Below are 72089 nucleotides of genomic sequence, written 5' to 3'. Positions count from 1 at the left end.
ATTGGAAATGATATTGTTTTGATCTTCTGCAAAGTGTTGCAGTACGCTCGGGCTAAAGGAAGATGCAGGAGGGGCTCGTGCTCTTCTCCATGTTCACGTCATTTGTTCACGTTCATTTCAATGCTGCGTTTGGTTGAAATGTCAAAACTCCTCCCTGCTCGGAAAAATGTAATCTAGTTGAAGTGTCGTGTGAACAGGTTGTCTCCTCAGACGTCGTTACTATCCTCGATTAATGACGCACAATTCAAAGTTTCTGTTTTTCCTAAATGGCCAAAGAAAAGCGTTGCTCCTGAAGCGTGTCCCAGTTTGAACTCTTATTAGCCGACCCTAAACCAAGTGTGTGTGTGTGTGTGTGTGTGTGTGTGTGTGTGTGTGTGTGTGTGTGTGTGTGTGTGATACCCACAACTCCAACATAAACAAAGGAACCAGCCCGACTCAGTCTCACACTGTAAATTGAAAAAACACGCTCACAGACTGTCTCCGTTTATTTATTTTCCTCGATGCCTCATTATAGAGATTTGACATGACTGATTCAGAAAGTTATTAATCAAGCTGTGTGTGTGTGTGTGTGTGTGTGTGTGTGTGTGTGTGTGTGTGTGTGTGTGTGTTCCACTATGTGTAGCTGCCAGTGAGGCAACTAATTGAGTGTAAAGAGGATTAACTTAACCAAATAACCGTATCCACAAATGTCCTTAACGCTGAAATTGATTCACCTCATGGGGACGTTTTCCTCCCGAAATGGGAGGAAAACGTCCCGACAATGTTAATATTCAAAATGAATAGTTCTTCAGAGCTCATAGGAGAAGGGAGCGGGAGAAGCTGAACTCTACTCCAATTCTAAAGTTCTGTAACATCTTCATTTTGTGATGAACTGTGATTCTGAGCTCATGAAATCTTAATTTATTCAGCGTGACTCTCAGAATCCTTAAATACAGAGGAGTGTTTAGGTCAGGGGTGGGGAACCTCCGGCCTCCGGGCCGTATAGACCGTATAGGCCCGCGAGACCATTTGATCCGGCCCTCGAGGTCATTCATAAAACGCACGCAAAAAAAATCCACTAGCAAAAAAAACTAGACAGCAATATTTTAAACGGCCGACTGACCGGCCAAGGTCAGGGTCCCTGAACACAACACGAGCGTAACGTGTCATCACGTGGTCACGTCATGTCAAACTTCAACATTAAACGAGACGGTCGTTGACATCAGTGAACGCAGCGTGGCGAGTGTAAACAAGAGAAAGCTGGATACATGTCGCACCTTCCAGGAGAAATGGACGAATGATTAGTTCTCTGTGGAAGTTAAAGGCCAGTGAGTCGAGTTTGTGCGGACGTACTTGCGGTGATGAAAAATAATCTCGAGCGTCATTAAACCACGAGACATGTCAAACTGCAGGAGCTGAGAGGACGAGTGTTTGGATAAAGTTAACGCTCTTCGGTGGAGTTTGGCCCAACAAGCAGCTCTCTGCAGAGCGGAACATAACAACATGGACAGATAGAGAGGTAGACCCCCCCACCAAGAACAGACTGTCCCACCACTGCTGTGCAGTTATCACTGCCATGTGCAATACTCACTTTATTTATATCACTTGGTACTTATATTATCTTTTATTCTATTTAATTATTGTGTTCTGCCTTTTTACTTCATGTGTTCTTCTGCTGTGACGAGATAAATGTCCCCGTTGTGGGACTAATAAAGGAGTTCTGATAAAACAGAAATGAATGAGACATTTGCAGAAGTTATGAGTTCAATAATTAGTACGGCCCTCGAAGGACCCTTACTGGTGATGAGAGCACAAGTGGGAAAGACCTCACATAGTCTTTGATGCCCAAAGCATTTAAAGGTATCCAGAACATTAATATAACAGCAAACAACGTCTCTCTCTCTCTCTCTCTCTCTCTCTCTCTCTCTGTCTCTCTCTCTGTCTCTCTCTCTCTCTCTCTCGCTCTCTCTCTCACTGTTCTCTCTGTCTCTACTTCTGTCTCTCTTTCTCTCCTCTCTCTCTCCTCTGTTCCCTCTCTGTTCCCTCTCTCTCTCTCGCTCTCTCTCTCTCTTCTCGCCATATCCCACTGTACAGCAGACGTACGCTCAGCTAGTGGTCACACGCTGATACAGTAGCTAACAAACACGTTTAAAGTGATAATGGCACAAACGGGTCAGAGCCAGCGAAGCCAAACCAAAGACAAGACACGGCTTACTGTTCCATTTGAAATATTCACATTAGAAAAAGGTCGAGCTAAGCAACAACCAGAGGTTTAGACAGTGTATTCAAAACAAAGCAGGAAGCGACGTCCTGAACGTTAATGCTTCGAAGTGAAAGTAAAACACGTTCCTTCAGCGTATAATGCAGACGTGTGGTGCTTTGAGGTCATTACGGAAAGTGATCGTCACTCAACACTGAACCATTATGTGGCATCACAGGAGCCGCTGCCCTTCATCTGGTCCCACATTCACACAGAATATTGGGACCATTTCAATTTCTGGAAGTAAAGAAAATAAATTAAAAAAGGACAGTGGAGGATTTCATTTAACGGCATGTATCAGTTTGTGGAACTCACGTCTTGAGTTCCTGGCTTTGGTTTGGCTGATCTGGCCAAGACTAAATGCTTTTGTATATTAGTCACAGTTCAAATAGACTTACTACGATGTAAACAATGATAAACGAGAGGAATAACAATATTAATACTGCCCATGTCCTGGCCGAGACGAGGTGTTTTACAGAGAGATCTCCTGAGCAGGAGAGAAACACATCCTGGTCACAGAGGGAGAGTGCTGCAGAGGGAGGGAGGAGGTGGAAGGAAGGGGAGAGGCACTCGTAAAACTTCAACATTCGTCCAAAATGTTGTGCGATAAGATCAAACATAAGAGAAAAGGTAACAACTAAGATTTTGCCAGTTGACATGAAGGTTTGTGAAGATTAATGAACTATAGAGGACACAACGCAGGTTTCTGTCCTGTACAAAGGTCACAGTGGTGTCATGATGAGAACATAAGAAGCATGTACTTGGACGTTTCACTAACAATAACTATTAGGTTTGAATGCTTCGAAATGTGTGAACAGTATTTGTGTAATGTTTTCTTCTTTGTTGGAAAACTGCGTCATACCTTAGAAACCTTCAGAGCTTTGTCCTTCTTGAAAGTAAAGTCTGGATGTTTTACTACCAGCCCTGCCTTCCCCAACACGTGACCATTTAACTGGCTGTTCACCTACACACACACACAGAGACACACACACACAGAGAGACACACACACAGAGAGACACACACACAGAGAGACACACACACACACACACAGACAGAGACACACACACAGAGAGACACACACACAGAGACAGAGAGACACACACACAGAGAGACACACACACACACAGACAGAGACACACACACAGAGAGACACACACACACAGAGACACACACACAGAGAACACACACACACAGAGACACACACACACAGAGACACAGAGACACAGAGACACAGAGAGACACACACACAGAGAGACACACACACACACACAGACAGAGACACACACACAGAGAGACACACATACACACACACACACACATTTTGTGGCAGATAAGAAAAGAGTAAATTATTATTGAAAACACCGAACACATACAACAAAGACTACAAAAGAGTGAAGTCACCACAGAGGAAAAAGTACAACACACATATGAAGTGTGTCAGATTTCGTCTACACAAGTGTGGTAAACTAAATAAACACTTCTTACCCCTTGCAGGACGACGTTCTCTTTACCAGCTTTTCTCGCAGCCTTTGTGGCGGTGTCGGGGGAGTGTCGGAGCCGCCTCTCTGCAGTCAGCTGCTCACCGCGAGCTTTACGCTGTTACAAGAACATCAGAGGGAGAAAAACAAGTTCTAAAAAAGAAATTGTTATTACAGTTAACTGAAAACCCAAAGGAAGCGACAGCATCAGGCAGATTGTGAGGTTAAACTGGTTAAACTGGTTAAACTGGCAAACGTTTGGTTTATGTTCAGAAGAATTTCAATCATTTATAACTTTCTATGAGACGTTTGAATAATGTGACTAAAGTATACTAATTGTTTGTGCACTAGTGGTTGCTGTTACAAACGTGGTCCCAACAGTATATATTGTGGTCACTCCGTCCACAAAGGTGCAACAGAAGCACAGACGTGGAGAGTCATTCATGATGCCATCAGTACGACCACTAAAGGCACTTTAGACTCTGGGACATTAACAGAATCAGAGTCGTGTTGTACTTGTATTGTTCTACTCGTCTTCTACGCTTGCCCTGGTGTTTAGTACCTTGATGAGGCCACCAAAGGAGCGGGAACGAGGATGTTTCTTGCTGGCTGCTGGGGGGACCTGGTGGAGCTCGTTAGTAGGCGTCCCTGAGGTTGTCTGTTTGACCAACTGCACATAGAAAACAAAACAACATTTATATTTCAGACATTAAACACACAAAATGACTTGTATTTAGGACGTTCAGCAGCAAGTGCAGTGTCTACATGTGTTTTCAGATGAGCCAGCTGAGCTCCAGGACAGTAAAAAGACTGAGGTGAACCTGTCGGACGAGTTTCTTCTTCTTGGCAGAGTCGGGCATGTTGTGGTGGACGTGTCTGAAGAGCTCCTTCAGAGCTTCTTCTGTGTATTGTTGAGCCGGTGATTGGTGCTGCTCCTGAGAGCTGAGGCCTCGAACAGCCGTCCTCTTCAGGGGCAACGCTAGTCCGCTGAGCAGCAGAGCTCAGCAGCTCCAGATCATCCTGAGTGAGGACAGGGCGAGTCAGATTGGCTGTGTGGAGTCTGCATTCTGATATTTGAACTCAACACCCACACAAATCCCCCCCTCCCATCGGTGCTCCTTCAGAATGTTAGCAGATTTCCTCTCCCTCCCACTGTCTTTGACATTATTCACATTATACATGCTTTCCCCCGCCCCGTCTCCTGGCTGGAACAGTGTTGTGTGTATGTTTCCCACTTACAGATGCAGGGCTGTGTATGCAAATCTGATTTTCTTTCAGAATGGACAGCTCGTGGACGAGATATTTGCTCAATTTGAAGTGTTTTGCATTAGAATCACTGTCTGCACCTTTAAATGGAAACTTCAAAAACGTGTGCAAAATGATGGTTTATGATTTGTTTTAAGAAACGCTACATTTGACTTTAATCACAATATTGTTTACAAACCTAGTGTCCCGTTTCATTCGCTGCCCCAAAATATCTCTCGCTCTCCTTTTTCTATACACATTTTTTAAAAGCCGTTTCTCCGTTAATAAATAAATTGACTTTTCAATTCATTAGTTTTGACATTTAATGTCTTTACAACATTCATCTTCTATAAAAGCTGCATTTGATTGTGAGAAGGAAAGGAAGGGAATTAATGAATGAAAAGCCACAAACTTCTCAGCATGTTGCTCTAACGTGAACGATGTCCACTAACCTTGGTCTGCAGAGTCTTGCTCCCAGTGAAGTGCATTCTGGCATATTCACGCAGGTAGACTGGAGCCTGAACAACACGCAGCAGACACGTCACTCATCCACAGGTTACCCATCAAGCCTGTCACATTAGGCTTCTCAGAGTATATAATAATAATAATAATAATAATAATAATAATAATAATAATAATAATAATAGTCACCCTGAAGAGTTTCTGAGAGTGCTTGATGAGGAAGGCCATGGTGTTGTTCAGTTTCTTCAGATTGTCTTTCAGGTCACCAGCGGTCATCTGGAGCAGAAGAGATCAGAAAAACTCTTAAAGTCGTTTAAAGCATTCAGAGATTTTTGGGAAAGAGAGGAACTCTCACTTTTTATCAACAGCTAGAAATAAATGATGTATTCCTCTGTGCTTTATAAAACAATGCGTATTGCTTTATTCATAATATATAGCAGCATCCTTGCCACAGCGTCTTTTTGGTACTACGACTGGGAACGACTAACATTTTCTAATTCTATAATAATAATAATAATAATAATAATAATAATAATAATAATGTAGTATTTGGTAGTTTCACACATTTTTCTTAAAGAAGGATAAATAATTGTGGAAAATGAACAAAACATTTATTTTTGTCATATTTGCGAAGCCCCTGCTCTTTGAACCCTAATCATGTAGTTATAAGTACAAATCTTACATGTCTGGGCCAGAGGACATGCGGCACAAACATGAGGGCCAGGTTGAAGGCAGACATCTTGTTCTTGTCCTGCTGCTTGGCAGTGTGGTAAAGAAGGTCCAGCAGCAGTTTGAGCAGAGATCGGTTGGCCTGAGGTAACAGCAGGAAGAGAAGCTGCAGGGCTTCTATTTGACGCTCCTTGTTGGGTATCGCAGTCTTGTTGCCATGTTCGTCAAACAGAGTCAGATCTAGAGGAGGGACAAGGGTGGAGGAAGTCATGAACAGAGATACTAACAACACTGCAAAAGTGTTGCCTTTTTCCTTTCTGTTAAGCAATTGTCCATGCGGCTGCTAAAGTGCGTAGTGAACATTGCTTGTTGTCTAAAAGTTTAACTAAAACATGACGGAATACTGTGCAGTATTTCTGCCTTTCAATGAGAACAGACAAAAGTATTACAAAATGAGAGTTTCTGCTCGTGTATTCATACCAGATATCTTAATGTGTGCGTGAAAGTGTCTGTGCGTGAGCAGGGGCTCGGGCAGCTCTCCCAGGAAAGTCTTGAGCAGCGTGGCCACATCGTTGGGGTGAAAGTCTCCAGACTCCAGGTCAACATCGACTCCGCTGTTGAGGAGCTCCTTCAGGGTCTGCTGCCGGACACTGTTCCCTGGCACCCGAAACAGACCTTCCACATGCAGATCTGAGTGCGTAAGAGCAAGACTAGTTTGTTTTATTCATTTGTGTACTTTTCTTAAATCTAGCCAATTAGGACAAACAGGAAAAGTGCCATCCACGCTAAAAAAGTAAAATGCTATCCACATTGATCAGTGGTAAAGGATTGCTGGCAGACAAAAGGCTTGTTCATTGTATAAAAGCAATCACTGGTGTATTATGTGGTAAACTCAAATCCTATTTTCACTAGATTTAGTTTTTCCTCTAAACACCACCAAGTAGTTGCCGATGCTTCTGGAAGTCACAGCAGTGAGGATGTAAAAACAAACTTTATTTATTGAGGTGACTCACTTTTGCTGAGGTACTCAATGAGCTGGTAGATCTGGGCAATGCACATCTCAGTCAGTGGGGTTCCAAACACAACGTCTTTATCTGGGAGCGTATAAAAGTATTTTAAGATTACTGAAAGATCTTCCATTTCTGCTACATGTGCCTGGCAATAGAACAGCGTCATCACAGGTTTAAAAGCAGATATTAACACCAAAGAACAAGTCAGATGGCATCTCATACACCCCCATTGAAGAACGTATTAGTAGTACAGGAGATCTGTGCAGTTCGTCAGAATACGGACGGTGAAATAGTTAGGATTGTAAAGAATATGGAAAACGACTTCAAAGCTCACACAGAGTGAAGATTATTGTACTTGTTTGCCACAGCAGTTGCAGTTTTTTACCAGTAGATGTTACAACAAAAACAACAGACAAACAATTACTCGTTTACAACTGGAGATCTGTTGAGGCTTTTTATGTGAAATGCTATCTCGTATGTTCTCATACAGCTCATAAGTAAACTCACTGGCACTTCTACCACACAGTCAGCTGTTCACTGGAACGATCGGATTGATTCCATACGTTTACCTGATCATACGTGTTGTCTAGAGCATAACTAATGGACATGTCATGGCGTACTCTTTCGCAGTATAAATTCACAATGGGTATTGCAAGTGGTAACTTTTAAATGTCATATAGTTGACCTCTGACCTTTGCGTTTGAGGAAGTTGAAAGAGCGAAAGAAGCCTCCATTTCCACCTGTTGGGGTCTTAGGGCTCTCCTCACCAAGCAGCTGTGCAAACTCTGTCCCAGGAAGATCAATAAGGCGAGTGATGTTACTAAGCACCAGCTCCAGGAAAACATCAGGGTTCTCGTGGCGGAGTTTCTCCACAAAAAAGTCTGGGTTGAAAATGACTGGTGGTCGGCCAGCACGAGAGCCACCAGGTGATTTCTCATGATTGATCACCATACTGCACACTGTACCGCTGAGGGGGAGACACAGGGAGATTAGTATCTCAATCTCGTAGTATGGGAGAGGACATCACACACACAAGTAATGATTAAGTAAAAAACACAATAGGCTACTTAGTCTTAAAAGTTGACATCTGCTGCTCGATGGATCCAGAAGCCAGAGCCTTCAGCTATCAAGCTCCTCTCCAGTGGAACCAGCTTCCAGTTTGTGTTCGGGAGGCAGACACACTCTCCACATTTAAGAGTAGGCTAAAGACTTTCCTTTTTGATAAAGCTTATAGTTAGGGCTGGCTCAGGTTTGCCCTGGATCAGCCCCTAGTTATGCTGCTATAGGCTTAGACTGCCGGGGGACACCTCCCTGCTCTCTCCTCCCCTCCCTCTCTTCTTCTCCCTCTCTATCTGTATGCATTTATGTAAATGTATGTTACTAACTCACCATCCGGGGTATCATCCCCGGAGTGTCTGTCTCTCATGTGGCAGGTTGCCACTGATAAAGTTTACGTCAGGATCATGAATCGTGACAGCGCCTGCTGACCTGGTCCTGCTGGACACCGGGAAGCCTTATTGACATTTTCCTGGATTCATCCAAACTTTCTCTTTCTTTTTTTTTCCAACACAACATAATTTCTGTCAAATGTTGTATTTGTACTATGTTGTTTATCCTGTACACACGACATCTATTGCACGTCTGTCCGTCCTGGGAGAGGGATCCCTCCTCAGTTGCTCTCCCTGAGGTTTCTTCCATTTTTTCCCCCTTTAATTTTGGGGTTTCTTTTAGGAAGTTTTTCCTTGTGCGATGTGAGGGTCTAAGGACAGAGGGTGTCGTATCCTGTACAGTCTGTAAAGCACACTGAGACAAATGTATAATTTGTGATATTGGGCTATACAAATAAATTTGATTTGATTTGATTTGATTTGATTGATTTGTTAATGCTTCAACAACTAGAGGACCTTAATACTTAGGGAAGGTTGTTGTATGTGGCTGCTTTAAGGCACTTAACCCTGAGTTGCTCCAGGGACTGTCCCTGTAGTTAGTTCCCTGTAAGTCTCTCTGGATAAGAGACAGCTGTTTTCACAGGCTGCAGTACTCCTCTTAACAACCATAATGTGTACAGTCCCAATCTATGTAGCCAATTAAGACAACACTATTACTCTCTACGACTTCACGTTACCACAAAGATGAAACTACACCTGACAAGTTCAGCATCATGTGTCATGTTCACGCGGGTACACAGGTTGTGAAGAAACATGGGAGCACCACTAACCTAACGTAAGCTTAATTAACCTAGCTTACCTACATGTTATTGAGCTAATGTGTAACGTTAGCTTGCCAACACATCAGCTAACGTTAACACTGCTAGCGTTAGCTAATGCAAGCTGAGAATTCCCACTAACGTAATGTAACTTATTTCCGAAATAAACATCTAAATTGCCGTGACAGATGTCTGGCCACCAAGTGGTAGCTGACCGACATAACCTACAGCTTTGTTAGGCTAACGTTAAGCAGCTAACGTTAGCTAGCATCGTTAAATGACTTCGCTCGAGCTGACGGCTAACAGCCCTTGTCAATCAGTTTCACTACCGTAACATATGTTTACCAGTTCTGAAGTTCAGCTTTAGCCTTGAATAAAACTAACTCTGCGTCAATGTTAAAACTATTAAAGTTTTAATGTCAAGTAATTCATTCTTACCTTTTATTTTGTGTGTTTTTATCGACATCCTTGCCCGCAGCCATGCTCAGTTTGAATCCTCCGCTGTTATTCTGTAGGCCCCGCCCACCTCGTCACCTATTGGTTGTTTGTCGGACGTCGGCGTGACATGCTGGGTCTGATTTGTATTTCCATCACTGTGATTGGTTGGTTTGAATTCAGAAGCTTTGTCCAGAGGAAAACAACATCTAGCTTATTGTCTAAACTTGCAATTATACCTACAACAATAACGCTCAACAACACTACATGCAAAATCACATTTCATTACAGTATTTCATTTCCTAAAATCCCCTCCGGATTAATAAAGTATCTATCTATCTATTTCAAATTGTATTTCTATATATCACACACATATCTAAATGTCCTTTATCATGTTGTCTCCTTTTATTGGGAACAATGGAATACAAAGTAGTACAAAGCAGTGGCACAAGTACAATGCAGAGAAAGGCAGTGATGGAAAGTAAATAAGTGCATTGTTTTTGTACAATTCTGAAGTACTTGTACTTCATTGAGTAATTCAATTTAATAGCACGTTCTACTTCTACTCCACTACTTTTCAAAGGGACATATTGTACTTTTTACTCCACCACCTTTATTTGATGACTTTACTTATGAGTTACTTTGCAGATTCATCCATCCATCGTCTACCGCTTATCCGGGGTCGGGTTGCGGGGGCAGCAGCTCCAGTAAGGAACCCCAATCTTCCCTTCTCCGGGCCACATCCTCCAGCTCCGACTGGGGGATCCTGAGGCGTTCCCAGGCCAGTGAGGAGATATAATCTCTCCACCGAGTCCTGGGTCTTCCCCAGGGCCTCCTCCCAGCTGGACGTGCCTGGAACACCTCCCTAGGGAGGCGCCCAGGTGGTATCCATACTAGATGCCCGAACCACCTCAACTGGCTCCTTTCAACGTAAAGGAGCAGCAGCTCTACTCCGAGTCTCTCACGGATGGCTGAGCTTCTCACCCTATCGGTAAGGGAGACGCCACCCGTCTGAGAAAACCCATTTCGGCCGCTTGTACCCGTGATCTCGTTCTTTCGGTCATGACCCAGCCTTCATGACCATAGCGGTTTTTCCCAGGAGTGGTAGGCCCACAGGATGGATCGATGGGAGGCACCACGTAGCTCCTTCGGGCTGTGCCCGACCGGGCTCCGTGGCAAACCCGGCCACCAGGCGCTTGCTGTCGGGCCCTCCCTCTGGGCCTGGCTCCAGACGGGGGCCCCAGGCTTCCTCCGGGCAGGGATCTCTCCTTTCCTTTCCCTTTTTTCATGAAGTCGTTTTGAACCATTCTTAGTCCGGCCCCTTGCCTGAGAAAGATTTGCCTTGGGAGACCCTACCAGGAGCACTAGGCTCCAGACAACACAGCTCTAAGGTTCATAGGGACACACAAACCTCTCCACCACGGTAAGGTGATGGTTCCCAGAGAGGAACTTTGCAGATTAAGATTTTAAAAACCTATAATGAGTATATGAAATACAATGTATTGTTGTGCAGTAAATCAGACCACCCATGAGTATAACCATGAATAACATTTTTTCATCATAAGATTCATCCCGGTCTTACAAAATAACAAAGAAAAATGTTCACATAACAAAACATATTAGTCTTATTCAGTAGATTTTGGATTAATAACCCAATTAATGATAGTGTGTGAGTGCAGTTGAGGGGCCAAAAGTTTTTCAGCTTCATGTTGGTCAGTTGTATTTTTTTATGTGATTGATATATTTCTGATATTATATTGATATAAGTTACTGTATATTTAAATTATGTATATTTAACCTGCTTTCAAGGGTTTTAAAAAGAACCTTCACTGTGCAGCTTGATATTTGTGCAGAGTTTGGCACTAGCTCACATTTTCACTTTTTATACAGATGGTTCTGTCTTAATATTTGATACCCTTTTATCTGTTAATCTACCCAATACAGTACCTCTAATCGGCATTTATAGTGTTATACATTTTCACAAGGTGTACCCGAACTAGTAAATACTTTTCACCAAATTGTATTTCAAGGCCTTTGTGGTCCCAAGAGGATGAATCCTACTGACCTTTCCTCTAGTCAACATTTTAATTTGTCCAATACTTTCATTTATTACCAAAATATTCCTTACAAGAAAATTGCTCTCTCACTGTCACTTTCATAAACTATATGTTAGGAAGATAATGCATTGCATTTTAATGCATGTTAAACAACAGTAGGCCTTCAGGATCATTTCCTCATTTAATTTGAGGGATTCAGAATCATCCACCTGTTCATGCTTGTTTATAACGTAAAGGGGAAGGATGCTTATATTTAACACAGCTGTACCAGTTACAGAAGAAACTTCAAACACCACATCCTCCTTTTTTATATAGAAAAGATTTTTTTGGTGACTTATTTCTCGTGTGTGTGATCGACCTGCTGATTCGACATGAGGAGCAGCGATGAGTTTCACTGCAGCAGCGAGTGGATTTGTTGTCTTCCTTCTCTCTGTACAAGGTACTGTTAATCTACATTCATGTTGTAAGGCAGTTAGCACACTTAGGAAACACAGAGATACAGAGGAAGGTGAGGATTTAAAATAAATAAAAGATTTGATGCGATGTGGTTTTTAACACCAGCAGCATCTCTGTACAGTTGAATCTTTATAAACTTAAGTATTGTGGATCATTAAAGAATGTGAAGCTGTGTGTGTTGATGGAAGTAATGTCTGTAAATAGCTACATTAACAACAAAAAAATACTTTAAATAATTTGTTAAATAAAATTCATCGCTCTGTGTCGTCCAAACTCAACTTCAGCCAGTGTTTCTATGCATTACAGCACATTTAGAGACGGTTAGCGCTACGATAGCAGGGTTAATAAAGGAAATGCAATGTGAAAAAACATCAGTCTGAAAATTCTCTTTTTAGATATAGTCGGTATATTAATTTTTTCAGAGGAAGCTAACAATGAGTTTAGGGGAGTGTTAAAGTAATCTTATTTTATAGATGCAATGCCAGAAGCTGCACATTTCTTGGTTTGAGAAAAACAAAATGACATTTCTGTGATTAAGTTCACTAAATTTAGATTATGATTAATCTGAATTGTGTGTGTTTGTCTCGACTTTTGAAAGCCATCACCAGCAAAGGCTTGAAAAGATTCAGATTACATTTACCTCACTCCTCAATGCAGCTGTAACTTTAACTTCCACCTTTAAAACAGACATGTGCATCAACAAAGTTAAAGTTTACTGTTTCAATATGTTGTTGCATTCACTGAACCTCCATATTTATGTCAATGACTTCCCCCCTTCATACCCCCGTACTTCTAGACACACTTGCTTGGACAATGGACATCTTCGAACTAAACCTGCATTTTGATCTCAACTACACATCTGTAAAGTTTTGTGACTGCATCTAGCACGTTGCGACGCTATCTCAGTCATAAAAATGTGTCCACAGTCACACACACTCTCACATACACACTGACACACAGACTCACAATGTCGCTGAGATTATCTTGGTTTTATAAAGACTTAAAGTGGGACGGTGTGAGAGCATAAGTATGAGAAATGTGGAGTGAAGCACCGTCATTACAAATAAAAGTCTCCTGATGTTGTTGTGAGTCTGATCATAGTTCCTGATGTGCTCTGTGTTACAGTGATACAGGGTCAGAGTGACTGGGGGGTGACTTACACCTCTACTGAGATCTGTGCTGTAACAGGATCAACAGTGGACATAAGCTGCACCTTCAGATACCCATCCAGCTGGACTTACTATGTTGAGAAAATATTCTGGTTTACTAAAGAGAAAGATGGTGAACCTGTAGATCTGAGATCAGACTCACAGTATGCAGGTCGTGTTCATTATCGCTGTGAAAACGACTTCTGCACTCTGAGAATCACAGACGTGAGAGAGAGCGACTCAGCTGACTACAAGTTCAGCTTCATAACAGACCATCCAGATGGAAGATTTACTGGATCACCTGGAGTCACTTTGTCTGTCACAGGTGACACTTTCATTCATGTTGATTATTTCCAAATGTTCAGCATGTAGATAACAATAACATAAATGTGTTGTGTGTTTATTTGTATTTATGTATGTTGACAGTTTTGTCTGAAATAATATTTTTCACAAATCCAGATCTCCAGGTGCAGGTGAGCAGATCAGGTGACAGGGTACACCTGAAGTGTCACAGCAGTTGTGTTCTTCCTGATGACCGTTACCTCTGGTACAAGAACGGACAGAAGATACAGTCAGAAACATCTTCTTCTTATTCAGTCAACTTTGATGCTCCAGACTACTACTCCTGTGCTGTGAGAGGAAATGAGAATCAGCGTTCTCCTTCAGTGTGTGAGTTCACTCGACTGTTTCAGGACCAAACATTACAAACATAGTTTCAGACATAAAATCCCTCGAGTCTTGTTAGGCTGCATGTTGTGATTCAACATTTTGAAATTCTTTCCAATTATGTATTTTTTCATTATACAGGAATATTAGAAGTATAAAATATTTAGATGCTTCTTTACTTGTATTGATGATGTCATGACTCTTAATAAAAGTTAACTGAACAGTTTTTAACTGTGAAAGAATAAAAAACCTGTTTTAAAACTTTAAATTTTTTGTGGTAAAACTTTAAAATAGTGTTTCCAGTTTCTGAAGATTTCTTCATGACAGACGGTCGTTGTGTTCGTGGTGATAACTCAGTGAAACTGCTGCAGCCCAAGAAGCTGGATGAAATATGAAACTGGTTACTTACATTTGAGGACTCAGTGTGGAGATATAATCTCTCCACCGAGTCCTGGGTCTTCCCCGGGGTCTCCTCCCAGCTGGACGTGCCTGGAACACCTCCCTAGGGAGGCGCCCAGGTGGCATCCTTACTAGATGCCCGAACCACCTCAACTGGCTCCTTTCAACGCAAAGGAGCAGCAGCTCTACTCCGAGTTTCTCACGGATGGCTGAACTTCTCACCCTATCTCTAAGGGAGACGCCAGCCACCCGTCTGAGAAAACCCATTTTGGCCGCTTATACCCGCAATCTTGTTATTTCGGTCATGACCATAGGTGAGGGTAAGAACAAAGATCGACGGGTAGATCGAGAGCTTTGCCTTCTGGCTCAGCTCTCTTTTCATCACAACGGTGCGGTAAAGCGAATGCAGTACCGCCCCCCACTGCTCCGATTCTCCGGCCAATCTCTCGCTCCATCGTCCCCTCACTCGCGAACAAGACCCCAAGGTATTTCAACTCATTCACTTGGGGTAAAGGCTCATTCCCTACTCGGAGTAGGCAATCCACCGGTTTCCTGCTGAGAGCCATGGCCTCAGATTTAGAGGTGCTGATCCTCATCCCAACTGCTTCACACTCGGCTGCAAACCGATCCAGTGACTGCTGAAGGTCACAGACCAATGATGCCATAAGGACCACATCAACTGCAAAGAGCAGCGATGAGATCCTCAGGCCACTGAACTGCAACCCCACTCCTCCACGACTACGCCTCGATATCCTGTCCATGAAAATCACAAACAGGATTGGTGACAAAGTGCAGCCCTGGCGGAAGCCAACATTCACTGGGAACGAGTCCGACTTACTGCCGAGTATCCGGACACAACTCTCGCTTTGGGCGTACACGGATTGGATGGCTCTCAGAAGTGACCCCCTCACCCCATACTCCCGCAGCACCTCCCACAGTATCACCCGGGGGACCCGGTCATACGCCTTCTCCAGGTCCACAAAACACATGTAGACCTTTACCAGGGAGGCTGAGAAGTGTGATACCCCTGTAGTTGGCACACTCTCTGGTCCCCCTTTTTGAATAGGGGAACCACCACCCCGGTCTGCCACCCCCTAGGCACTGTCCCAGACTTCCACGCAATATTGACGAGGCCTGTTGACCAAGACAGCACCTCAACACCCAGAGCCTTGCGCATTTCAGGATGGATCTCATCAACCCCTGCGGCTTTGCCATTGTGGAGTTGTTTGACTACCTCAGTGACTTCCAACAGGGAAATTGACGATGATCCCCCATCAGCTTCCACCTCTGCCTCTACCATAGAGGGCGTGTTAGTCAGATTCAGGAGTTCCTCAAAGTGTTCCTTCCACCACCCGATAACCTCCTCAGTCAAAGTCAGCAGGGTCCCACCCTTGCTGTTCACAGCTTGGATGGTTCCCCGCTTCCCCCTCCTGAGAAGCCGGATGGTTTTCTAGAAGCACCTTGGTGCCGACCGAAAGTCCTTCTCCATAGCTTCTCCGAACTTCTCTCGGCCTTCGAGTCCATCGGTACCCTGCAACTGTTTCCGGAGTCCTCCCGGATAACTTCAGTCGGACAGCTTCCCTGACCACCGGGATCCCCCACAGTGTTCGAGGGTTACCGCCCCTTGAGGCACCTAAGACCTTGAAACCACACCTCATCACCGCAGCTTCAGCAATAGAGGTTTTGAACATCAATGGCCCCAACCAGTCGGAGGTGTGAGTTGAAGAGCTCCTGGATAGGGGCTTCCTCCAGACGTTCCCAGTTCACCTGCACTACCCGCTTGGGCTTATCAGGTCTGTCCAGAGTCTTCCCCCACCCCTTGATACAACTCACCACCAGATGGTGATCAGTTGACAGCTCTGCCCCTCTCTTCACCCAAGTGTTCCAAAACATGCGGCCTCAGATCAGATGATACGATTACAAAATTGATCATTGACCTTTGGCCTAGGGTGCTCTGGTACCACGTACACTTATGAGCATCCTTATGTTCGAACATGGTGTTTGTTATGGCCATTCTATGACTAGCACAGAAGTCCAACAACAAACGACCGTTCAGGTTTAGATCAGGGAGGCCGTTCCTCCCAATCACGCCTCTCCGGGTGTCTCCATCGTTTTCCCACGTGCGCGTTAAAGTCTCTCAGCAAGATTACGGAGTCCCCTACAGGGCTCCAGTCAGGGTCTCCAAGAAGGCCGAATACTCCGAACTGCTGTTTGGGGCATAGGCACAAACAACAGTCAAAGTTTTGCCATCCATTACCCGAAGGCGTAGGGAGGCGACCCTCTCGTCCACCGAGGTGAACTCCAACTTAGCGGCACTCAGCCAGGGACTTGTGAGTATCCCCACACCCGCCCGACGCCTCACACCTTGGGCAACTCCGGAGAAGAATAGAGTCTAATCCCTATCCAGGAGTACGGTTCCAGAGCCAAGACTGTGCATAGAGGTAAGCCCCACCAGAACCAACTGGTAGCGTTCCACCTCCCGCACTAGTTCCGGCTCCTTCCACGACAGAGAGGTGTCATTCCACGTCCCCAGAGCCAGCCTCTGCTTCCCGGATCTGGTCCGTCGAGGTCTCTGACCATCACTGCCTTCCGTGACAGCGCACCCGACCCCAGCGGTTTTTCCCATGAGTGGTGGGCCCACAGGATGGAGAGCCCAATAAAAATATAAATAAGAACCATTTTTCCAAAATGAAACGGGAAGTCACTCCTCGTCCCCAATAAATATATTCAGTCTGTTATGTAGACTCATCAGAATCTGAACAATCACAGAAATAATAAAAAAGAAACAAACACATTTTTAATTAGAAAATAGTTTACAATAACATATTTTAGTCTTTAAGTTACTCATGTAAATTTCTCCTCCAGATGGTCCAAAGCTTCCCTCTGTGTCAGTGAGTCCATCTGCTGAGATAGAGGAGGGCAGTTCGGTGACTCTGACCTGTAGCAGTGATGCTAACCCAGCAGCTAACTATACCTGGTACAAGGAGGATGGAAACCTCAAACCTCTTAGTGAAGATCCACAGCTCGTCTTCAGCTCCATCCAGTTCTCTGACTCTGGACAGTATCAGTGCAGAGCTCGGAACAAGCTGGGAATGAAGGAGTCTAAAAGCATCTCTATTGATGTGAAATGTGAGTGAAACATCTTATTTAAAAAGAACAAACAGTCTGAAATCTGTCCAGTCTTTGCAGGAGAAGATTTTACGGAGCAGAACTACTTTCTTCAGCTCGACTTGCTTCACAGTCACAGTCTGCTGTAATTCACTGAGCAGCTTCAGGACATTTTAGGACTTTTATTCAGTTTTGGGAACCAGATTATCTTCATTTATTTTGTATAGATGTCCAGTGTAAACTCAAAACAATAGAAAAAAGATTCCTCTTACTTAGGACAGCTTCATGATATCAACTGGAGAACTAGGGGAAAGGGCCTTAGATAAATTATGACATTTCCTGTTTTAGTATTCTGTGTTTGTGTTTGTGTTTGGTGCCCCTCCCAGTAGGTGGCACTCAAAACAAGCTGGTTTGTCTGTGCTTTAAAACTGTTGTTCTATACATGTTCTCCTCCAGATGGTCCAAAGCTTCCCTCTCTGTCAGTGAGTCCATCTGCTGAGATAGAGGAGGGCAGTTCAGTGACTCTGAGCTGTAGCAGTGATGCTAACCCAGCAGCTAACTATACCTGGTACAAGGAGGATGGAAACCTCAAACCTCTCAGTGAAGATCCACAGCTCGTCTTCAGCTCCATCCAGTCCTCTGACTCTGGACAGTATCAGTGCAGAGCTCAGAACAAGCTGGGAATGAAGGAGTCTAAAAGCATCTCTATTGATGTGAAATGTGAGTAAAACATCTTATTTAAAAAGAACAAACATCTGAAATCTGTCCAGTCTTTGCAGGAGAAGATTTTACGGAGCAGAACTACTTTCTTCAGTTCGACTTGCTTCACAGTCACAGTCTGCTGTAATTCACTGAGCAGCTTCAGGACATTTTAGGACTTTTATTCAATTTTGGGAACCAGATTATCTTCATTTATTTTGTATAGATGTCCAGTGTAAACTCAAAACAATAGAAAAAAGATTCCTCTTACTTAGGACAGCTTCATGATATCAACTGGAGAACTAGGGGAAAGGGCCTCAGATAAATTATGACATCTCCTGTTTTAGTATTCTGTGTTTGTGTTTGTGTTTGGTGCCCCTCCCAGTAGGTGGCACTCAAAACAAGCTGGTTTGTCTGTGCTTTAAAACTGTTGTTCTATACATGTTCTCCTCCAGATGGTCCAAAGCTCCCCTCTGTGTCAGTGAGTCCCTCTGCTGAGATAGAGGAGGGCAGTTCAGTGACTCTGAGCTGTAGCAGTGATGCTAACCCAGCAGCTAACTATACCTGGTACAAGGAGGATGGAAACCTCAAACCTCTCAGTGAAGATCCACAGCTCGTCTTCAGCTCCATCCAGTCCTCTGACTCTGGACAGTATCAGTGCAGAGCTCAGAACAAGCTGGGAATGAAGGAGTCTAAAAGCATCTCTATTGATGTGAAATGTGAGTGAAACATCTTATTTAAAAAGAACAAACATCTGAAATCTGTCCAGTCTTTGCAGGAGAAGATTTTACGGAGCAGAACTACTTTCTTCAGCTCGACTTGCTTCACAGTCACAGTCTGCTGTAATTCACTGAGCAGCTTCAGGACATTTTAGGACTTTTATTCAGTTTCGGGAACCAGATTATCTTCATTTATTTTGTATAGATGTCCAGTGTAAACTCAAAACAATAGAAAAAAGATTCCTCTTACTTAGGACAGCTTCATGATATCAACTGGAGAACTAGGGGAAAGGGCCTCAGATAAATTATGACATCTCCTGTTTTAGTATTCTGTGTTTGTGTTTGTGTTTGGTGCCCCTCCCAGTAGGTGGCACTCAAAACAAGCTGGTTTGTCTGTGCTTTAAAACTGTTGTTCTATACATGTTCTCCTGCAGATGGTCCAAAGCTTCCCTCTGTGTCAGTGAGTCCCTCTGCTGAGATAGAGGAGGGCAGTTCGGTGACTCTGACCTGTAGCAGTGATGCTAACCCAGCAGCTAACTATACCTGGTACAAGGAGAAGCAACAACTACTTCAGGGAACAGAAGGGAGTTATCACTTCACCTCCATCAGCTCTGAGGACAGAGGGATCTACTACTGCAAGTCTGAGAATCAACATGGACACATCATGTCATCGTCTCTCTCAGTAGATGTCCAGTGTGAGTACAAAACATCAGCACATCTGGTGCCCTTGTGACCAGCAGTAAGGGACGTATGTCATGTAGACGCAGTGTTCATGGTTCATGTTGTTGTTTTTATTCATCACTTATATTAACAATCTCCAGAGAAATAATGTGAATTTACTGTTAACTGTGGTCTATTTGTTGTCAGACAACGATAGCTCTTAAAGCTCTTAAATCTAAAACATACATCACCATCTGATGTGAATGACATGGGCCTCTCTAAATCTCCAGATGGTCCAAAGCTCCCCTCTGTGTCAGTGAGTCCCTCTGCTGAGATAGAGGAGGGCAGTTCAGTGACTCTGAGCTGTAGCAGTGATGCTAACCCAGCAGCTAACTATACCTGGTACAAGGAGGATGAAGACTCACCAAAAGCATCAGGACAGATCTTCACCATCACTGACTTCAGATCTGAACACCATCGGAATTATTACTGTGAAGCTCAGAACAGCAGAGGACGTCATGACTCCACCTTACACCTGACTGTTGGGGCAGGTAAGCTGTGTTCAGGGAGGAACCTCCATCATGTCAGAGGTGGAGAAACTGAGTGTCACCTGGCAAAGTGATTTATAAATCTACTAGTGAGGTGTATCACGTGTGTGTGTGTGTGTGTGTGTGTGTTTCTAGGGAATTCAAGAATAATAATGACTATCATCAGGTCGACTCTGGTGGTCTTGCTGCTGATTTATGTGATTCTCCTGAATCTGTGGACGAGGTACAACAATAAAAATCATCAGTTCACTTTTTAAAACAACTTTCTTTAGTTTTAGATTTTTATTGTTTGTTGTTGTTGGACTCAATCCAGGAAGAAGAAAGCTCTGAGCTCCACCACTGAAGCACATGATCCTGTAGAGATAGAGGTGAGAGAGAGGCCCTTTTATGTATGCAGGTTTTATGAATATGGTCCATTGAGCCTCATCTTGTCGTCTCTCCCCACCAGTTGGACTCTTGTCCTGAGTATAAGAACGTCTCAGATACTGCAGCACAGACAGAAGACACAGAGGAGCAGGAAGACCTGGTGTGAAGTCCAGTCAGGTCAGAGCCTCCTGCATCCAATAAAACAGACCGACTACATTTATAGTCACGGTTCCAACTGTAACTTTACACAAAGTTTTCTGTGATGTTCTTCAGTTGCTGTTGAACCAGAGGCGGGACTCACCTGATGGAAACAAAGTAGGACTTTGAAACATCAGTGTGGAGAGCGAGGATGTGCCGGATGTGGGGGAAGATAAAACATTTACCTTCAACTCCCAGAAGTTGTTCCAAATGTAGAAATGCACTGAAACCACCGCCAGCTGTGACTTAGCAGCATATTTACAATACTTATGTTCCTGTATTTGTAATCAGCACAATACTGTTTAGGATACAACATGAAAATGTATGTATGTATTCAGTAGTGATAAAAAACAGTGGAATATTCTATAATAATATAAGAAACCGTTGTGTTTAATCGTTTACTTTTCATACTTTAAGTACATTTTTCTGATAATACTTCTGTAACTTGAATTCAGAACTTTGACCTGTAATGGAGTGTTTTCATACTATGTTATTTGTACTTTACTTCAGTAAAGTATCGAGCTAAAACTTGGTCCACAGTAAACATGACCGTTAGCGGTGATACCTGCAAGTTGTTTGAACTAAGCTAGCGTTAGCTAACGTTACAATAACAAGTTGAGTTCAAATAAGACATACATGAGTGACTGGCATTACAAACATTACTCAGATATATATTTAAATATATATACTATTCAGAGTTGTACTCACCCAGTTCTACACAAATTAACGGGTTTTGTTCAAATGTTTTCTGTTTAGCTAACTAACGTCAGCAGCGCTATGACTACTCCGTGTCCATGGTAACAGCAGGACGTGATGACGCGGGGCCCTCACGTGCTGTCGGAGATAATGACACTTTATGACAACAACATCACGAGCCCGTTCAAGAAAAGACCATTCTGGTTTATTGAAGAGATAAGAGATATATATCCCTGCTCATTCTCCTTGTCCCTAAAACAAAACAAAATGTTAGAGCAGGTTTATCTATACACCACTAAACAAAAGCAGATTAAGTTGCAAAATAAGTAAACATATTATCAATAATACAATATGTATAATCAATCTGAACGATTGCACTGGACTTTTTAAGTGATATTAAACCGTCATTTTAGCGACAGTTTTATGTTTTAAGGTCCTTTGATTTGATAACATTAGTATCGTTAGCTATTCGAGCGAGTTGAAACCCAATACTTACATTTAAAAGTATATCCATTTGTCGTTACTGCTGGGTCTAGGGGCGCCATTTCTCATCGGAAAGAAACTTCTGGGTGCACAATGAATCTTGGGATACCTAAGGCCGTGAAGGATACATCAGATGTATCCTTGTATCTAAAGGGTAGGAAAAAGCTGAAGAACTCGGAGCTTGAATGTCGAATCAAAACAGCAATCTCCTGATGTAATCTATATATTTATTTAACGCAATAAGTCAAACAAAGAAAATATTCTCAGCTGAGGACACATTTCGCGTCGCCGTTTCCATAGACCGCATGGCTCAAAAAGCCCCATCGTTGCGGTCTCACGGCTCCGCTCCAGGTGTGTCCCGAGAGTCGTAAAACATGCGGCTACATAGAAGGAGTAGGCGTTGACCTTCTCCTCATTGGTCCCAGTTTGGCGCCTACACGCTCCTCCGTCAGCAGTCAGGAAGTAATGGTTTGTTGACCTGTTCTCTTAAAGGGGAAGTGTCCCTATTATGTTTGTAATACTCTCAGTGCAGAAAATACATAATAACAGAGAAACATATTCGTAGTGTAGATATATATATATTGATTGAGGTAAACAAATACATACGATAGTCTTTCCAATATGGATTAATTTACCTGACAATTCCCCCTTTACACACCATTTATGGTGTGTATAATCTCCAGTAAATATAAGGCACCGAGTGGTGTACAAATTCATCATATGGTATACAAGAATACATTCATAGTGCACTTGTTTTTATTCCAGTCATAAAAATACCTTCTGTATAGAACCAAAGAACTTCATTTGTTATTCCAGCATAAAGACAATTAGCTTCAGTATAATAAAAAACACTTCCAGTAAAAGACAGTAAATATTAGTAAACTTTTAATGTCTGTATAAGATTGTAATATCTGTATACGACTGAGAGACTGTAACTACAATAAAGTCAGTGGCTTCGGTATGGCAGCAAAGAACACTTTGTAGAGTTATTCACACGAAATCATCTTCCTGGCTGTCGTGTTCCTGCTCTATATCATAGTCTATGAGTACCCCACTGTTTGATGCTGGCTCTTTGCTGAGTCGGTCAAGTCCTTTCAAAGCTCTGGTAAAGGATCCATCAGGGGCTGTGTTATTTGGGATGAAAGTACAACACAGAGCCAAACAATTTGCAGACACCCCCTTTTTCAGCTAGCACCATGTCTAATGCAATTCCGTTCTGTAATCAGGCTAGTTCTATCAAATTGCATAAATCTATGGAGAGGGGCTGATACTCGTGTACATTTGTTTTGTGATTGTGGAATCAATTAATCTCGTCATGCGGCTTCTAATTTATGGTATATAACAACATCCACATACAGTAAGTATTCAGAATCAGAATAATCTTTCTAATACTGAAGATACCAGTGACATGAGAACTCTCCATCTCCCGGACCGTCTTTCCATAGCATCACCAGACTAATTCTCTACTCCTGAATTCTCTGCTAATTCTTTATATAATGTTGTCAATCTTTGTAAGGCTCTAGTAACTGATCTCTCTGAAACAGTATTATTTGATATAATTGTGCAACAGGATGATCCAACATGGCACACACACACACCTTTCTCTGCTCGGAGCACGTCTAAAGACATTCTATCATGTCAATAAGCTGCAAGCTGCTTGTTGTTCAGCTTGTCCCTTAACGGCATCCCTTGTAATAATTAATAAACCTCTGTTAGATGCAATGAATGTAATTAATCCACATTCTTATTGGTAGTTGCCCATCATAAAAACAATGAGTCAAAACCTGCTCCAATTTGATCTCTGGCACTCCCCGGGGGACTCCTACTGCATCTCTTGTATGCTGTGGAGCTGAAGCTCTCCCCAGGTGCTGTGTTTCTCTTCAGCCGAGTTCAAGCTCACAAGAGTTTGACCTGTTGTGGGCCAAACATAGAAACACTCGACCAGTGTCATCAATGCACATATTTCAGTCTTGTGCTATTGGTTCTGTGAGTTGGAAATCTCTTAATGAGATTTTTGCAAATTGGGCTGAGTGGTTCTGTTACACTGTGCATCATTGTTAACAGACAGGTTTACTCTGTTATTGGTCCGAGTAGTACTGGGCTTAAAGCAAGGAGGGGCCTGACTGGTACACACACACACACACACACACACACACACACACTATATTTACTGAGCTAGTGGTATACAGTTTACAGTCAAGCCACATATTCTTCTGCACATATCCTGTCTCCCTGCTATTCTATTTCTTACTGTAGTAACTTTATATCCTTTCCTACTGACTGCTTGGAGATTGCAGTCTTCTTGTTTTCTACCTTTATCCTAAAGTGTCCTTGTGGACCTGCTCCTAAAACCTCTGCTGCCTAAAACAAACAGTCTCTAATCTCTGGGATGCGATGAAACGATGGTGAGGAATAATGGATCACAATCATTTATTTTCTTACATGTCACTCCTCTCCGTGGCAGCTGTGTTCCTCTGCCCACCTGACCTGTTCTGCATATTGTTAGGGAAGAGGGACAGGTTATTATGTCACATAAATCACATTTAACGTGGTTGTGCAGTCTCAGGTGTACAGGGCTATACTCACCCTCCTGTGATGACTGACCCCCATGTCACAGTCCCCTTCTAAAACTTCGGGTTGTTGAATCTTCACTGATGGTGAGACAAGCGCCCCTATGGGTACCACCTCCCTGTGTAGTCAGACTTCACCACGAAGAGGTCCAGTTTCTGCTTCATGGAGTCAGTGTCTCTCACAGGAGTGGTGATATATTTATGTGTCACCAGGATATATTTGCTCTTATTCTGTCTAATGTTTTATGTTTTTGCAGTGCAAGTACTTTGACCTGCAATTCTTACATAAAGCTTATTATCATTATTATTATTATCATCCTTTACACACATTACCTTATTTTACAGTTAATTTAGCGGTAAACACTTTAGCTACTGTCATAGCGTCTACTGTATGTGTTGGAAATACTTCAGCTCATTTTATACACGTCTATAATCGTTAAACTATATTTATTTCCTTCATATTTATTTAGTTCAGAATATCAGTTTCAGCACATCTGCATGGATTTTATTGGAGTCGGCATTCGGCCTTTGAATCAAATGCTATGAATATACTCTATTAATATAATACTCAATATAATACTCCCCCTTTTGAGACATGGTCAAATACCGTGTCTCAATACACACATTTATATAATCTTCTCGGTAGTACTGAGTTCTTCTCTGGTCAAGTGTTCTTTCGTCAGTCGTCTCTGTCTTGTATGTAATTATTCTTAGTCCAAACGGCTTGTTCTTACTTTGTAGCTGCATTCTGCATCTCTTTCAATATCTCTGTCTTGTGTTCTGGTGTGTTTGTCTTCTCATTTACATATTGTTGTCTACTGAAACTGGATCAGTTCTTATCATATGTGTTGTGCCTTTATATAAAGCAATATACTTTGGTAGCTGTACTGCCTTCAATAAGTCTTCTATTAGAGTGAGTAATATGTTTGTTAGTCAATGTTACCATACCTTTATGCTGTACTTGTTGAGCAAACACATGTTGAACATGCATAGTTACTGTCTGTGTAGATATTTACAACTTTGTCTTTCTTTTATCTGCATGTCTCTGTCAATGCTATCAGTTCTGCTGCTCTGCTGACAGATGATTAGGAAGAGCTTCTGCTTTTAATACGTCGGTCTGTGTCACTACAGAAATCTTGTCACATTCGGATCCTCTAGGTTACTTTACATGATCCGTTAACAAACATTTCTATCTCTGGTTCCTCTTAGGGAATGTCAGTCAAGTCTGGTCTTGGTGAAGTTCCTTGTCCGTCTCTGTCGTTCAGTCATGTGGTTCTCCGTCTTCAGCTGTTAGAAATAATGTAGATGGATCAAAGTTGTACATTATTCTATAGTCAGATGCGGTTGTGAAAACAAAACTGACACTGCATGTGTCACTGTTAAAGTCAATGGCCTGAATAACACTTGATGCAGAGGCCTGACCTGCCATTGAAGCTGCAGTTACTGCTCATGTGCGGTCAGGCATCGCCTTATCTACTGGGTCTAGTTGTGAAGAGTAGTGAACCACTGGTCTACTCTTATCTCCATGGTTCTGTGTTAATACTAATGTCATGAAGTCTGCTGTTTAAATAAAAGGCTTTTTATAGTCTGGTATTTCTAAAACAGATGAGTTTACCAAAACTTTATTTTCTTAAATAATTCGTCAGCTGTTCCACTCCCTATTATCTTATCAGATACTGATATGGGGTTTTAGAAATCCGTTTTGACAGAGGATTAATTAATAGTGCATCATTTTGGCACTCAGTTTCTACAGAAATTACACAATTTGTCTCTTAATCTGGTTTAGGTGCTTCTAATTAAATTCTTCCTCTCCTCTTCCAGTGCTCTGCCTGATTGTGAAATGTTGTAACTCGAATTCTTTACTATTGATTTGAACAATTGTAGTTTATTATATCAAGGCGCTCATCATATCCTTATGGGATTATTATGTAAATGCACACTTCTTTCCCTCAAACTGGATTCAAACTAAATCTGACTTTCTTTTACCACTTAGCTGGAAAAGAATGCGTTTGCTATATCTATTATTATAAATGTGCTCTCTGGATGCTCTTGGTACTACAACTTTATTTACTACCTGTAACTCTGGTACCATCAGCCATCCTATATATGGCCGTTTTCCTTACTGGAAATATGGATTGCTCCTGACACTTGATCTAATTCTCTGACACTTCTTGCTTAAACAGATACCATCTCCAATATGGCCTGATACTAAAGTCTTTTATTATTATTTTTTATTCTGAACGTAATCTATCATTAGCTGATTGTTTTTATTTTACACTCTTTATTCTGAGTATTTTGCGGCTCTGTTCTGCTCTAATCATTTCTGTCTGCTCCAGAATTACACAAAAAGTCTACATATCTGTCATCCACACACTTATTAAACATGTTTTCTCAAAAACATATAAGAGACAGTTTTCTACACTTTACAATTCAGCCTCCTTTAATTGACTATGATAATGTGTGTGAATGTAGATATACAACCTGGTTCCAGAAGTGTGGATCCCCGTTGCTGGGGAGTCATGTTCTCTTGTCAGTCCTTTTTCTCACGTCCGGTCTACAGTCTGGGGTTCTGGTTTCACATTTTTCTTCTCTTTAGCTTTCCTCAATTCAATTGGATTTTAATTGTAATTTACCAATTTGTCTGCTGGTGCACGGTATTAAATTTAGGTGCGCTTTAATTGCCGTCCTGTAGGTGGAGGTGTTTAAATTTTGTAAAGTTTCTATAAACTTTTAGTTGTAGTCTCAATTTTGTCCACCAGAGGCATTTAGCTATCAACCGGATGTGGGTTTTTTAAATTCCCCCCGAATGAAGAAGGATAGAAAATGGAGGTTTCTTTGTTCTAAATTTTCTCTCCTTCCAGTTTGGAGAAAACTCGCATTTTTGGTTTTAATCACTCGGTCACTACATCACTTATGCATTTTATTTCCACCCAAAATGCTCCAGCATAAGACTCAAGGTTTAGTTTATCACAATTTACTTTCACATGCCTCGTAACCATAAGTAGGCGGAATTAGCGACCCAGCATCACGTGGCCACCGTTAGCTGGTCCTAATCTCTGAGGCCTTTCACAAAAACGTCTCCTTCTTTCACGTTTTTCCAACTTAAAACTACTTCACATACACTCCACGGTTCTCTTTGATTTCACAACCGTCCCCCAGTCAGTTTGAACAGTTTTCACCCGTTCTACAAACTCCAATGCATTAGCTAAATATCAACGCTAGCTTAGCCTCGCCTTAGGCCTGCTTTAGTCACTTTACTCACAACAATACAACAATACACAAATCTTTACATGTTTTACACTATGCTTGCCGCAAAGAAGATGATATACAACATCTGAGACTATGAGGCGATCGTCATCGGTTCTCACGTAATTCAGGATTATAATCACTATCCTCCTTTGGTAAACAACACTAGCTTCTAATGCTAGGCTTCCCAGAAGTCTTTCAATTAAACTATTCCTATCTGCCTTCCAAAGGACTTTTTTAACATTAAACTAACTAAGCTTTCTTGGCTACCTTCCAAAGGTGTTTTCGTATTAAACTACATTCAATGCAAGTTTACCATAAGCTTTATCCGGTACCAGCCCGGACACCCCCAGGGATTTGGTTGATTAAATATAAGTTCTCCTAGAACTCTAACCAGACTATGCTGGAGCTCTCCAAAAGCTTTTCATACATATCGTTAACATCATTAATATCTTCGATGCTTGCTCTTATCGCTTGTATTTCAACATTCAGGATTGCTTTTTATCGTTTAACAGCAGTTGTATTAGCTATGACCGTCGAACATTGTTGCTGGCATTCATTAATAAGTTGTCCTAGTCTACCTGCAGTGAATATTTGTTTTAACCGGTGTTCACCCTCACCTAATCTTTTTCACGTGCAATGAATACCAGTCAATGATACTCGGCGATCGTTCTTCACTTCTCCTTTCGGGATGCCCACCCAGGGACGCCAATTAAAGGGTAGGAAAAAGCTGAAGAACTCGGAGCTTGAATGTCGAATCAAAACAGCAATCTCCTGGTGTAATCTATATATTTATTTAACGCAATAAGTCAAACAAAGAAAATATTCTCAGCTGAGGACACATTTCGCGTCGCCGTTTCCATAGACCGCATGGCTCAAAAAGCCCCATTGTTGCGGTCTCACGGCTCCGCTCCAGGTGTGTCCCGAGAGTCGTAAAACATGCGGCTACCTAGAAGGAGTAGGCGTTGACCTTCTCCTCATTGGTCCCAGTTTGGCGCCTACACGCTCCTCCGTCAGCAGTCAGGAAGTAATGGTTTGTTGACCTGTTCTCTTAAAGGGGAAGTGTCCCTATTATGTTTGTAATACTCTCAGTGCAGAAAATACATAATAACAGAGAAACATATTCGTAGTGTAGATATATATATATATATTGATTGAGGTAAACAAATACATACGATAGTCTTTCCAATATGGATTAATTTACCTGACATATCCAAATCCGGGAAAAGAAGGCTGCATTTGTCGGCTGCATTTGAAGGAGTTGCTGAAATGGGACACGGGCCAAGGCCGCTGTGAAGTAATCAGTTTACAAATGCAGCCCCTGAATTGAGACACGGCTTGTGTGGACCCTGGAGTCTTTCCTTAACCATAACCACCACTTTAACCACTTTAACCACTTTATGTACTTTAACCACTTTATGTACTTTAACCACTTTAACCACTTTAACCACTTTAACCGCTTTAACTACTTTAACCACTTTAACCACTTTAACCGCTTTAACTACTTTAACTACTTTAACCACTTTAACCACTTTAACTACTTTGACCACTTTAACCACTTTAACCACTTTAACTACTTTAACCACTTTAACCACTTTAACTGCTTTAACTACTTTAACTACTTTAACCACTTTAACCACTTTAACCGCTTTAACCACTTTAACCACTTTAACTATTTTGACCACTTTAACCACTTTAACTACTTTAACTACTTTAACCACTTTAATCACTTTAACTACTTTAACCACTTTAACTACTTTAACCAATTTAACTACTTTAACCACTTTAACTACTTTAACCACTTTAACTACTTTAACTACTTTAACCACTTTAACTACTTTAACCACTTTAACAAAAACAAAACAAAATGTTAGAGCAGGTTTATCTATACACCACTAAACAAAAGCAGATTAAGTTGCAAAATAAGTAAACATATTATCAATAATACAATATGTATAATCAATCCGAACGATTGCACTGGACTTTTTAAGTGATATTAAACCGTCATTTTAGCGACAGTTTTATGTTTTAAGGTCCTTTGATTTGATAACATTAGTATCGTTAGCTATTCGAGCGAGTTGAAACCCAATACTTACATTTAAAAGTATATCCATTTGTCGTTACTGCTGGGTCGAGGGGCGCCATTTCTCATCGGAAAGAAACTTCTGGGTGCACAATGAATCTTGGGATACCTGAGGCCGTGAAGGATACATCAGATGTATCCTCCAAATCCGGGAAAAGAAGGCCGCATTTGTCGGCTGCATTTGAAGGAGTTGCTGAAATGGGACACCGGCCAAGGCCGCTGTGAAGTAATCAGTTTACAAATGCAGCCCCCGAAGGCTGCAGCCCCTGAATTGAGACACGGCTTGTGTGGACCCTGGAGTCTTTCCTTAACCATAACCACCACTTTAACCACTTTAACCACTTTATGTACTTTAACCACTTTATGTACTTTAACCACTTTAACCACTTTAACTACTTTAACTACTTTAACCACTTTAACCACTTTAACCACTTTAACCGCTTTAACCACTTTAACTACTTTAACCACTTTAACTACTTTAACCACTTTAACTACTTTAACCACTTTAACTACTTTAACCACTTTAACCACTTTAACCGCTTTAACTACTTTAACTACTTTAACCGCTTTAACTACTTTAACTACTTTAACTACTTTAACCACTTTAACTACTTTAACCACTTTAACTACTTTGACCACTTTAACCACTTTAACTACTTTAACTACTTTAACCACTTTAACTACTTTAACCACTTTAACTACTTTAACTACTTTAACCACTTTAACTACTTTAATCACTTTAACGAGTATTTCCATGTTATACACCGTTATACTTCTACTCTATTACATTTGTCTTACAGCTTTAGTTACTTTTACACATCTTCATCGCCGTGCCCCGTTTCTCAGCTTAATTACAACAAGCAAAATACATTTGATCATAACTGGATTAATTATGACTGGATTATTATAGACATATGTTCATAGTGCGCCTATTTCCTGAGAGGATTTGCAACATCAGTGCTGCTTGTGAAATATTGTGCAACTAAGCAAGACGTGGCTCTACTATCGACATAGTGATCGGAGGGGTGACTAGAATAATTTCCCTTCACTTACAGTCTTGTATGCAAATATTTTATTGTTAAATATCATTATGAAATGAGGGTATTCACGAACATTGTCATTATATTTCTGCATGTACAATATAAGCAAGCTTGCATTCTACTCATTGCATTTTAAATCTTCTGCTACATGTTGCTGACTCCTTCCTGCTGCTGCTACTGAAAAATAACAAGAAACTTTCTGTGTTCAAGGAAAATGTATCCACTTCAGTGCTTCTTCCATCCAGGTGAGTCTCCCTCTGGTTTGAGCAGGAGGCTCTGACCTGACTGGACTTCACACCAGGTCTTCCTGCTCCTCTGTGTCTTCTGTCTGTGCTGCAGTGTCTGAGACGTTCTCATACTCAGGACAAGAGTCCAACTGGTGGGGAGAGACGACAAGATGAGAGTGAAAGGCCTCGTATACGGAATTTAGATTAAATTAAAATGTACTCTGACATGTTTAAAGTAGAAACTCTGTGAAGGTAAACACACATCGGTGGTTTATAAGTTACATTTTAATTATCTTTATGACCTCATATTAACCCATATATATATATATATGATGCAATAATCATGTTGTCTAATCAGCATCTTGATATGCCACACCTGGATGGATTATCTCAGCAAAGGAGATGTGCTCAATAACACAGATTTCTATATTAAATAAAGATAAAGAAGATAAATAACAGCTGAAATGACTTGTAATGCACTGTGGGATGTTGTGATGAAGATGAATGAGAATGCAGTCTTGCTGCCCTCTAGTGGACGCTGCTCTGGGGCACAATTCAAGCCTGACTGAACTAATGAAACACTGATGTCTAACTTAAAAAGTAAACCCAGTTGTTCTGCCTCCTCTGAGTCGAGTTATTGGACGTTTCAGTTACTAAGATTAATTTTTTTAAACTTATGAGCACATCTCTGGTGATGTTGTGCGTTTGCATGATTCTTAGTGGAGTTTTACAGATCAGTCGATTAAATCAAATGATTGTTAGCAGACTAAATAATTCTTTAGTCAAGTACCGCCCCGAAACCAAACGGCAACAGAGTCTTCCTCTAACGTGTGTTAATAAATTGTTAAATCCACATTGGACATGTTAGAGTAGTTTAGATGGGGGCTGATAACAATAGTTGAGATAATCTTTACAAAAATAAAACGACAGAGAAACCTTTAATATTCATGTGCAGAATGGGATGATCTACAAGAATCTCAAAATGAGAGTTTTTGCAATTTTATTGTTGAACTTCAGGCTCCATCAAGGTCGGGGGTGGAGTGTGAGATCTCGCCTGTCAGAAGCTGTTGCTCCTCCTCTTCCTGTTGACTGATGAGGTGTGTGTGTGTGTGTGTGTGTGTGTGTGTGTGGGGGGGGGGGGGGTTAAAGAGGCTGACTGTCTCTCCTGTGGCCACAGTCCACTGAGGCGCTCAGTCAGTCAACATGGGTCGGTGGACGCTCCACAACATTTTATTCCTCATCCTTCTCTGCAGCGCCAACGCACAGTTGGATTCTCTCAGAAGGTACGTCTCTGTCTGGTGACTGTAAAGACACTTTGTATCTTTAAAGTTATGTTTACTAACTAACTAAAGGTTCTGTTATATACAGACTCCAGTGGCCTGGCAGGTGTGTGTGAGCACATCATACACACAGTTTCTAACTTTTGTCTCTGACAGCTTAAGTTATTATTTCTGATTGTTTTCCCCAGATCTTCATCAACACGCAGATCTAGGGGACGCTTCAAGTAAGTAAAGCTGGACTTAACAGAAAACAACATAAATGCAATATGAAAAATGTATTTTGCATTAATATAAATGCTTTTTACATATTTTTTGTAGTACAACAAACATTAAAACATTCACAAACAACCTTTTTAAACCAGGGTTTTGATGATTGATACTGATTTAGAAATGTTTGTCTCAGTGGTAGCTGATATGTGTCTTACACCTTTAAATCTTATCTTTTCAATGGCTTCAGTTTTCATATCTAGAGCGTATTCAGTGACAGGATACACCATGTTTGACAAGCACACATTAAATACATTCCTTCTATCCTCTTTAGTGGGTATATGCCCTGTAACTTAATATAAATGTCACTAACCATGTTATAATACCACACGTGCTGTGTCATGAATGAACTTAATATGTCTTCTGTTTATTTGCAGGTCACCAACAGTTAGTTCTGCACCAAGGTACAGTCGCCATTAATACAAAAGTCAAACTAGATTGTGCTTCTGAGTTAAGGATGGGTTATGTTGTGGGTTTTCTCTAAACTCTATTGGAGCAGTTTTTAGTTATCTGCTGACTTCTCATCAATTCTCTTCACTTGTTTTGCTTTGCAGTATTTCTGATATCTTCCGAACACAATTGAGCACATTGAAGTATTGTTGTTAGTGGTTAATAATAATACTGTAGCAGCAGTAATGGTCTAACACAGGGGTGGGGAACCTCCGGCCTCCGGGCCGTATACGGCCCGCGAGACCATTTCATTCATAAACGCACGCAAATAAAATCCACTAGAAAAAACATCTAGACGACAATAGAATAAATCGGGCGATTGATTGTTTTTCCTGGTCAAGGTCAGGGTCCTTGAACACAACACGAGCGCAACGTGTCATCACGTGGTCACGTCATGTAAAAAAAACCGTCAATATTAAACGAGACTGTCATTGACATCCGTGAACGCAGCATGGCGAGTGTAAAACAGAGAAAGATGGATGCGGAATGTCTCACTTTCCAGGAGAAATGGACGAACGATTATTTCTTTGTGGAAGTTAAAGGCCAGTGTGCTCAGTTTATGCCGTGATGAAAAATAATCTCGAGCGTCATTACTGCACGAGACATGTCAAACTGCAGGAGCTGAGAGGACGAGTGTTTGGATAAAGTTAACGCTCTTCGGTGGAGTTTGGTCCAACAAGCAGCTCTCTGCAGAGCGGAACATAACAACATGGACAGATAGAGAGGTAGACCCCCCACCAAGAACAGACTGTCCCACCACTGCTGTGCAGTTATCACTGCCATGTGCAATACTCACTTTATTTATATCACTTGGTACTTATATTATCTTTTATTCTATTTAATTATTGTGTTCTGCCTTTTTACTTCATGTGTTCTTCTGCTGTGACGAGATAAATGTCCCTTGTTGTGGGACTAATAAAGGAGTTCTGATTTCTGATAAAACAGAAGATACAGGATAAAAAAGTTGCTTTTTTCACAGCATAAAGAAAAGGTGAAATGAACGGGCTGTGTCTTTGCAGAGAAAATTTGCAAAGGTTATGAGTTCAATAATTAGTATGCCCTCGAAGGATGTCGTAAAAAATAAAATGGGCCTTGATAGGAAAAAGGTTCCCCCCCCTGGTCTAACAGTAGTAGTATTCAGGGTCAGAGATAAAGAGTCAACAAGAATTGTCTTAAAATTGAAAAAATCTAATAATTTTTCAATTGAATAAATGTACTTATCTGTTAAATTATATTATGTTCTAAAGTATGAATAGTAGCAAATATATTTGATTATGATTATTGATTATTATAAAAATATTTATTCTCTATACATCTCGAATCGTATGCTCTGATTTTTGCATGTCCAGCTGACCTGCTGTACTTGGACTAAATAACTCTCCAGGTTATGACATGAATTAATATGAATGAATGAATTGGACATTTATTACATTATATTATGTATTTTATTATAATTTGTGCCAGATTACAAAAAATATTCCTGTAAGCATCATAAGAAATTACAGTTCCATATCAGATCTTTCCTTGGAAATGATTACGATACTCTATGACTCTACATGTGTCAGTGTTAGTTGTGCTGTTTTCCTGCAGGTTCACTCTGCTGGCTCCAGACCTGCTGAGGACAGACAGCCAGGAGAACATCTACCTCCAGGCAGACGGTCTGTCCACCGCCGTCACCGCCTCTATCTCCATCGTGGACTTCAGTAGGACCACCTCGCTCCTGCGGGACTCTGTGACACTCAATCCGGACAATGGATTCTACGCTCTCAAGACTATACAGGTGACTCACCAGGTCATCATTTAAAGAGTCTTTGTCGAGTTCAAAGAGACACTAGTGTGTTTTGGCAAAATGTCTCAACTACCCATAGTTTGAATAGAAAAGTGTCAACTATTTATGATATTCTGTTGTGTTTCACAGTGTTGTTCAGGTGGCGTTTACGCCTTAGATTTAGACAGAATTTAGGCGGCGCAGGAACAGAAACATCATCCTGTATTATACATTTACTGTAGACACGTTTATTTATACAGCACATTTAAAAAAACAAGCTAATTCAAAGTGCTTTACAAAAACATTAAGACATAGCGCTAAATACATTTAAAAAAAACATTAAAAAGTCAAGAGATCGGAAATAAAAACAAGCTTAAATGCTATAAAACACAAGAATCAAAGTTACAGTGCTATGTACATAACTTTACATATCGACATGGAATGGAATGAAAAACTAACTGGGAATCTCTTTATCGCAGCTTTCCTCGAAACATTTGAAACGCGAAGAGAAAACGAACAAGTATGTGTATCTGAAGGTGGACTTTGGGGTCCATCACTCAGAGGAGAGGGTACTGATGGTGTCCTTTCACTCTGGATACATCTTCATCCAGACAGACAAACCCATCTATAAACCTGGAGATAGTGGTGAGAGCTGAAGACGCTGATGAAAACAAACCATACACCAAATACAACCACAAGACAATCACAACACAACCACAATATAACTACAACACAACCACAACACAACCACAACATAACCACAATACAACCACAACACAACCACAACACAACCACAATATAACTACAACACAACCACAACACAACCACAACATAACCACAATATAACTACAACACAACTACAACACAACCACAACATAACCACAACACAACCACAACACAACCACAACACAACAACAACACAACCACAATATAACTACAACACAACCACAACACAACCACAACATAACCACAACACAACCACAACACAACCACAACACAACAACAACACAACCACACCACAACACAACCACAACAACAACACAACCACAACACAACCACAACACAACCACAACACAACCACAACATAACCACAAGACAACCACAACACAACCACAATATAACTACAACACAACCACAACACAACCACAACACAACCACAACACAACCACAACAACAACACAACCACAACACAACCACAACACAACCACAACATAACCACAACATAACCACAAGACAACCACAACACAACCACAATATAACTACAACACAACCACAACACAACCACAACCACAACATAACCACAAGACAACCACAACACAACCACAATATAACTACAACACAACCACAACACAACCACAACAACAACACAACCACAACACAACCACAACACAACCACAACACAACCACAACACAACCACAACACAACCACAACACAACTACAACACAACCACAACACAACCACAACAACAACACAACCACAATATAACCACAACATAACCACAACATAACCACAACATACACAAAACAAAACCACAACATAAACACAACAACACACACAACCACAACACAACCACAAACACAACCACAACAAAACCACAACACAACCACAACACAACACCACAAATACACACACACAACAACACACAACAACAAAACCACAACACAACCACAACAAACCACAACACAACCACAACAAACCACAACACAACCACAACACAACAACAACACAACCACAACAACCCACAACAAACACAACAACAACAAACACAACCACAACAACACCACAACCACAACACAACCGCCAACAACCACAACAATAACCAACAACAACAACCCAAACATAACCACAATCAAACACACAATAACCACAAACAACACAACCACAAACCAACAAACACAACCAACAACACACAACATAACCACAACTCAACTACACTATAACCACAAAGCAACCCATACCACAACCACAACATACCATAACCACAACACCAACCACAACACAACCACAACATAACCACAACATAACCTACAAATATAACCACAATATAACCACAAAATACAACCACAACATAACAAAACACAACCACAATATAACCACATAGATATGAAATAACTCAAATTAGTGTTGAAACAGCTGATTGGTTAATAAAGTTTGCACAAGAATAGATTTTTAAAAAGTGTAAGTATTTTGTATTTCTAGTTACAATCATAGTTCACATAGTTTCTTTGTTGTGGTGATATTCACAGTAATAGTAGAAGTAGCAGTAATATTGATAATGTACCATATAATGTTAGACTGAACTTAATCTTGAGTATTTTTCAGCCTGTCTTGTCAAATTCCCTCTCCAGTTCGATTCAGAGCATTCACGTCCTCTCCGTCCTTCAAGGCCTTTAACAGCACCATCACAATAGATATCCAGGTAAACAAATAAATAGTTAGTCGATTATTGATTCGTTATTCACTTGTTCCAGTCTCGGGAGATTTGTTGCTTTTCTCTGTTTCATATCATCGTAAAATAAATATCTTTGGGTTTTAGATGGTTGGTCTGAGAAAACCAAACCTTTTTAAAACATATACTTATGGTTTAAGATATGTTAAGGTGCATTCTTCACAATTTTATAGGCTAAAACTTTAATAGATTAATCGATAATGAAAATAATCACTAGATGCAGCCGAAGTAAATGTGACGTTTTAGTATAAATGTTGAGATGTGATAATGTAAACGAGATTTTCTGCAGGTGCAACGCTTTGTAGACACAATGGTAATAATAACTAACAATATTTCTACCGTATCCTGTTGAATTGTAGGTTATTTTAGCTCAAATGAACCTGTCTCTGTGTCTGTTTCAGAATCCTGGCGGTGTGGTGGTGAAACAGGTCCCCACGATCAAAGCTGTTGATGGTGTTTTTAGTGACGCTTATCCTCTCTCTGATGTTGCAAAGTAAGATCAACTTCTTTGACTCAATCTTGTATCGAGACTCTTTTTCTTTTTTTCACATTCACGGACCGCCCCTCAACTTAAGTAGAAAAACAAGCCAATTGAATGTTTTTATTTTCTAAGGATGACGAGCTCTTGATACATTTGCATCACATATCTGTACAGCACGATAAAAAGGAAGGTGAAGATGATATACCTATCTAGTATTATATGAATGCATTTGGTAACTACATTTGAAGTAGTTTATGAAGATTGTACAAAGTGGAATTGCACAACGTGTTGCACAGATTCATGGTTCCAAGTGGAGGAAGTCTTCTTCCTTTGATCTCTGAAGTCACTGCTTGTCTGTGGCAGTGAAGGGAAATGGACGGTGACTGCAAAGTTTGACCACAGGCAGCAGAACACTTTCACCTCCCAGTTCGAGGTGAAGAAATATGGTAGGTCAACTTAAACTGTGCATACTTCTGCTAATAATATCAGGAGTGTTTTTTCTCTCTTCTGTTTTCTACTAGAAAACATTTTGTCCTGTACGCATGACATTTTCGCAACTCTGAATGTCCCACTTTTGAAAGGCTCTCTGAATGTGTCACGCTGTATTTTGATGGCGTGTTGTGTTTCAGTGCTTCCTGCCTTCAATGTTACCCTGACGCCCAGGAAGTCTTTCCTAAACCTGGATGACAATGAACTGGTTGTAGAGATCTCGGCCAGGTGGGTCTAACACACTCACTCACACACACACACACACACACACACACCACACACTCACACTCACACACACACACACACACACACACACACACACACACACACACACACACACACACACTACTGCAAATGACTGAATTCCCTAATCCCTTAAAGTGAACCTCAACCCAAACTACTACTGATCGAACTTCAACTGTTACTCCTGTTGATAATTAACTCCAAACCTAAATCTATCAATATTACGATTAGTTTAACCTAATCCTAACTTTAAAACCAGACTTTAAGGGAAGTGAAGAAGAGTTTAGTTAATGTATCCAGCATCCAGCAGCATTTAACAGCAGTCAATGAGCTGCGGGCGATAAAGGTCCGAGCACAGATGACATGCTCGACTCAGTCTGCAGAGTCCTGTATACGAGAGTAATGAATGAAACGTGCTGACTGTTGACTTCCCCTTGCTGTGGTTGTGTCTCAGGTACCTGTACGGGGAGCCGGTCCAGGGGACGGCCTATGTGGTGTTTGGAGTGAAGATCAATCAGGAGATGAGAAGGTTGCCTTCAGTGAAGAAGGTGTCAGATGTAAGGCATATCATTGTTGCTGCAAAGTTTTGGTTCTTTTTTTGCATTGTCTGTATTTGTGTTTCTGTTAAGCCTCTTTCCATGTTTGGTGCTACGCAAACATTAACAACTGTTAGTGAGAGCAGCACATATTCATTTGGGTTAATATTGAAAAACATGTGTGTGAAAGTTCTATCGTTCACCGGTTATCCGGGGTCGGGACGCGGGGGCAGCAGCTCCAGTAGGGAACCCCAAACTTCCCTTCCCTTTTATATACTATATATATATGTTTTTTTATTTTTATATATATATTTATATATATAGTATACAGTACCAGTCAAAACTATATATATATATATATATATATATATATATATATATATATATATATATATATACACATTCAAGTCCCAACTCAAAACTCACCTGTTCAAACTGGCCTACTCTCTGTAGTATCAATCATCCTGTATCCTCCTCCCCCCTTTTCTCTTTATTGATTTCTTCCTGTGTCTCAACCATATCTCTGGTATTGTTTGTTTGCTCTCCCTTCCAACGTCCTGCTGTTTTTATCTTTTGTATTTTGTACGGTGTCCTTGGGTGTCTTGAAAGGCGCCTCCAAATAAAATTATATATATATATATATATATATATATATATATATATATATTGCAATTTGTAAATAAATTCTGAACAGCACCAGTGCAATGATGCGAGAATAGAGTGTCTGTGCTCATATTTGTACAAGTCCGAGGCGGTAGATTGATTTCTGTAAATAATAAGTCACAGCAAACGTGTCGACTAGAGAATTACTTCCTGTGTTGCTGTTCTCCTGCAGCTGGACGGAGGAGTTGTCACACTGAGCATGGAGGAGATCAAGAGAGCTTACCCCAACATCAGGTCTTTGGTGGGCCACTCTGTGTATGTGAAGGCCTCTGTGCTCACCAAGTCAGGTCAGGAAGTCCCTGTGACTAATTATTTTCCATCTATAAAGACAATTGATAATAAATACATTCAAAGAAATTGTCAAACATGGCTGACATCGTTCTTTAAACAAGGTTTCAAACATAATGTGGCCGTGCATTGTTTGTTCCTTTATTGCACCACAGCCTAGCAAGACCAAGTGTTTTTTTTCTTCATTGTACAGGACAGATCGATACCTGGGGGTCCGATGTGTAAGAAACCTTTACTGTCCCCCGTGGCTCCGCTTTAAAACACAAAACTGTGATGAGTTTTGGACAAGTTACTTTAAATGTTTGAAAGCAAAAGTCCAGTTAAAGGTGGAGTCTGCGATTCTGGAGAAAGACAGACAATTTTCAGAAAATCTGAATGTTGGAAGCATTTTTGAGGAAAAGTTGGCAAACCAAATTTTCTGAAGCATTTGGACATGCTGAAACCGAATATTTTGTTTCCCAAAATAAATTTGCAAAAAACAAAATGGCCACCAAAAGAAACTTAAAACGCCCATAACTTCTGAATGGAAGGTGATAAAGCCACAATATTTGCGTCAAATACTATGTGTTCGATGCCTACCGACACATTGAACACACCAAAATAGAGATATGTTCAATATATATGGTTGTAAACAAACATGAGTGGCATGGAAAAATTACGAATTAGGTGTACATCAACAATGGTGTGGCATAAATCATGCTACTCCGATTACACACATAAAGGAAAAATTGAGAGATTAAAGAAACATGACAAATCCCCATCAACAAGTTCTTCACCTCAGACAGTTGATGCCTCACAATGTAGATCCTTAGGATTACGCAGTCAATGATGTCTATGAATGTATTGTACTGCGTGACCAGGCTGCACCTGATAGACAAACAATACTCATCCCTGTCAAATTCAGCCATATCCCATTCTCTCAATGGACATTACACGATCAGGAGTTTGATGAAGGATCCACGACTATCCCTGTCTTCAAGTCACAAGCAGAAGATGAATTTCTGTCTATGATCCATGTAGCACTGAAACTCAGATCAGATATATTATCCCAACCTTCATACTCCGGTGTGGATGTCAGCGAAGAAGCTGCAATAGATTGTGTTCCACCCAGTGTTTATATGTTCATCCGCCTATTGTTAGGAGGCCAATCACTTCTAGAGGCAGATTCTGACGAACAGAATTATGATGAGGAAGAATCCCACAAAAGATCCAGGGTGCTTAGTATTGCACAGGATCTTGTCTATAGTGTTAGTGGGGGAAAGAAAATGACCCCAAAGCATGTTGGCATTGGATCAACTCTGCACCAGGCTACTAGATCCAAACAAATTGTGGAGCTATTCCACAGTGCTGGTCACATTGTTAGCTACAGAGATATCATCCGGATTGACACAGCATTAGCTGCGAGCACTTTGGAAAACATGGACCGTGAAAATGGAATTGTCATCCCACCTAACTTAGTGCAGGGAAGATTTGTTCACTTCTCAGCAGACAACATTGATATCAACGATTCAACTCTAGATAGGAAAAACACTTTCCATGCCACTCAAGTCGCAGCTTGGCAGAGAGGACCAGCTCCTGACAACTTGTTGAAGAACATAGAACCCTCACGACATGCTACTTTGAGTGTTCCAGAAGCAATGGAAGCTATCATCCCTGTCAACATCAATGAAGGCACCACCGAACCACAGTTTAGGGAATTGAAAGCAGAATGGTTTGAGAAATCCACCGATATAATAGTGACATATAATAATAACATAGTATTTGACGCGAATATTGTGGCTTTATCACCTTCCATTCAGAAGTTATGGGCGTTTTAAGTTTCTTTTGGCAGCCATTTTGTTTTTTTGCCAATTTTGGAACCAAAATGTCCAAATTTATTTTGGCAAACAAAATATTTGGTTTCAGCACACCCAAATCCTTCAGAAAAAGTGGTTTGCCAACTTTTCCGCAAACATGCCACAAACACTTTAACCATCAACATATCACAGAAATGGTACCAGTCTACTAGTGGATCGGTCTGATCTGGGGGCTGTGTATGAACACCTGATTCTCAGCTAGTGGACCGTAATGATATATTTGCTGAAGTGTGTTGGATTAGAATCACAGACTCCACCTTTAACTTTCTGCTTTAGGTATCTGACAGCTCAAGCAATTCCAAAACTTTGACGAACATTAAAGCATTAAAGATTGTTATTTTCACCTTATAACATAATAAAGAAACCACAGTTCCCCTTCAGGAACTAAAGGGAAAATGTTTATAGAGGGACATGGTATGAATAATGATTCAGGTTTGTAGTTTCTGGTGCTGTTTGACCCTGTGTGTTTCCCGTGCAGGCAGTGATCTGGTTGAAGCAGAGAAGACTGGCATTAAAATTGTGGAGTCTCCGTACATCGTATCCTTCAAAGACATACCAAAGTACTTCAAGCCGGGCCTGCCCTTGGACTTCACAGTGAGGAACATCTTCTGTGTTTTTGATCACTTTGCTGAAACTGGATATTTTGTTTTGTTTTTGTTTGAGGTCCATGTGCCTTTGAGCTCCATTACTGTGGGGGAAAAACTGTTAAGTGTATAAACATTTTCCCCGACCTCTTCAGATCCAGGTGAGCCACCACGACAGTTCTCTGGCCCGAAACGTCCTGGTCAAATTGAAGCAGCTGGACGCTCCCGTGGTTGTCTCCTCCGGCAGCACCAGAGTCACCATCAACATGCCCACACATCAACTCCCACAAACCATCACTGTTAGTAGGACTGGAGGATTATATGTTTGTTTCTAAATGTGCAAAGGTGGTTTTATAAGCCTGAATCAGAGCATCTTCAGCACACATTATTTTATCATTAAAAACAGTTTTTTTCCATTTACCTTTGGGATTATAAAAGACTAAACTGTCACAAACTTCAATTATTTATTTATTTTGTCTGTTCCCCAGGCTGAGACGATGCAGGCTGACCTGAGACCAGAGCAGCAGGCGAAACAGCAGATCACAGTTCAGCCGTTCATGGCCTTCAGACAGCACAAACAGAACTACCTGTACATCTCCACAGGGACCAACATGGTGTCTGTAGGAGACAGACTGTCGCTGAAGCTGAGCATCATTCATGCAGACCCGACATACAAGACATTCTTCACACACGTCACCTACCTGGTGAGACAGGAACACTGCATTACGCAATACACTTGGAAATCAGAAAGTAAAAGTAGAACAATCAGCAAAACAATCAAGTGAAACACAAACATAAACAAAAACACTTTCTCCCCAAAACTCTCTCAGGTGCTAAATAAAGGCAAAATCATTGTTGCTGAGCGAGTCAATGTGACGGATCAGCAGATCACCAGCGTCGGGCTGCCGATCACCCCCGAGATGACGCCTTCTTTCCGTTTTGTGGCGTTCTACAGTATCCCCTGGAAGGAGCAGGAGGAGGTGGTGCCGGACTCCATCTGGGTGGATGTGGCAGATTCCTGTGTTGGAGGGGTGAGTGATCAGCTCGGTCTCAGAGGTCACGAGACTACTGTGTGTGTGTGTGTGTGTGTGTGTGTGTGTACGAGAGACAATGAAATTATAAAAATCTAATACAATTAAAAGCAACAGCAATAGCATGAGATACAAATTTGATTAATAAATAATATCTATAAATGCATAGAAATGCACTATTTCCTCCTGTTTGAGTAATGTTGTCCAGGTGTTTTGGGAAATGACTGAGCCTTTAAGAAAAATAAAAAAAAATTTAAGCAGAAATCAGCAGGTTTGGGTCTGAGTCCCATAAACAGGGTAAAGAAGTCAGTAAGTGTTCAGAGACATATTATTGTTTTTGGTCTTTTTGTGGGTTTGTTGAATAATTCCAGCTTTATTCTTAAACTCTGATTTACTCCTCTGATCTGGTCTGGAACACAAACCAACCAGTAAATTAGTATTTGTTTTGTTCTTCAGTCTTTTCTTCATCTTTCAGCTGACGGTCGGGCCGGTGGACGGTGTAGCTCGAGACTACACTCCTGGGGCGACCTTAAATTTTCAGATTAGAGGAGATCCGGGGGCAAAGGTCAACCTGGTGGCTGTGGACAACGCTGTGTTTCTGCTCAACAGGGACAGACTTACACAGAGAAAGGTGTGTGTGTGCATGTGTGTGTGTGTGTATGTGTGTGTGTGTGTGTGTGTATGTGTGTGTGTGTGTGTTTTAAGGCAGGAAATAAAGAAAGTAATTCATGACAAAATGCAAAATCTGGAGAATCTGCACAACTAATTAATACTGCATATCTTATAGTGACACAAGGAAATATTGCAGCAACATATTAAATACATTATGGGAGCAAAATTCTCTATACATGTTGTTGGCATGGAACAGATGACATTATGTAAATGATCTTAAGACCCTGTCACACATATCCGTATGACAGAAACGTGTGCCGGCGCATAAGAACATTTGTCAGAGTCCAAATACTACAAACTTTTCATCGGATCGGACAAGTGAATATATACAAATACGCATGTCTAACCTATTGATAGAGTATCACTTACTAATACACAATGTATCAGACGAATACCCAACGAATGCATAAGATACAAAAATATGGCGTATACAAAATATCGGCAACACGCTGGTGTACGTTGATATAAGGTAAGGTATAAGTAGTGTTCGTTAAGAGCAGGTGGTGTTACGCTGGTGTACGTTGATATAAGGTAAGGTATAAGTAGTGTTCATTAAGAGCAGGCGGTGTTACGCTGGTGTACGTTGATATAAGGTAAGGTATAAGTAGTGTTCATTAAGAGCAGGTGGTGTTACGCTGGTGTACGTTGATATAAGGTAAGGTATAAGTAGTATTCATTAAGAGCAGGTGGTGTTACGCTGGTGTACGTTGATATAAGGTAAGGTATAAGTAGTATTCATTAAGAGCAGGTGGTGTTACGCTGGTGTACGTTGATATAAGGTAAGGTATAAGTAGTGTTCATTAAGAGCAGGTGGTGTTACGCTGGTGTACGTTGATATAAGGTAAGGTATAAGTAGTATTCATTAAGAGCAGGTGGTGTTACGCTGGTGTACGTTGATATAAGGTAAGGTATAAGTAGTGTTCATTAAGAGCAGGCGGTGTTACGCTGGTGTACGTTGATATAAGGTAAGGTATAAGTAGTATTCATTAAGAGCAGGTGGTGTTACGCTGGTGTACGTTGATATAAGGTAAGGTATAAGTAGTATTCATTAAGAGCAGGTGGTGTTACGCTGGTGTACGTTGATATAAGGTAAGGTATAAGTAGTGTTCATTAAGAGCAGGCGGTGTTACGCTGGTGTACGTTGATATAAGGTAAGGTATAAGTAGTATTCATTAAGAGCAGGTGGTGTTACGCTGGTGTACGTTGATATAAGGTAAGGTATAAGTAGTGTTCATTAAGAGCAGGCGGTGTTACGCTGGTGTACGTTGATATAAGGTAAGGTATAAGTAGTGTTCATTAAGAGCAGGCGGTGTTACGCTGGTGTACGTTGATATAAGATAAGGTATAAGTAGTGTTCATTAAGAGCAGGTGGTGTTACGCTGGTGTACGTTGATATAAGGTAAGGTATAAGTAGTGTTCGTTAAGAGCAGGTGGTGTTACGCTGGTGTACGTTGATATAAGGTAAGGTATAAGTAGTATTCGTTAAGAGCAGGCGATGTTACGCTGGTGTACGTAGATATAAGGTAAGGTATAAGTAGTATTCATTAAGAGCAGGCGGTGTTACGCTGGTGTACGTTGATATAAGGTAAGGTCTAAGTAGTGTTCATTAAGAGCAGACGGTGTTACGCTGGTGTACGTTGATATAAGGTAAGGTATAAGTAGTGTTCATTAAGAGCAGGTGGTGTTACGCTGGTGTACGTTGATATAAGGTAAGGTATAAGTAGTGTTCGTTAAGAGCAGGTGGTGTTACGCTGGTGTACGTTGTTGAACGCTGATGTTTTGAGCATGTTCAAAATTACAGGACGTACCCGACATGTGCTTCATAAGATATGCAGACGTTACGTGACATTAGACTTACGTGGATACGGAATACGTAGTTGAATATTTACCTACGTAAATATAGTCGTAAATACTTGCGTGAATATCTACTTGACTACGTTAGAGGAACGTTAGATATCGGCTACGTCAGCTGACGGTGAATCCTACAGCCAATGTATTGATAACGAGTGGATAACCTGTTCCTACCCGATGTTAAGATGATGCCTGACGACGGAGTAACTTATTAAACGTGTTTCTACAGTACAGCTAGCGTTCAGCATGTTAGCCGTTCTCCAGCATCAGCATGACGTGAACCAGACGGAACTTTTCCAGCTCCGTTGGCCAGACGCTCTGACACGTTTTAAATAAGTAAGTGATACGCTATCAATGTTTGACATACGTATAATAATTCATTATGTGTTCGTTATGTATAAGTCAGCTACAACACCGCTGTGGAAAAGTTGGACATATTTGGACACTGACACATTTTGAGCTAATTTTCATATACGCCGGCATGTTTCTGCCGTACGGAGCTGTGTGACAGGGCCTTAAGTTTCTCATTTTGTTTTCCAGAAGAAATCCTTCCTTTGTAAATATGTTTAATAACTCTAAAAGTTAGTTTTTAGGTGACTTAATGGAAAACACTTTGGAGTCAACAGGTTCTTTTTTTGTTCCGTACCGACAAGCATCATTTGTTTTGTTTCACACTAAACTGAAACTCCTTGTCCTCAATGGGATCTATTCCTCAGATTTGGGGCTCGGTGGCGCTCGGAGACATCGGCTGCAGCCGAGGGGCGGGCAGAAATGCCCCGGCGGTGTTCTCAGATGCAGGACTGCTCTACGCCTCCAGCACCGGGTTCAAAACCGGAACTCGACAAAGTACGTACGAGCATGAAGCAACTGTCTGCTCAGCACATGTGATTGGTGACTTTGAGCTTCTACAATATTGTAAAAGAAAAGAAGGTTTTTGTAAGTGATCCACTTATGAAAGAATAGCTCATGTAGGGATATACGATATTCGTAGTTATACACATAAAGAAAACAATAAAAAAAACTAGCATGTATTGTAAAATTCACAATTCGCTGTGAAAAGTATCTGAGTTGGCTGTCGGAGTTTTCTTTGCAGCAGCTGAAGTCCATGTTTGCACTGAGTGTTTGCTGAAAGTGAAGAAATACTGCAGCTGCTATCAGCTGTACTGTCTGCCAATATGTTTGCATTGATAGCTTGCTTGAGAAAGCAGTTATCCTTTACCTATATGCATACAAAAGGGAGTAGACACTGAAACAATAATTCTATTAAATACTTGCTAAAAATGGTCTCAGACGAGGGGCCGGACTAAGAATGGTTCCACACGACTTCATGATACAGAGGGAAAGAGAAGGAGAAACTCTGCCCAGAGGAAGCCCGGGGCCCCCGTCTGGAGCCAGGCCCGGAGGGAGGGCCCGAAGAAGCTACGTGGTGCCTCCCATCCATCCATCCTGTGGGCCCACCACTCATGGGAAAAACCCTGTTGCTGGCACTTTCCACTGCTATCGACAGCTCCCGGACAACTAATGGTAGCTGGCTAGCTAGCAGCCTGTCGGCTTCCAACAAGCTAGTCAGCTCCCTGTTACTAGTGGGCCACAATATGTCCACCACTGTTTCACCATCGCTACTGTGAGGTATCTCCTGGACAGCCCTTCAGCTGTTTTGGAGCGATTAGCCCTTGTTGGCTAGGACCGCTGCCTCCACAGCTACCCGTCAACTAGCTTGTCGGCTTAACTTCTGCTTGGACACAGACTTCTCCCTGCTTCATCTTCTCCTGCCATGCTACGGATCACCATCTTGCCTTGCCTAACAGTTCTCCATCTCTGTCCATGGCTAACGGCTAGCCCCAGGCTAAAACCTGCGGCAACCAGCATGATGTCCAAGTATTCCATCCCACAACTGCGGAGTCTCACCAACTACACAACTCCAATGTGCATCTCAGCCATCAAAGTACTTGGACTCCTACGCAGACCTCGTTACACTCACAGTGGCTCCCGTAGAAAGTTTGTTTACCACCAGCCTGACCCGTCTGTGTCAACCATTCCTTCCATCTGGACCACTGTCGTACGTCTGCCGCTCTTGGTTTTAGTAGCACGGGAAACCCCACGGGTTCGCTACACACTGAGCAGAGTCTTCTCCGGACCTTACAGAAATCCACCATTTTGAGTCAAAATAGAACTTTTTAATGCACAATCCCTAACCAACAAATCATCTTTCATAAAGGACCACATCATGGCCACCGACTCCTTCAAGAAGAGCCTAAAAACCTTTCTTTTCACAAAAGCCTTTCCGTAAAATCTTATGTCTGTTGTTGTTGTTGTTGTTGTTGTTGTCCTGCATTTTAGCGCCTTGAGATTGCTTTTAGCTTTGAAAGGCACTTTATAAATACAATTTATTATTATTATTATTTAATAGACTTTGTGCTCTATGGAAACGTGGCAACAGCCAGAGGTTTACTCTGCCCTAAATGAAGTCTCCCCCATTTGTGTCCGGATACTCTGCAGTAAGTCAGACTCGTTCCCAGCGAATGTTGGCCTCCGCCAGGGCTGCGCTTTATCACCACTCCTGTTTGTGATTTTCATGGACAGGATATCGAGGCGTAGTCATGGAGGAGAGGGGTTGCAGTTACTGCACCGTTGTGACGAAAAGAGAGCTGAGCCAGAAGGGAAATCTACCGGTTGATCTTCGTTCCTACCCTCACCTTTGGTCATGAAGGCTGGCCAAAAGTACGAGATCACGGGTACAAGCGGCCAAAATGGGTTTTCTCAGGCGGGTGGCGTCTCCCTTAGAGATAGGGTGAGATGCTCAGCCATCCGTGAGAGACTCTGAGTAGAGCCACTGCTCCTTTACGTTGAAAGGAGCCAGTTGAGGTGGTTCGGGCATCTAGTAAGGATGCCACCTGGGCGCCTCCCTAGGGAGGTGTTCCAGGCACGTCCAGCTGGGAGGAGACCCCGGAGAAGACCCAGGACTCGGTGGAGAGATTATATCTCCTCACTGGCCTGGGAACGCCTCAGGATCCCAAAGTCGGAGCTGGCGGAAGGGAAGTTCAGGGTTCCTTACTGGAGCTGTTGTCCCCGCAACCCAACCCCGGAAAAGCGGTAGACGATGGATAGATGGATGGACTTGCTAAAATTTGCTATTAATGCTGCTTTTTCTACTGCAAATGAAAGTAATCACAAGTAGACATTGCTTAGTTGTTAATTTTGAGACAGTGTGGTTTACAAGCTCGCTCTAGAAACGTATCTTTTTTGTTAATTCACTGGTCATTATTGATCAGATTTATTTTGTAGAGATTGTGCATGATGGAGACATGCAGATAAACAAAACAATCACTGATTTTTCTCTTCTCGTCAGCCCTGAAGTGTCCAGGCAGTGCCAGAAGGAAGCGCTCTGCTGAACTGTTGCAGCGTAAAGCCCAGCTGGGTGAGTAAAAACGGCATTATTTGACCACTTAGGGAAGAAAATGACCCCACAACAAGCTGACATTGTACAATTACGTAGTTGTTATTGGCAATGTGTGAGCAAAAAGTGACCTTTTATGCAAATTGGGCAAAATTACATCACATTGAAGTTGTGTTTCTGTCTACCTGATGAAGTTCAATACTTCCATATTCAGTTGCTCTTCTGGTTTGTCTCAGAAACTTCCTAATAAATCTGGCTCCTTAGCTGCTATATTTTCCACTTTCTTCACCAGCTAGTTGCAAACTTTGTCTGGTGTTTGGTGATGGGCAGGTAATATAGAGACCAGTCAGAACAAGCTTGTCTTACTGAAAACAGCTCCTGCTGCTGCTGAAACTGAATCACACAATAAACACAATATTAAAACCCAAAATTTCCCAAAAGTGGTGAGTGTGGTAAAAATATCTTTGGGTTTTACACTGCCAGTAACATATTTCCCATTACACAATGTAATTTCAGTAATTACTCATACAAAAAATAATAAATTGTTATTATGTCTCTCCCCTTCCACCTGCAGAGAGTCATTACAAGAATAAGCTGCAGCGTCGCTGCTGTCAGGACGGCCTCAGGGAGATCCTCATGCCGTACTCCTGTACGCGACGCTCCCTCTACATCACAGAGGGCTGGGAGTGCATCCGGGCCTTCCGTTACTGCTGCACCACCTACAGGAACCAAGTCTTTGACACCGAGATTCCCACCACCCCTCCGCCCTTAACCACAACTCTGCCCACCATCTCCCCTTCCATGACCAGTGTTCAAGTCCATATGTTTCATCCAGGGATAGTGGCTGTGAAAAGACGAATGATGCTGAAAACATTTAGTAATGACTAGTCTACCTCAACCTTATCTTTTACGTTCTGTTTTTAGTTAGCAGATATCTTGACACATTTTAACATCTTTCTTTGAAATGTAGTGTTATAATGTTTGTAGTGTTGGTTTAATTTGTTAACATGCTAACTTTAGCTAATTATCACTAAACACAGAGTACACAAAGTAGTTTTGTAGGTATTAAATATATCTATAAACCGTGCAGGAATTTGCGGTTGTGTGTGTGCGTGGACAACAGGTTTGAGATTCTTATTTCAGAGATATGTAATGACCTGCTAATCATATTTAAATGTGTTCACTTAGATTGGGGACATGAACATGGATTACCTGGATTGTCTGGAATGCCTGGGCGGTCTGGTGCGTTTGAACCTGAAATGCATATGACCTATACAAATGCAAACAAAATGGCGGAAGAAGAGGAAGAAGAGGAAGAAGAGGAAGAATGGGAATATCTGGGTGAGACTGAAGTTAATCTACGATCGAAATTCTACGAGTCTTGGCTGTGGACGGATGTTTACCTGCCCGGCCAGGCCGACAGTGACGGGTGAGTAAAACGTCGAGTCGAGGTTACGTCAAACACAGAACATTCTCTTAGTTAACCTAAACATCATCTGGGGGAACAGCATCATTATGTTTGATTTATATTAGTGCATTTTAGTAATCCCTGTACTGTACAATTAGGTTGTCGCAGGAGCAAAACTGATGGTAATCAGCATGACAGTAAGACCAGATAGTGTGCAAACAATAAAGAAATAAAATAAAATGACCACCCTCGCAAACAGACAAGTATGGAAGCCCAAAGGGGACTTTATTAAAATGATAATGTAAACTTGAAAATTAAAGAAACATTTGAAATTTCATATCATTGCATCCAGATAGAGAGGGAGAGCAGGGGAGAGAAGGAGGAGAGCAGAGAGGTGTCCCTCGGCCGTCTAAGCCTATACCAGCCAAACTAAAGCCTTGAAGTAACAAATGCATGGACTAGTTTTTCTGCATCATTTTGAGACAGGGTGTGTCTTTGTGGAGACTCAGGTATAAGGATGACAGAGAGGAGGTGCAGTGTCACACACAGTTAACGGTACTTTCCAGTCACAGCTGACAGGTCGCTCTCCTGTCCTCTGCGCTCTGCTGCTCTCCGGCTGTCCTGCGGCGTTGCGTCGTGGCTACTGCAAGAGAACAGAACCAGGCCATCAGCATGCATTTATTATGTGACTGATTACCTGATTCCGTTCAGCTGTCTGGCCTCCAGCTGGGACACTCCTGTCTCTCCCCAGCAGCCGGCGCCATAACCACACCCCACAGTCTTATTTTTGCAATGTTATGTAGATAAAAGAAGGTAGTCCTTGAAAGTAGTTTTATGGAGTTAAAAGACAGATCCTGTTCAAAGATTAAACACAGAGATTCCTTACGGAATCCTCCTTAAAAGTCTTAAAAATCCAGCCATTGATATTTGTCGTACCAAGCCTGTCTGATAGAAAAGATGGATGAGGGCCAAAGCCTCTCACTCCGTTTCATCATGAGACAAAACACGCAGCACTGAATTCCCTGCATTGCATCATGTTTTGTTTGGTCAGTGATAAACAGCTCGGGGTCAACAACACTGACTCTGTTTCCCGTGTTAAACAGACATTAAAGTTCTGTACCAAAGCAGATTCCTGTATGTGTACAATGTCCTTGTTTGCAATCAGTCAACACTGATGAAACTGCTGTATGATGGAACAAAAAAGTAGCATTTTTAAATCTTTAAAATGAACATACAACTATGCCAGGGGTGGCCAACGCGCGGCTCCCGAGCCGCATGCAGCTCTTTACCCAGTTTCATGCGGCTCTTCAGTTCATATCGAATTTTATTTGTGAGTGTGTGTATGTGTGCTGTCAGTATGAGAGCATGACAGTGCGTCTAATTTTGAGGTGGCCCAAGAGCCAATCACAAAAATGCCTGCGATGCAGTGAACCAATCACCTTTGAGGGGGGAAAAAACCTATCGTAGAGTAAACACTATCTGACCATCTGAGTTCGATCCTAATCTGGTCTCTTGGTTTGCCTCCGACACAGTTCTTGTCACAAATGAAATCATTGACAGTGGATGTTTTTATGCCTCTTGGCGTGCTTGGACAATTGTTCTTGCTGGCGAACATCGCTTATTCACCATGTGCGATGCTAACATCTGAATGGCACACTTTACAAAAAGCACGAGTTTGCCCGACTCTGCTTTTAATAAATAAGGGAAGGTCTCCTCCCGTTTGGTACTTACATAAAGTTTTAACTTGTTCGGCAGGTACAGCTGCGTCTCCATCTATCTCCCGTTCACTGTGACTCTCATCCATATGTTTTCGTCTTCTTCTGTGTTATTGTTCCTGTTTTCTTCTTCTGTGTTTACTCGCGGATAAAGTTTTTCAGCTAACGTTAAACATAATACTGCCACCTGCTCTACCGGAGGCCACTTTACACTTTTTTTAATTAGGCCTATTTTTTCTTTCTGAAAGGTTAAAAATACGGGATAATCCCGGGAAAATATTTAAACGGGAGAAAATCGGGATAGAAGTAAAAATACGGGATAATCCCGGGAAAAACGGGAGGATTGACAGGTATGCGCTAGTCACGGACGAGGAGGTGGCCCAGTTGGAGATGATTGAACTTTCTGAGGATGACCGACTGAAACATGTTCTGAGGGAAGGGACCCTTGAGTTCTGGAAAACTGTGCCAATGGAAAAAATATCAAACAAACGGGCTGCACTCAAGCTACTATCAATGTTTAGGTCAACATACGTCTGTGAGTCGGTGCTATCTACCCTGAAACACGTGCAATCAAAGTATCGATCTGTTCTGACACACACGTGAAAGAATTGCTTCGAGTGACCACAACGGAATACAAGCAGATTTGAGGAGGATTGTTCGAGGCAAGCAATGTCAAAGTCCCACTAATTTAAAGAAGCAACATGCATGGAGAGATAAAACACTTTTTCACATTTCTTTACTGAGAGTTTGTGTGTGAGAGTGCACACAATGTTCATTGTTGATAATAACCGGCCTCTGAATACTGGTAGGAGAGGTTTAATTACATTTCTGTCAATATTATGGTGTGTGACATTTACAATAAATCTGTCTGAGCAGAGCTATGTGTGTCTGTCTGTGTGTGTCTTTGGGAGGGAGGGTCTGTGTGTGTGTGTGTGTGTGTGTGTGTGTGTTTTTGGCTCTTAACCTCTGACTGGTTGGCCACCCCTGAACTATGCTGTACAGTTTTATTGATGCATCTATTAAAAAATGGAGCTTTGGTTTTGACCTCTTGGCTGATAACACACACGTGCATCTGATCCACAGGTTGGTGTCTAAGAACATGAACCACCCCTTACCTGACAGCATCACAGAGTGGGGAGTTCTGGCCGTCAGTGCGTCACCTCATACAGGTGGGAGGGGGTGGAGGAGGAGGAGGAGGAGGAGGAGGAAGAAGAAGTATTAGTCGCATTCAATTTCTTTAACATTTTTAACGAAAATAGGCAAACTTGGGTCACATATTCATCATCATATACTGGGCTATGAATATGCAAGCACTTGACTCTGAGATGTCCCCCTTTTTTTTTCCACTAAAATATCACAATACATAATTTCTATATATAATTTCTTAACAGCACTACATGCGACCACATTATTTTAAACACAGTTATTTCTGCAGACTTCCTGTAAAATTATTTATGGTTTTATTTACTGAAAAGGCAAAGGCTAAACAAATTGTCTACACCAAAAACGTGCCGACTGAAAGTTCAATACTCTACATATCTGTAAATACTACAAATATATTCATACAGGTGCAGAAGCCCCATCACTAATGAGCTTCTTGATGTCTGCAGGTTTCTGTGTGGCCGAGCCGTACAACGTCAAAGCATGGAAGCGTTTCTTTGTGGACCTGAAGCTGCCATATTCAGTGGCGAGGAACGAACAGGTCCAGATCAAAGCCGTCATCTATAACTACGGCAACAACGAGCTGCGTGTAAGACAATCATCTCAAAGCTACACAGCATTGTGACGTCCTTATTATTCAGTCAGTAATTATAGAATGCATTTTATACAATTGGAGTAGCCTGATGAATAAAACTAAAAACTTTTAGAACGAGACTAAGAGTTCTAACCTCTGTGAGGCTGTACAAAGGCACAGAAGTGCTTTAAGCTACATGCTCATGTCAGCATGCTAAAATGCTCTCAATGCTGATGCTAACATGTTGATGTTTAGCAGCTATAATGCTAATATAATGTTCAACATCTTAGTTTAGCAAGGTAGCAGCTAACAGTTGCTACTGTACATTATATTACAGATCATTTAGCTGACGCTTTTGTCCAAAGGGACTTACAATAAGTGCAAACAATCATGAGGATACAACTCCAAACAGCAAGAATCTTTCAGGTACATTAACTTCAAACAGATGAAATCCTTTAAGTGCAGAACAATAGCTTCAAATAAGTCAAACAAAAGTGTAACATACAGAAACAATAGAATACTAATTCAACCACTAGCTACAAATAAGCCAAACCAATATAAGTGCAACATACATTCGTCGAGGTGCAGTCGAAACAGGTGAGTTTTCAGTCTGCACTGATGCACTGAATGTGGTATCTCTACAGAGAGTACTTATCTTTCATGCAGCTGTGTTAACCACACCCACTGTAATGAGTCCACAAGATGGGCCTTACTGATGGCTTATAATTGAAACTCACTTAGCAGTCAAGACTACTTGTAAACAAAGTACACTTTACCAGACAATTTATTAAAAGCAACACACTTTAACTTAGTAAAATGTAGTAAAACAATATTCTCACAGTCTAGTAGAAAAGCCTCCAAGATTCAGACGCACTAAACACAAAGTTAGTGAAATAGTTTTGAAAAGGAAATAAAAATGTATAATACACCTAATAGATTTACGTCTGGGACTTTTGGGTATATATAATAATAATATACATTTATCTTATTGTGTTTGTTTGCTTCATCTTCAGTTTAAAAATCTAAATAATTAATGTAAAAGGGAAGGGTTTCATCATGAACTTGCTTTTGTTTGTCTCTTCAAAGGTAATAAATTATTTTTGTTTATTTAGAAGAAATCAAAAAGGTTGTGGGATCGTCAAAGTCAGTTGGATTCCTGGTTAAAATAAGATGATAGATTTACTCTGTATCCACTCAGAGTTAATGCAATAAAATGAGTAAAATAAATAAATCTTGTGACTGGTTTCAGGTGAGGGTGGTGCTGATGAAGACTGAAGGCATGTGCAGCATTGCCTTTAAGAACAGACACACACAGGAAGTGACGCTGGCGGCCGGCTCTTCTGTGGCGTTGCCTTACACCATCGTACCGCTGGTGGTGGGGGAACTTCCTCTGGAGGTGATGGTGTTAGAAACAGACATGATGATAGGAGACCGCATCCAGAAACCTCTACGGGTGGTGGTGAGTCGCTCTTGATGATGAAGTCTTCATGGCAGTATAATCAGGGTGGGATGTTTCCTCCATCAGCCTTTCGGAGGGTCAGCTGCTAAAACAGGAAAGTTGATATTCTGGATTAAAAAAAGAAAAAGGTGTTTCCTTCCTTGAATTTCAGTGAATATATATATTATTATTTTATTTCTAAATGTATATTAAGAAGGTAATTAAAGATAACACATACTTACTTGAATAAAACAATAGAGCCCAATATCACAAATTACACATTTGTCTCAGTGTGCTTTACAGACTGTACAGGATACGACACCCTCTGTCCTTACACCCTCTGTCCTCAGACCCTCTGTCCTCAGACCCTCTGTCCTCAGACCCTCTGTCCTTAGACTCTCTGTCCTTAGACCCTCTGTCCTTAGACCCTCTGTCCTTAGACCCTCTGTCCTCAGACCCTCTGTCCTCAGACCCTCTGTCCTTAGACCCTCTGTCCTTAGACCCTCTGTCCTCAGACCCTCTGTCCTTAGACCCTCTGTCCTCAGACCCCTCTGTCCTTAGACCCTCTGTCCTTAGACCCTCTGTCCTCAGACCCTCTGTCCTTACACCCTCTGTCCTTACACCCTCTGTCCTTAGACCCTCTGTCCTCAGACCCTCTGTCCTTAGACCCTCTGTCCTCAGACCCCTCTGTCCTTAGACCCTCTGTCCTCAGACCCTCTGTCCTCAGACCCTCTGTCCTTACACCCTCTGTCCTTAGACCCTCTGTCCTCAGACCCTCTGTCCTCAGACCCTCTGTCCTTAGACCCTCTGTCCTTAGACCCTCTGTCCTTACACCCTCTGTCCTTAGACCCTCTGTTCTTACACCCTCTCTATTTAGACCTTCTGTCCTTAGACCCTCTGTCCTTAGACCCTCGCATCGCACAAGGAAAAACTTCCTAAAAGAAACCCCATAATTAAAGGGGGAAAAATGGAAGAAACCTCAGGGAGAGACTGAGGAGGGATCCCTCTCCCAGGACGCACAGACGTGCAATAGATGTCATGTGTACAGGATAAACAACATAGTACAAATACAACATCCATGTGACAAAAATGATGATGTGATCGAAAAAAGAAAAAGAAACGATGAATCCAGGATAATGTCAAAAAGGCTTCCCGGTGTCTCCAAAAAAAAAGAAATATATATATAAACAAGAGTGTCCGGCAGGACCAGGGCAGCAGGTGCAGCCACGATTCAGGATCCAGATGTTAAGAGGGGAGAGGAAGAGAAGGAGGAGAGCAGGGAGGTGTACCCCGGCAGTCTAAGCCTATAGCAGTATAACTAAGGGCTGGTCCAAGGCAAGCCTGAGCCATTTAAAACATCTAACAGGTTTAAACACATTTTTAAAACAACATACTGAATAAATATGAGATTGATGATATATATATTCACTTTAACCCAAACAGATGGACGGAGTGCAGAAGACTGAAGTTTGGAGTGCGGTGTTGAACCCGTCTGCAGAGGGAGGTAAGAAGATTGCAGTGATGCATAATTAATACACCACATTTATGTGATTTCATGTTTACACCCTCTTCACCCCCTCACTCTGGTGATCTGCTGTGAACACAGAAAGTGACAAATCAAAACCTTTTTCAGAATTTGGTGAAGAAGGCTCAAAGACCTATTCTAAAGTGTTTGCATTATTTATTTGGTGTCTATACGTTGTAAGGAGTGGATCCTCTCCAGGTTTGGGTTGTATAGTCTTGAAGTTTAACCTCTGTCTCCGTCCTCTACAGGAACGCAGACAGTTCGTATGAGGAGGGCCAAACTGGTGTCAGTTGTGCCGAATACTGTGCCAAAAACATTCATCAACATCAGAGGTCAGACACTGACACAGTGCTGGTAAGGATTCAAAATGAACCGAGATGAATGCTCTGATTCCTGATTCCTCCTCTCCCCTCCAGGCAATGTGCTGGCAGACAGCATTGATAACTCCATCAGTGAGGACTCTCTGGCTTCCCTGATCCGGATGCCCGGCGGCTGTGTGGAGCAGAATTTGGCCAGCATCACTCTGCCGCTCATCGCCACTCTCTACCTGGAGACAACGAGCAGCTGGGAGAGTGTGGGGGTGCAGCGCAAGGCTGAGGCTCTGCGGTACATCAGGAGAGGTGAGAGGGACGGATGGAAGGATGGATGGATGGTAGATGAATGGATGCAAACGAAGATAAATTGGATGGACTGCCATGTTTATGTTCTATTTATATACATGGAATCGGAGTTTCGGGCTTCCGGTGGAATCGCAATGCATGCTGGTGTGGCGGGCCTAGAAAAGTGAGCACCAACTCTACAAGGGCCGCCATATTGGATTTCTTCTCCGCGTGTTTACATTGTATTTGGCTAGTTGTTAGTGTGTAATCATCGCTCTTCTAGTTATGGGATTTGGACACCGACATTGTGTGGTGAAAGGATGTTCGAGCAGTGGGAGAAAGGTAAATAAATGGGCAGAGTCTCATTGTGAGCTTCACGATTGCACTCGTTTGATGAAAGTTTGCGACTGCAAGCCCCCGTTCGAACTATTTCCATTTCCAACAGCACTAAAGAACAATGATAGAAGGCTAGCATGGACCAAAGCTGTAAAGAGACAGGATTACAATGGGAAGTCTTGGAAGCCCAAGAAATCTTCGCGGATTTGCAGTGAGCATTTCATGCAAGGAAAGCCAACAAATGAATTCCCTGATCCTGAACTCGACCTGGGGTATGTGTCAAACCCCAAATCTTCAAAAAGGATATAGATATATATATATATATATATATATATATATATATATATATATATATATAGATATATATATATATATATATATATATATAGATATATAGATATATATATATATATATATATATATATATAATTAACAAACACAAGTTAGGTATATATTTATATAGCTTACCCTGCAACACAACTGCAATAAGCACTTATGATATCGTCAGTTTTCTTGACTGCGCAGATCCATGCCGAATGTGGCGTTTGGGAAACTTTCATTGAATGAGAACATTTTGCTTTCAAAAAAAAAACTCAGAATCTGCGAGCCCGGGCAATAAGCTCCAGTTTTGTTCCTGAAACCTTTAAATTCTGCTTGCGGCAAAATTCTTTCAAAGCTTCAACTTTCCACATCTGAACCTCATCATAAGAAAGGAATTCAGAACTCATTGTAGAGTAGTAGAATAGAAGAATAAGCTAAATACAATGTAAACACGTAGAGAAGAAACCCAATATGGCGGCCCTTGTAGAGTTGGTGCTCACTTTTCTAGGCTTGCCACCCCAGCATGCATTGCGATTCCACCGGAAGCCCGAAACTCCGATTCCATGTATACTTGTGTATGTGAGTGGATGGATAGATTTCAATGTGTGGGGATTGATGGATGGAGAGTTGGAAACATGGGTGGGTAGTTGGATGAATGGGTGGATTGTTTGATGGATGAATGGATGGATAGTCGAGTACATGGATGGATGGAGAGTTGACTATTTGGGTGGATAGATAGTTGCTATAGAGTTGGAAACACGGATGAATGGAAATAAGGATGGATGATGAATAGATATATTGATGGTTGGTTAGATAGACGGCTAAATGGTTATTTGGATACATGCATGGATGGGTGAATGGTTGGTCAGATACAGGGCTGGTTGGATGGATGATAAGATGGATAGTTAGATACATGGATGGATGGGTGAATGGGTGAAAATCAGGATGGTTTACGGGTGAGCTGTAGCCTCAGTGGACAGGTGGATGGCTAGTTAGCTGAATGGATGATTTTGGAACAAGCTTTGTTTTTGTTATGAGTAAATCAGGATGTTTCTCTCTCCTTCACATCCCGTCTTTAAATTCTTACATGCTGTTTTCAGGCTATGAGAAGCAGCTGTCATACAAAAAGAGTGATGGCTCTTACCCCCCCTACAGGAAGGAAGGTGCAAGTACATGGTACTCTCAAAGTTTTATATTTTACTTATTTTATTAAATCTCTAAAACACATGAGATGATTTCCAAGAAAATCTGGTAGATTACAACTATTTCAGTTTCGGTGGTGATGTGGGAATTTGAAATGTTCACTTCTCTGTAGACTCACACGCATGAGGTTTTAAGATATCTTATGTAAAAGGGAGCTAATGTAATATTTAAGAGGTTTGAATGCATGCAAACACATTTTTACTGTGCCACATTCTGAAATGAAATACTGTAGAAAAGCAATTACAAATAAATTCCTTGTTACTTAATTTGTTAGATAAATTGTGTAAATTGGATAACAGGTGTTTAAAAGTGACCAAACACAGGCTAATCACAGTCCACCTGATTGTCAGGGTCACGGCGTACGTGGTGAAAGTTTTCTCCATGGCTTACTCCATCACCGACATCAACGTGCAGCAAGTGTGCGACCCTCTGCTCTACCTTGTGAAGAACAAACACAAGCTTAATACGGGGAGCTTCGTAGAGGACAACCCAGTTTACACCACCACCATGACTGTGAGACACACACTCAAAAACACACCATGCCACCCTGCGTTTTTCTTTCCTATTTCCCTCCTTGTACCAAATAAATAAACAATCAAACAGCCACAGTGTGTAGGTGCTGCATCAACTGATGCCTCACTCAATACATATTGTTTCCTAGTATTCATTTTTAAAGGTCAAGTTCAACCTAAATCTTTTGTAAACCAGTATAACAGCACAGGTCATGGTGTTTTTGTCTCTTCATTGCACATTTCAGTTTGACAGCAGACATCTTTGGTGCAAATTAAAAAAAGGTTTGAGGGCTTCTTTGTAGAGGAACCATTTTGCAACAATAAACCATCATACAGGAAGAAATCATACATTTCTAGATGTTGTACAGATTTGTATAGTAATTATAGTAATATAGATATTTCTTATTCTGTTTCAATAGACCAGAATGCAATGCAGTCACAAGGCCTGTGTTTTTAGTTATTTTCTTAAATGCATTTTTTGGGAAACTGATTTGCAGGAATTGGAATGAACTTATAACCCTTTCATCCTGTGTCTCCAGGGCGGTCTCCGTGGAGACGACCCCGAGACAACCCTGACAGCCTTCGTCCTCATAGCGCTCGCTGAGGCCAAGCGGGCCGGAATCCGCTGCACTGGTCCCAATGTTGATGTAATTCACTCAAAAACATTATCTGCACAGTTGGTTGTGCTGCAGTTACATCTTTAGTTATCTGTTGTTGCCTGTAGAGCGCTTTGTTTCCCACCTGATTGTTATTATGATTTGGGATATTATCAGCTGTTGTATTATCTGCCATGTCTGTCTGCTGTAGGTAGTTATCAGTAAGACAGCTGAATACCTGAAGAGTGCGCTGATGAGCACGGGGAGGAGGCCGTACACTGTGGCCATCGCCTCCTACGCGCTGGCTCTGCTTGGCAAAGCTCAAAACTACAACCCCACACACGCTTTACTCAGTGCTGCAGCTCCAGGTATCTCATACACTCAGCTCAAGGTATCTCATACACTCAGCCCTGTGCAGAACAGATAAGCTTACCAATGGAAAGATCACTAACTAACCCAGGAGCCCAAAGTGTCAGGGGCCTTCACCTACAAAAGGTCACGTACCTACCAGGAAAATAATCAAAATGACCACAAAGAAAGATAAAACGACACAAAGAGACACAAAAACTACAAAGAGACGCAAAACAACAACAAAGAAGCTAAACAACTATAAAGTCTTGTAGGAGAGCTTTGCATGTCTGTCCCAAGGGGCCCATTGTCTCTAAATCTGCTTCAATCTATTCATTTTATTTAATTTGTATCAAATGTGAAAAGAGAATATTACAGCTGACACATTAGAACTACTGTTTTGCATTCCTCCTCTGCTGTAACCTGTTTCCTGTCTCCTGCAGGTGGCAGCTACTGGCCGGACAATCAGAACACCTTGTTCACCTTGGAGGGGACCGGCTACGCCCTGCTGGCTCTGGTCAAATTGGGCCGCATGGAGGAAGCTGCGGCGCCGTTTAAATGGCTGAACAGCCAGAGGAGGAGAGGAGGAGGCTTCGGCTCCACTCAGGTAACAGCAGGGCGGGTCCAATGCAGTTTAACAGCACCACAAACTACATCCTCCAAAACTGTTTCCACAAAAACTGAACATTCATAGAGGTAGGATTTATTGCACGACTCCAGCCAGGTGGATCTAATGAAACCTTGGACCTTTCGAATGCACCTCACAAGTTTAACACTGACTTCTGTATGTTTTGATGATGTTGAACAGAAAAGTCCTGAACAGGATTTTTGAACTTTAGTTTTATTTGTTTAAAGGACAGTTAAAAAAACACAGGCAGACAAATAGACGGAAATATAGACAAAGTGAGACACAACAAAACAAAGCAAAACAAACCAACAAGGAAACAAGAAAAAAAGATTGTTGTTTCTAAGGGTGTTTATGTAAAGTCACATAGTTATGTAAAGTCATATATATATATATATATATATATATATATATATATATATATATATATATATAAGTAGAAGAAGGTGGTGGAGTAGAAGAATAAAGCTGCATAAAATGGAAATACCTTAAAATTAAAATTAAAAATGTGTCCAATTAAATGTGCACCAATCTGTCTCATGAATCCTCTCCCAGTCCACCATGGTGGTGCTGCAGGCGCTGTCAGAGTACCTGATCAACAAACCTCCTCCTGATAGATTCAGTCTGGACGTGGACGTCAGGATGACGGGGCGCAGCGAGATACGCTACCATTTCAACCCCGAGACCGCCTACGCCGCTCGCTCCTCCAATGTGAGAGACATGACAGTGAATGTAAAATCCAGGCGAGCGTATCCTGATGTACACAGCTCACAGTTAACTGATCATGGAGGACATATCTGCCACTGCCTGTAATAACAACATCAGGGAGTGTTTTCATGTTTATTTACTTCTTCTCTGGTAATTTTTCCCCGTAGTTGCCTCCTGATCTTGATCTGGAAGTACAGGCTCAAGGGAATGGACAGGGAATACTGGAGGTACGATCACATTTTTAAAAAGATTTATACACATAAAATATGTCCATATATACAGTATGTATATATATATAAATAAATATATATATATACAGTATGTGTATATATATATATTTATATATATATATATACAGTATGTATATATATATATATATATAAATGGAATCAATAGTAGTAAATTCAGTTAGTTGTACATAAATACAACCAGAGGCTTTTATTCAACCATAATGATGTAATTTGTTTTATTTGACTGATTTGTTTCTCTTGTGTCTCTTTGACTTCAGGTTGTGACTCATTACAACCAGCTGCATGAGGTGGAGGAGAAGAGGCCCTGCAAGGACTTTGAGCTCAATGTCACTATCGAAGAATCCAGCGGTAACTCAAATCCTCACACTGTCTCATGTCTGAAGGATGTCTTTCGCTTTAGTTTAGTTTTCTGACCTCTTACTGTTGGACGAGTGAAGTCGCTGTTAGTGCCACAAAGAGATTAAATATATTTTAGCAAAGATAAAGATCCTGGATTGTTAAACCTCAGTATATTTAACAACGCTTCATTTCCGTCCCATCACAGAAAAAGCTCCAGCAGATGTAGAAAAGTCCTACCAGATCACCATCAAAGTGAAGTGAGTTATTGATATTATCTTTAACCTGTTCACCTTTATTACAATTAAAGAAGGGAACTAGTACTAAAGACTCTTTCTATCCCACAGGGCTTTAGGACCCGAAGACGTCAGGATGGTTGTTCTGGATATAAGTCTGCCCACTGGCTTCACCCCAGAAAACTCCGACCTGGAGAGGGTAATCAGAAAGTTACACATGCCTTACAGAAAAGTCTAATTTCAAGCCCTGCTGATGAGCAGAGACTTCGTGTGAGGATGTGTGTTTTCAGTATCAGTAGTGGGAATATTTTGCGATGCTGGTCAGTCACTCTCAAGGCAATCTCCCATCACATGAGTAAATGGGGGGGGGGGGGGGGGTTAAGTTTCTCAAAGGACTGGGTCTTTTCCCCAAAGCAGAACATAAATTACATTTTGAAGGTGACAGATGTCTCTGAAGCTGCTCACATGTTTAGGCCAGAGTTGCTAAGTGTGTGTGTGTGTGTGTGTGTGTGTGTGTGTGTGTGTGTGTGTGTGTGTGTTTGTCCAGTTGTACAACTCAGTGGACCGTTACATCAACAACTTCCAGATTGTTGATAACCTGAGTGACAGAGGCTCGCTGATCATCCACCTGTTCAAGGTAAAACTTTCTTTACCTGTTTGTGGGAGTTTGTGAACATTCAAAGTTATCCTTCCATGAAAAACTGTCTCTTTAAGTCCGTTTTTGCCTCTAATAATGTCTCTATGTATGTACCTTTTCCAAGACACATTCTCAATATGTGGATAACTTTGCTCAGTAAAACCCGGAGCAAGTCTTTTCACAATAACACGAGATTTGAGGAGGTTGAAGGTTTTACGCAGCACTATTGTACAGATTACTCCGTAAAGCAGCTTCTTGGAACAGGGTTCCATACTTGGTTTGTTTCATTACATTATCCTGCCGTGTCCTCCTCTCAGGTGTCTCACAGAGAGCCAGAGATCCTGATCTTCAGGCTTCAGCAGAGCTTCAAAGTCGGCCTCCTGCAGCCTTCCTCGGTCACCGTCTATGAGTACTACAACCCAGGTAGGAGAACACATCCTGAGCCACAGCTCACATCCCAGAGCTCAGAACAAATGTGACTGTGACTTTCTACCACATTTTAGTTGAAATGCATGCACTTAATACAACAGCATCATTGTAGATGGTGGGAGAAGTACTGTGGAGAGATGGGAAGGTCCCAGTTGGAGGCCAGACAGCTGAACGGAATCAGGTAATCAGTCACACTTGCAGTAGGCTGGGTCCTAGCAACAGTGCAACAGTGCCACAGTGCCGCAGCGGCGGAGAGCCGCAGAGCAGCAGGAGCAGGCGAAGCCCCTGTCTGTTGCATATAAATAACCTTAATTAAAAGTCTGTTTGGTGCACCATCCCTCTTCTCCGTCCATCATATACTCGACCATGGACAGGAGTAGTCCACAATTGGCGCCTGAACAGGGACATGAAAGAGCAGGGAGCTGCGCAGAGTGCGCTGGGGCTCCTGTGGGAGCTGCTCCAGCCATCAGCAGCTCAGGGGGGTGAGCCAAGAAGCCTTCCGGACCAGCCGCTGCCGGTCGCAGTGCAAAAGATGACGACGGAGGACAACCCGGAGGCCTTCCTCAACATTTTCGAGGGCACGGCAGCGGGTGGCCGAAGGAGGAGTGGGGGCTGCGACTGCTCCCCCTGCTTTCCGGGGAAACCCAGTGGGTCGCCCACAGCCTGCCAGCGTCCTCCAGACACAGCCAAGACCAGTTCCGGAGGGCGGTTCTGGTCCGGCTAGGGAGCATACCGGAGGGACACCGCCGCCGGCTCTAGAGCCTGCCCTTCGAGGACACTCGCCTTCACCCAGCAGCTCCTCGACTCCTCGGCTCCAGCTAGGAGTCAACTCCGCAGAGGACGTCGTCGGGCAGGTGGCCCTGGAACAGATCATTGCCAGACTGCCACCCTCCTCGGAAAACTGGGTCCAGTGCCACCGACCGGCCAACCTCGAAGCCGGCGGAGCCTGGGGGGCGAAGTGTCTGGTCGCCTAGCACCACAGAGGGCTCCTCAAATGCCAGGGATGGGGTGCTGGTGGTGCGGCAAGCCCAGCCACACCCGGCGGGACTGTCCGGTCATGGAGGTGGGGCAGTTGGTCCGGATTATGGGTCCGGATTATGGCGCCGCCAGACTCCTCCCCCGGTCCGGAAGGGATGTACCATGTACCGTTATGTATACAGGGGGGTATTCACTAAGTTCTGTGGGACTCTGGATGTACGCAGACCATGATCCACCAGCACTTGGTTCGGCCCGGGGCGTTGCTGGAGGCGTCGTGGGTGAAGGTGAGGTGTGTGCATGGGGATATTCACGAGTACCCTGTGGTGACCTTATTATTTAATTTAAGGGAAAAAAGAATAGAGTGAAGGCTGGAGTCAGTACTCGCCTCACGCACTCCCTGATCCTGGGAACCAATTGGCCGGGGTTTGATAGGATAGCGGGGAGGAATGGGGGAGTGCGTTGACGTGCGGTAGGGAAATGTGAGTTGTGTGCGGTGTTCAATGGGCAGACAGAGGTGGCCAATGCAGTGATAAGGGACAGGCTGTATCGTGTGAGCCGTGACACGCAAACAGGGGAGGAAAATACAGTTGTTGGCTCATCATAACCCCATGTCCGGTCATCTAGGGTACGACAAGTCACTTAATTGGATCACGGCCCGATTTTTTTGGCCGGAAATTTGTGTGGATGTGAAGCGGTGGTGGGCGTCCTGCTGCAAATGTCAGCTTGCCAACCCGTCGGCAATCCCAAAAGCCCCATTGCTCCCACTACCTTTAAATTGAGGTTCCGTACGAGAGAATTTGTATGGACCTCATCGGGCCATTAGACCGGAGTGCACGGGGATATCGCTTTTGTGTTGTGTTGGAGTAAGAATGAAGTGCAGTACGTCCTGGACCTGAGAGCAAAACTCCGTTCACTGGGACAGTTATCACGGGAGAATTTACTCCAGGCACAGGAACGTTAGCAGCGCCTGTATAACAGAGGGTCGCGACTGAGGCAATTTGCACCGGGAGATAAAGTGCTTGTACTGCTCCCAACCTCTAGCTCCAAATCACTCGCCAAGTAGCAAGGGCCCTACGTGGTTACCCAGCGGATGGGGGACGGCGTATAAAGGGGTGTGATCGGACAAGGGAGGCGACACAAATGTACCACCTCAATCTCCTAAAAGAGTGGAGGGATGTGGCCTCGGTCTCTCTGGGTACTACGGTGATGGAGAAAGATGAGCTAGGGCCGGAGGTAATAAAAACGGTTAAATCAGGTCTTTTGTGACAGCCAGCTTTCACCGGGTCAGAGAGCAGACGTTGCCTCGTTGCAAAGGCTTTTTGCCGATGTGTTCTCCCCCCTGCCCTGGCGCACCACTCTCACACACCACCACATAGGGCCGGGCGACATGGTCACGGCCCTATCGGCTGTCTGAACACAGAAGGAAAATTGTTCAGGCAGAGCTTCAGGCCATGCTGGAGATGGGAGTAATAGAAGAGTCCAACAATGACAGGTGTTGCCCCATTGTGCTGGTCCGAAAATCCGACGGATCAATTCGGTTCTGTGTGGACTATAGAGGGGTTAATGAGGTGTCCAAATTCGACGCGTACCCAATGCCCCGGGTCGACGAACTCCTGGACCGGCTGGGCATGGCTTGTTTTTATATGACACTGGATTTAACCAAGGGTTACTGGCAGATTCCCCTGTTTCCAGAGTCCAGGGAAAAAATTTCCTTCTCCACTCCATACAGTTTGTACCAGTTTGTGACTCTTCTGTTCGGGTTGTTTGGAGCCCCAGCCACCTATCAGCGGCTCATGGACCGGGTGCTGCGTCCGCACTCTGCGTATGCTGCTGCCTACTTGGATGACGTGATTATCCACAGCGAAACATGGGAGCAGTATATGCAGCAGGTGGGGGCAGTGCTCGAGTCCCTGAGGAGCGCGGAGCACACAGCCAACCTGGAGAAGTGTGCGGTTGGGTGGAGAGAGGTAAGGTATCTGGGGTACCACTTGGGTGGCGGGCAGGTGCAGCCTCAGGTAGAAAAGACTGCCGCCATTTCCGCCTGCCTGGTGCCCAAGACAAAAAAAGAGGTCAGGAGGTTTATGGGGCTGGCTGGCTACTATCGTCGGTTCATTCCGGGGTTCACGGAGCTGACCATCCCCTTGACCGACCTAACCCGAATGGGTGCTTCAGATCCGGTCCAGTGGACGGAGCCGTGTCAGCAGGCGTTTGAGAGGGTGAAGAAAGCCCTCTGTGTGGAGCCACTCCTGTTCTCTCCTTATTTTGCTCTCCCTTTTGTTTTGCAGACCGACGCCTCGAACAGCGGGGTGGGGGCCGTTCTGTCCCAGGAGGTGGAGGGGGTCGACCACCCCATACTGTACATTAGCCAGCTGGCTCAGCGGGAGGTGAACTATAGTACAGTGGAGAAAGAGTGCCTTGCCATACGGTGGGCGGTCGACACCCTGCGTTATTATCTCCTGGGGCGCTATTTCACCCTCTGGTCGGACCATGCCCCGCTCCAGTGGCTCCACCGCATGAAGGATGCCAACGCCCGGATCACCCGTTGGTATCTGGCCTTACAGCCGTTCAACTTCAAGGTGATCCACGGGCCAGTTAACCGGATGGTCGTGGCTGATTTCCTCTCTTGCTCGGCGGAGGGGAGTTAACTTGCGGGCTCCCGACCTGAGTCGGGCGGTGGGGGTGTGTGGCAGTGGGGTGTGGTTAGGGTGCCGGCTGGAATGCAAATGCATGGTGATGGCTTGCAGTAGGCAGTTTCGTAATTGTTCGCCACCACAGTGCCACAGTGCCACAGCGGCGGAGAGCCGCAGAGCAGGCAGGAGCAGGCAAAGTCCCTGTCTGTTGCGAATACTTATACTTATATCTTAATTAAAAGTCAGTGTGGTGCACTATTCCTCTTCTCCCTCCATATTCAGAGTCATATTATCATATTATTGGAATATTATTATGATGCTTTAACATGTATGCAGCAATTTATTGTTACAGCTGTTGGAGGTGGTGCATATTTTAACTTTTGTATCGATTGGACAGTTTAATCTAAAACACAGTGTCATGTTTTATAAATTGTTTCCGTTTGTTTTTGTTAAATATTCATCTGTAAAATTCTGATAAATGTAGTGGAGTAAAAAGTACAATGTCTCTCTGGAATGTAGTGAATTAGAAATAAAAGTACCGTAAAAATAAACGTTAAGTACAAGTGAAGTACTTGAGTAAATGTACGTAGATACTTTTGAAACAGTTCACTCCCTTCACATCTGAAACATCCATGAAAACCCAATTTTGAGAGTAAAAAAAGTCCTTTACGACATATTGATAAAGTAGAATATGTCCAGTTTGTTTATTGTAATTGTAACATTAAAAAACAATATTGCAACTTTCAGTTTGATGATGACAGGTGTTGTTTCCTTGTTCTCTCTCAGATCACCGCTGCAGTCGCACCTACACCCCCAGGGAGGACAAAGAGGAGCTCACGAAGATCTGCTTGGACAACATCTGCCGCTGCACACAAGGTGAAATGTGTTTGCATTAGTTGATGTGTGTGTTGATGCTGTCTGTTATTTACGACTTATTTTTTTATTTGCTCATAATCTCCAGGTGACTGCTGCGTCCCGAAAAAAGACAGTGAAAACTTCTCCAACAAAGAAAGAGAGACGTTTGCCTGCAAGTCTTTACACCACGGTACGATTCACTGTCACACACTCGAAGCTTTAACACACATACGAGCACGCAGCTGAGCGTGAAGTCAGAACAAATCTCAAGTCTTTATTGTGTAATTACCAGTGAAATGCTTTTACAATATTCCAGTTTCAGTGGCCAAAACCGAATATATATTAATAATAGAAAACCTGGTTAAACCGGACTTTGCAATGATTCCTGTTGAGCATCGATGGCTTTTTGAGACACTGTCAGTGCTTCGCCCTAAAGATGTTGTCTTGAATGATCACAGTAGCATCAATGAGAAGATACTAAAAGATGAATTATATATTTATTTGTTTATTTGGAAACACTGACGTGCCTATGTTTCCTATTAGAAGCGTTATTTCTTCTGTGACACTTTTGACCCCACTGGCTGCAGAAGAAAGGTCCAGACATGCAGAAACATTAATTAATCCTCTCTGGACCACGAACATGACCAACAAGTTTCATGGCGTCGCTGCAACAGGCCTGATCACCACCATGGCAACAACGACAGCTTTTCTCTTGTGCTTCAGTTTTCCAGGTGAAGGTGCTGAGTATCATCCACAGTTACTACGACAAATACGAGCTGGAGATCACACAAGTTATCAAACTGGGTGAGTCGAGACAATGGCTGTTTGTCTTTTATGGTGAACATCTCTTTTTTATTTTTATTAAGGATTGTTAGCTAATAAAAATCCCACTATAACGATACTACTAAGTATATTATGCGATAAAATGCCGCTATATATCATCGGAAACGCTTCCTCCTACCATGCAGGTGTGGAGGGTGGAGTTGAAGTGGGCCAGAAGAGGGTTTTCATGTCTCACGGAGGCTGCAGAGATGAACTCAACCTGGAGCTGGGCTCCCAGTACCTCATCATCGGACCCAAAGAGGACCAGTGGAACATCGACAGTGACACCAACAGGTACGAAGAGACAGAACGTTGTTAAATATGTTCACATTAAAATGGGAGGCAGTTCTTGGAGGTGAAGTTTCCTCTCAGTACCGCAGACAGTTGGAGGTCCTGACTGTACAAGGTTTAGTTTTTATTTTACTTTTCCAGTTTTCCAGTTTTCCAGTTGTTTAAAAGTCACGGCATCCTGGAAATGTTACTAAATTATTTACTAGTAATTGTACTGGCAGCCATGTTTGTTTGCTGCATCACAACGGGGTTTGAGAAAACATATTGTCCCTCCTCTGTCTTAAAATGCTCACTTTATTTTTATTTTCCTAGTCAGTAAGTTTCCAGCTTTTAATCAATTCAATTTTAAGTTATTTATTATCATAAGCACAACAATTACAGAGAACATCTTAGACTTCAAGCTCCTTTCAACAATTCTGATGAAATATGTATAGAAAGAAAATTACATTAATTAACATGAGAATGTAAGAAATAAAGTAGTTTAGAAGTTAAGATATAAGTTCAATAGAACAAATAAATATAAAATAAAGTAATATATATTTGTTGTAGACAACTATATTAATAAATGAATAAACGGTGTATATATATATATATATATATATATATATATATATATATATATATATATATATATGTATATTATAAAGAAGTGTCAACGGTAAGTAAAAAGTATATAATGGTAAAAAGAAAATGTAAATTACACCAGTGGTATTCTTTAAATAATGAAACTGCAGTGACAGAAGCATTATAGCCACTTTAAAGCAACGTGCACAAGCATCTCTCTTCTAATCTGTCTCCTCCCTGTCTGTCAGATTCATCTACATGTTGGGAAAGGACACCTGGGTGGAGCGCTGGCCTACGGTTGCAGAGTGCTCCAGCAATCCCGGCCTGCAAACTAAATGCAAGAGCCTCGATGACGCTGCAAATGAACTGTCTGTCAACGGCTGCAGGCTGTAGAGCTGCTCCTGTGACACTTTGTTGCTGCTAATTAACTGCACACGCAGAGATTCAATGATCATTTTAGGACATAAAAACAAGTTTCACTGTGGAACAAAAGAACAGAAAGTGGAGTTTGGTATATGAACATACACATGAGGTAATTCTCTACTGTAATGATGTCATAAGAATTAAATACAATTATAGGTCACAATGCAAACTGTAACATGAGCTAAAATAAAACACTGCAGCAAAAAACATCTTCCTACATACTCATTATTTCAACTTAATAGCTTAATAACGTGAATGTTTATAAGTTAACAGGCCAGTTAATGTTCACACTGTTATATTGTTGCTGGACTGGAAAGTTAAAACGAACTTTGAGGACTTTATTCCCTCCACATAATTGTAGAGGCTCGTCTATCTGCTGGGTGCTAAAACATCCAGAGAACAAAGAAACAACTGAACATGTTTCTTCCTTGAGTCTGTAGTAATTCAATTCTGAAAGAACATTCACTATCTAGTACATGAAAAGTACTGGAGAAAAGAAACAAGCGAAACTCTTTTGTTCTGTTTAAGTTTGTAAATTTAAATTTCTGTTACACTTGCATGGTTTTCTCAATGCTGTATTCTCAGAAAGACATATATTTAATCAATACCTACTACCTGCTTAAATAAACAAACTTCTTAATACAATAGAAATAATTGCTTCTGTGTTCAGCAAAATTAATTGAGGAATTTTAGATTAGATATTAAATGATACAAATAGGTAAATACACATCTGGCAAATGCAACAGCGCTGAATTGTGTGTTATTATTCCGACTGTAACTTTAATCTTAAAGTCAGGATGATGTTTCTGTGAGAGGAGCTGCTTCCCTCGGGCCACTGTTAAATCTGACCGCAGCGTACACAACACTCTCCTCCATCTTGTGTCTGTGGGGCTGAGCTGGTCTGTTGGAGTAGAGATAATCTGCCTGGCTCTTGGAGAAGTGGACGCTGGCGTAGTGAAAGTCATGCTGCTCCTCTTGCTGTCTCTGAATGGGTGAATGGCGCTGGTACTGGCGTGCGGACCGCTGCAGGGTAGACCGGGCCTTGCACCAGACCCGCCTGCACCGTCGGACAAAGCTCTGGGCCGAGGGAACACCCACATCAGTCTCTTGGTCAGGGAAGAGTGGAGGCTGAAAACCAACGTGACCAG

At 42.2% G+C, this 72089-nt stretch overlaps 3 protein-coding genes across 4 annotated transcripts; 2 read left to right on the top strand and 1 right to left on the bottom strand.

Annotated features, from left to right (window-relative positions):
- Positions 1–2062: 2062 nt before the first annotated feature.
- Positions 2063–9856, bottom strand: LOC115006245 (rho GTPase-activating protein 19-like). Its single transcript, XM_029428369.1, is given in 13 exon segments — positions 2063–2768; positions 3102–3203; positions 3726–3836; positions 4281–4388; positions 4540–4710; positions 4712–4738; positions 5416–5481; positions 5615–5701; positions 6108–6334; positions 6575–6784; positions 7108–7188; positions 7797–8071; positions 9749–9856. Coding segments are annotated over 13 exon segments (1566 nt in total). The 5' UTR covers positions 9793–9856; the 3' UTR covers positions 2063–2711.
- Positions 9857–17552: 7696 nt separating this feature from the next.
- Positions 17553–21163, top strand: LOC115006212 (B-cell receptor CD22-like). Of its 2 annotated transcripts, none has more exons than XM_029428332.1 (9): positions 17553–17600; positions 18036–18299; positions 18734–18997; positions 19432–19692; positions 19948–20208; positions 20341–20428; positions 20519–20573; positions 20672–20748; positions 20845–21163. In XM_029428332.1, the coding sequence occupies exons 1-8, from the start codon at positions 17564–17566 to the stop codon at positions 20735–20737; spliced, it is 1296 nt and encodes a 431-aa protein (XP_029284192.1). In that variant the 5' UTR covers positions 17553–17563; the 3' UTR covers positions 20738–20748; positions 20845–21163. The 2 variants fall into 2 exon arrangements, with proteins under 2 accessions (XP_029284192.1, XP_029284191.1); XM_029428331.1 differs by having other exon boundaries at positions 20654–20748.
- Positions 21164–32308: 11145 nt separating this feature from the next.
- On the top strand, positions 32309–71133 carry LOC115006209 (venom factor-like). Its single transcript, XM_029428324.1, has 43 exons — positions 32309–32397; positions 32583–32618; positions 33039–33065; positions 34702–34891; positions 35359–35524; positions 37229–37299; positions 37731–37822; positions 38174–38256; positions 38440–38527; positions 38997–39099; positions 39914–40028; positions 42364–42479; positions 42625–42768; positions 42958–43173; positions 43300–43500; positions 43976–44131; positions 46740–46869; positions 49373–49441; positions 49995–50244; positions 50544–50849; positions 53627–53712; positions 54154–54293; positions 55528–55737; positions 57160–57220; positions 57490–57573; positions 57658–57861; positions 59598–59673; positions 60051–60213; positions 60752–60859; positions 61020–61176; positions 61600–61763; positions 62337–62492; positions 62657–62716; positions 62998–63088; positions 63285–63336; positions 63424–63511; positions 63860–63949; positions 64267–64372; positions 68773–68862; positions 68948–69031; positions 69565–69645; positions 69810–69957; positions 70767–71133. The coding sequence occupies exons 1-43, from the start codon at positions 32318–32320 to the stop codon at positions 70909–70911; spliced, it is 5283 nt and encodes a 1760-aa protein (XP_029284184.1). The 5' UTR covers positions 32309–32317; the 3' UTR covers positions 70912–71133.
- The last annotated feature ends 956 nt before the right edge of the window (positions 71134–72089 follow it).

This window comes from Cottoperca gobio, unplaced genomic scaffold (genome assembly GCF_900634415.1).
Source record: "Cottoperca gobio unplaced genomic scaffold, fCotGob3.1 fCotGob3_70arrow_ctg1, whole genome shotgun sequence".
NCBI classification, from domain to species: domain Eukaryota; kingdom Metazoa; phylum Chordata; class Actinopteri; order Perciformes; family Bovichtidae; genus Cottoperca; species Cottoperca gobio.
Note: the sequence above shows the minus strand (reverse complement) of the source record. Positions and strands in the feature narration are given on the sequence as shown.

Bases quoted from the DNA above. Each gene is read 5' to 3' on its own strand.
- LOC115006209 (XM_029428324.1), top strand. From the start codon at position 32,318: ATGGGTCGGTGGACGCTCCACAACATTTTATTCCTCATCCTTCTCTGC. The intron at 33,066-34,701 runs GTACAGTCGCCA...GTTTTCCTGCAG, and splicing joins ACAGTTAGTTCTGCACCAAG to GTTCACTCTGCTGGCTCCAG. The intron at 62,493-62,656 runs GTGAGAGACATG...TTTTCCCCGTAG, and splicing joins ACGCCGCTCGCTCCTCCAAT to TTGCCTCCTGATCTTGATCT.
- LOC115006212 (XM_029428331.1), top strand. From the start codon at position 17,564: ATGAAGGAGTCTAAAAGCATCTCTATTGATGTGAAAT. The intron at 17,601-18,035 runs GTGAGTGAAACA...GTTCTCCTCCAG, and splicing joins CATCTCTATTGATGTGAAAT to ATGGTCCAAAGCTTCCCTCT. The intron at 20,429-20,518 runs GTACAACAATAA...GACTCAATCCAG, and splicing joins CTCCTGAATCTGTGGACGAG to GAAGAAGAAAGCTCTGAGCT.